Here is a 72,089-nt window from a genome sequence, read left to right as displayed (position 1 = left end):
TAAATTGCACTGGCTGCCTTTGAGGAACATAATGTATTTTTCAGCCTTTCCTTTAAAAGCTGGCAGTACAATGGTAATGGTCAGAGAAGAAGATGCCAAGCATTTATCAAGTTAAGGATAATTTTAAAAAATGTACCAGAAAATACATATACTGGAGCCAAATATGTCACATATTTTAGCAACCATTAAGCATAGTTTTGCTGAAAGAAAAAATTGAATTTATTAAATACTCCATCTTTCCATACTAAATCTTTGTAAAGACCTTGGTTTCTTTTTCGTGTTTAAACTTTTATCTTGATGCCTGATCCCTGCACATAATAGCAGAATAATGTAGATTATTAAAGGAGGTAACTCAAGGATTGGGATTTAAACATGAAAACTTTGCTTTCTCCAGGCTACTATTAGTTTTGCACCCTGCCAGTGAGCAAAGTATGGATTAGACTTGCAGAAATACCCCCACTGTGCTCATGCCTTAGGGAGGATTTAGATCAGACTGATTGTTCCAGTAAGTCCCCAGTCTGGTGAGAAGTCACACTAGTAATTTGCATCTTCATAAAAGAATTAGCAGAGCTGTTGCTTTGAAGTTCAATTATCCATGAGCATGTTTAAAGCAGAGTATTGGAAATTCATTGTGCTGTTTGCACAGCTGCAGAGAGCTGAATACACGGGATGTTTGCAGGTTTGCTACTGAACTTTCCACACACCCAGGGAAACAGGGTACTGGGAAGTCTGCAAAAGGGCTAAACCCAGGGGCAGGCACTGAAGAGAAATGAAGCTCTAAAGAAAGTTTATAACTGCATTGTGGACATTGAGGATAAACTGAACTGACTGCTTAAGCATTACAAGGTGCCAGCTGCAGCTCTATAGCTTCAGCTGAATTAAGCTTCAAATTTAAAGCAGGGGTTCATGTTCATTATTTCTCTGGATGATGTAGTTTCCTTTTTTACCCTGTCTCAAAATTTACAGTCCTTGCTCTTTGAGAACATGATGGAATTCCTATTAAATAGACAGTAAATCAAGCAGTTAAGGATGAAAACCAAACTGTAAAATAGGCCTCTTGTGAATTTATATTTTGTTCAGAATACTACGGATTTTTTCACATTGCTATCACTGTTAAAATTCACTGGCTGCCCACCTCTTGAAGCGCCATCTAACATTAAGGATTCTGCAGCCTGTGGCATTTGTTACAGGAAGGTACTTCCTTGAAAACCTAAGAGAAACAGACTGATCTGCTCACAAGAAAAAAATATTACATTTGTCATGTTATCAAAATTAAATGACTGCCTCTGAACACACTACTATTCCTATGGCAAAGAGAATTACAAAAGGAAATACAAGTGAGGAAGGTTTTTTGAAATGCAGTAAATAAGGAAGGAAATTTCATGTAAGAAAATCCAGGGTGCTCTCTACAATTTCATAGACTGATGAATCTTTGCCAAATGGAACAGAATATCTTAAGCTTACAACTGTGTATGTGATTAACCACATCCAAATGATAACCACAGGAATTCAATAGTCTGCCCCAAAACATCATCTCATATTGGGGCAAACTATATAATATACAATAAGCTTAAAATCTTACAGTCAGATCCGCGCAGTTCACAGTGTGTTCAGACAGCTGTGTCTTCTCAAACAAAAAACCCCAGTGGAAGAGATAAAAATATTTTTAATTTATTAAAATACTACTGATGTTCAGAGAGCTAAGTTTGGAGGTAATCAGATTTACTGCAGTTTATTACTTTTAATGTAGGAAATATTGGAAAAACATCAGCCTGGTACAGTCAAAACCCCTGAGTAAACTGCTAATCAATATAAAAATCAATCCAGGCTCTTTCCATAAGTGTAAATGAAGCAAATTTAAATGCTATACAACTTAAAGCAAAACACCCCAAAACTTTAATATTATACCTTATTTTTGGCTACAGCCCAACAGCTCTAGCCCTGAAACCACACTTGCAATAAGTGCGCCACAGTCTCTATATGCTGCTTTTCAATCATTCATGTTCTCGTAATCTGCACAATGATTCATTTATCTTTATTTAGCACTGCAATAAATAATGTCTTCTCTGTATTATCATGTCTTTATTATTCCATGCTGTTCACACTACTCTTGGAAAAAAAGGTTTCCCATAGCTTTTAATATTAGAAGGAATTCTGGCAGGTGAAGAAAACAACACGTAAGAAATTGCAGCACATTACATTATGCCCTACCTTGACTTATGTTATTTTCCTTAGCTGTTTATGATGCATACACTATTTTCTGTCTGCACAAATCATCTTTGCCAAACTTGCAGTATTATTGCCCCTATTGAAGTGACTTCACCTTGGATTTTATTACTGACAAAATCCACTTTAACAAAACAGTTTACACCACAGGTCTGCTTTAATAAAGGGTCTGTATATTTAGTCAGGCAGAAAGCAGAAACAATGCCACATTCCTGATTTTATCACTTCCAACCAGGACAGTTTAAACTGCAAATACTGCTAAACATCAAGGTAAGTCCCTAGTGAGAAAAGCCTCAGAGCACGAAGACTTTTGTCCCAAAATGTGGACATCAGAGATTGGCAGCCACAAAGAGCCCAGTTTCAAGTCCAGAAACCTTAACTTGTGTCGCAGACATTTTTTCACAGAAATCCTTTCTTTGGGACTTGTTCGTTTTCTGGGAAGCAAGGGCCCCCAGAAAGAGAATGTAAACAATTGTTATCAGCTGCTGTGAAATGCAATAGGATGCACCTGTGATTGGTTCATGTTCCCATGTTTATAATTAAGGGCCAATCACAGGAGCAAGCTGGGGACAGAGTCCCGGGACACAACTTTGTTATAGATTCTTTTCTATTCCTATTCTTAGCTTAGCAGCTCTGCAACTGCTCTCTTTATTCTATTTGGTATACTTATAATGTATTATATATCATATATCAATAAATCCAGCCTTCTGATCAAGAAACAAGATTCTTGTCCTTCTCTCTCTCACCTCCAGCGACCCACTCAGGATGCTGTAATAAACTTGCAATCAGAAACTTTTCTGAACCACTCTTACCCACAACAGCAGGTGATTTCTGCAATAGAGTATTTTAGATCTTCCCAATACAATGTCTAATGAACACTGTGGGGGCCAAAGGTCCTGCTGAAACAATAACTTGTCCTTGGGAAGTGCCAGGAGCGCGCCAAGCCCCGAGGAGCAGCGGGAGGGCGTCCCTTGGACGGCGGGCACTCCCTGCCCTGCTGCGGCAGGACAAGGGGACAGCGGATGGGTGACAGCTTGAGTCGTGGCTCATGTCTGCTTCCAAACCCAGCAGGAGCAGACAGGAGGTACAGCGAATCACCAGGGTAGAAAAATTAGCTCTCAGAAGCCCACAATGACATTTGTAGAATTAAAAATAAGGCTGTGGTAACACCCACACGCACAGAAGGTGTACTGTGGACAGAACTGCAAGTGATTATGAACAGTTCTTGCAAGTGTCAGCGATCACCATTAAAATAAATACTCACTAATATGTTGGAAATACCTGTAAGAATTGTGCAAGCTGCATGATTGAGTAAGGGCAATTTGCCTATATCATTGCTAGCATATAGAGCTATTTGTACTCCCACTCCCCTTAAAAAATAAATTTTTTCCAATTCCTGAAGGGGAAAAGGAAGAAAAAGGAAAAAAAATTACTCAGTTGGCAGCAATCCAGCACCAGACAGAATTTATTGACACTGAATCAACAAAAAACCTCTGCATGCTCTGTTTGGTTCCCCATCCACAAGAATATTTCAGGGAGGTGATGTGTGGAGGAAAATTATATAGTTTAATTGGATATTATTACCTATAAACTACCAGGTAGCTCCTGAGGTGTTTTGAAGTAACTGTAAAAGCATCTGCAGTAAAGTGCATGAAGAACATAATTCTTTGCTTATTTACTACTTGGAAATATTTTAAATCTTGTTTTGATTTCCAAGTGATCTCAGCCTGCAAATGTACAATACACCATTATAACAGCTGCAGATGATATTAGAAATAAATTGCAAGTACACTGTGCAGCACTTCAGTGAATCATAGATGAGTCCTGGAGAACTGTTCTTCCATTATTTTAAATGTGTACACATTACCAAATGAAATGAAAATATCATGTATTATTAACATTGTATTACAACACTGTGGGGAGGTTGCATAAAATCAAGAAAATTATAACCAGAAAAACTATATGAAGTTAAAATATTTTAATAAAGTTTATCGAGTTTAACTCATTACCTGAAAAAATTATAAAAATGAGATATAGATACAGGATCTACCCTTAATCTCAGAACAAATTCCATTATATTAATTTCATTACAGAAGAAACTCGGCTTTTGCATGATTTGGTTTTTTTATATTTTAATCATCACAGGCTTCTCTAAATTAAGTTGCATGTTCAATTGTTTGGACAAAGCAGCATAAATTATCAAAAATACATTAGAAAGTATTTTTAATAAAATCCTGCTAGGCTCTATAAATTAATGGTGGTAAGGACTGTAAAATTTCATTTTAAAATGAACTCTTGAACATCAGAGAAACATTCTCATGCTTAAATGCAAGGACACAGATTTTTCTCTAACATGGGAATATTATTATGCAATAAAATGCTGGAAATGCCATAATATGTCATAAACACAATTTAATACTTTTTTTCCATTAGAGGACTGCTTGCAGGCACCAAGATAAACTTATTACAGCAGAACCACTGGTGCTTTCAAAGTTAATACTTCATTGCATTTTCATTTCAAATTTGTTTATTCTATAGTTGGTACTTTAATTAATTTGCCCTGGACCAAAACATGGTTCTCAAGAACCACTGGTATGGACCTCATTTAACAAAATACATTTAAGTATATATTTTTTAAATAGTGGAAAAACATTTTCAGTGACTGGATCCTAATAGCTTGTGACAACCACTGAGGATGCAAAGGAAACTGATAGGGACGGTCAAGAGCCACAGAGCAGGTTAAATACTTCCTTTTCTGCAGCTTCACAAGGGTTACCAATCTGGCCCTGACAATCACCATGCCTGCCTGTAGGAGCCGTTGCTTTGTTTGACCACCAAGAGAAACAACTGACACTGGGGAAACGTGAATGAGAAAATCCATGCTGTGACATGTGAGCAATCAAAGCAGAAAGGTTTCTCTATCCCCTGATGGGTCAGCCATCCTCCAGTAGCTCCTCTTAGAGGCCTGCTCAGTAGCTGTGGAATAAGCCACAGCCTTTTGTTTCCCAGTGACTTGCCCAGAGGTTAAAAACTCCAAACCATCAACATCCAGCCTACACAACAAAAAACAACTCAGCTCCCCAAACTTTTTCTTCTCCTCTTCTCCTTCCAAAAGATATTCATCTAAACTGGAAGTTTGAAGTCAACATCAGAGATATTGAAAAATTAGGCCTTGTGTTTTCTTCATTCTGGTTTATTCAAGGCCAAGCAGGGGCAGAAATACTACTAAATTGCTTGTGCTAAGTGCAGCAGAACTAGGTTTCCCAAAAAGAACATTGCAAAGCTCTTTCCTGTAAGCATGGGAAATCTCCTAATGCACACTAGAGTCAAAACAAAGATTTCTTTCCTTTAAGCAATATTCCAATATGGAATGTAAGAGCTTTTAAAAATCCACAGACTATGATGTCAAGAAAGGGCTCTTCAGAACCCGTGAATCTGCCACTTCAAATTCTCAAATGAATAGCACAGACTGTGCTTTCAACAGGCACACAAAATCTTCCGAACTCCCAAAACTAAAGCATTTGACATTTGATTTCTACAGCCTCTTTAGCAAATCCCTCAGCTATGGTATATAAGCACCTGTTCCTGGCCTAAAGAAACATCCCCCTGCAGAGACTATTTTTTGGCCTAGCAGGAGCTGGCTGGGTAGTCTTGACACTGGCCAGGACAAACACCTCAGATGGAGAAGCAAGGCCACTCCATGCAGGAGAGCACTCCCTGTCATGTCTGTTCTTGGAGCACATGCTAGAAAGGGGCATTCAAGGCCTGCCTTCTCCACCACCCTGCTGGAAGGAGGTATAATCTCTGCTTTTATACTTTCCATTCCTGGGAATCTTTCCAGGCTAATCTGTTCTGCACGGACTGTTTGTGTCACCTCTCCCCCCTAGCTAAGTGATGAGGCACTCACTGCTTTCAGTTCCTGCTGGCTGTGGCCAATGAGCTCATCAAGAGCTTGAGAGAAATCCAAAACCTCAAACTGAGCTCCTCAGCATGTCTGGAAGCCCTTCACTGTGCCTGTCCCATAGTAATGTATTTCCACAGCTTAGCATCCTATGCAATCATACTTCACTGCATAAAGCCAAAAAAATGAAGCTTTTCAAGCTGACCCTTGTAGGCTCATTCAAGCCTCACCTCATAACTGCCAGCCCATTAAGCCCAAATCCAAGTTTTTAGCCTAATATTAGACTGCTTCAACCAGACATAAGCACATTCAAGTAGATACAGGCAGTTAATACCTTTGAAGAAAGACTAACTTTTGAAAGTTAAAATGCATTTGAAAACTTTGGTCCAAAGAAAGAAAAAATGAAAATTGTTACCAACACTCAGCTGTAACTCACCTAAGCTAGCTCTACTACCATCTGTTCAGGCCTAAATTCAAGCTTACAGTAATCAAAAAGAGATCTATCAGTATAAAAACAGCTATAGAAATAAAATAAAGCACTGTTAGAAGTAACATAACTTCTTACAAGCACTTAGAGCACCTTCTGGAGTTTACAAAATAATAAAAAACAACTCCATACAAAACACAAATCAGAACGTGATTTTTCTGTGAAGGACTTTTAAAGTATATCATTCAAAGGCATCTCATTCTTATATGCACTGTTTTCCAGACTGAATGTCCTGCTTTAAACACATTTTCTGTATTTCCAACTCTGAATTCCCCATCTATCCCCTTGTTCTTTCACACTTTATAATAGCATTTCATATATTCACCCCACTGTTCTTCAGTTCATTCTATTTTCTACAGTAAGACATATACCAAAGTGTGAGAAATCTCAGCCATGAATCTCTGCCACAGACTTCAGCCAATTCCTGAAAGGCATCACTGAATGGGCTACAGAATATGCAAACATGAAACCTAGTAGAATACTGATGCCTTTCAAAATTAGCTTTCGTATTTTCCTGCCCATAGACGGAGCTTTCCTTATAATATTTCTCTTACAGTTCTTCTTCCTGCTTTATGAAACTCTTTCCAAACAAGGTAAACATGAGGCAAATTGCATGTTCAAAAACCAGTCTGGACACATTGTATGCACCTGTCATCCTTGTGAAAGCTTGCTAGGGACCTTGGCAACACTATCCCCCCTAAGCTAGTGAGGCCAGACCACGAGGCAGCACTGTGCTGCTGGGTGCTGTGGGGCTGGCCAAGGGCCTGCCTTTCCAGCCACTACCATTCTCCCAGTGACCACCCAGAATTGGTGGGTTTAGTGGTGGACAACATCACCATACCAAACTGAAGTACAGGAAGCCAAAACTATCATTCTGTTGATGGCACTGAGTAAATAAGCCAGGCAGAATATACCTGGAGCTTAGCCAGAATACAAAATGTACTACAAATTTTCTCATCCAAATGACTAAGATCTTGGATGACAAATCAGGCTCATCTCCATTCAGCAAAGGAATAAGACAGCTACAAACATATATGCAACTAAGGTGACCTTTAAAACACAATTTTTGAAAAATAGGGGAAGAGAGAGATGGGCTCAGACCTTTTCACTGTTGTCTGCAGCATCCTGCTTCTTTGTTACTAGCTGGGGGGACATGGAGAGCAGGAGAAGAGAGAAACAGAAAAAAGAGCAGTGCTCATTTCTAACAGCTGCTTCTTTTCTGCTGAAAAGGGCAGGTTTACAGAGTATAGTCCCCAAGGCAACAAGCAGTTTTTAATGAGAGTCAGGGGAGACCAGCCAAAGGACCAGGTCCTTTGCTATCAGAACTAATGCATAAGCATCAAACTGGCTGGTTTTGCTGAGAAACAAGTCAAACTGTAATGTGTTCTGCTTACCTGGGTCCATATCTGACCAACCAAAATCCCCTGTTCATTTTAAACATCTGTTACAGCATTATAAACAAGGATATATTTCAGGTTTTTTTCAATTGTTTTAGGATTGTGTTAGGTGAAAGAAATCAGAACACAGAAAAATAAAACAACTCTTAAATGGTATTTTTGTTTTGAGGAAATACAGCTTTATGTGTTCTATGTTTAGTCTTTGTCATAAGAGTATCCAGTATATCAACAGAAAGGTGAAATGCATTATTTTAAAATTTTCAGGAAAATTCAATGTATATCCTGTAATTTTACTGTCTGCCTCCAACTCTTAATGGTTTACTTATCTGCCAACCCAAGCCAAGGTTTTCCATTGGCAGGATCTTTCATTTCCACTTCTCAGTCTTGGGTTCATTAGGCTAACTGAGGGCAGCTACTAAAAGATGCAGAAGACAACTATGGCAGAGAGAAAAAAAAATCCTCAGTTCCTTCAAACAGAACTTTCCCTTCCCTGGAGTCTCCAAAGTGCTTCAGAAATATCTGTGGGCTGGGCAGGTGTGGCAAGAAGCAGATGACTATGCTAGGATGAAAATAAAACCATGACGTTGCTTTCAGATTCCACAGCGACCAAATGCCTCAACAGATGATGAGTGTGAATCCTCCTGTGACACCTTCTCATAGCTACAGAGTCCCTTAAAGCTGAGTACCTCATCCAGTAAATGGAGCCCTATGTTATTACTCAAAATGCACCCAACATGGCTGTTGAACTTTTTCCTGATGTTCCCTCATTTTCTGCCTGACAGATCTTTCTTCTAGACCTCTCCAGAAATAAACGAGCAGCAAGAAACATCAGAACTCTGATAGCTAAAGTCAAACTGCACACAAATTGTCAGTCTGATTGTCTAGAAGCCTCCAATCACTGCTGCAATTAGAAACTCTAATGCTATTATCAGCAGTCAAAATTCCTATTAGTCAGGTCATAAACTGAGTGATTTGGTTATAACTTTTTGTAGGAGCACAGGTACAGGATAAGGGAATCAGGGAATGATGGATTCAGTAGTCATCACCCCCAGCTGCTAAGCTGTTTTTTATCTAGCTGGTATCAGGAGGTCCTGCCTGCAAAACCATATTCAGCAAAACTCCACTTGATTGCTCATAGTGATCATGATGAGCTCCATTCAGAGAACAGCGGGTCAGAAAACAAACCCTTGTTACATAACTATAATCTATAAATACAGTCAATTTATACTTTTGTGTCCTGATCATGTACTGCAATTTCCTGCATAGGATGGCACAGCAAAAAGCTCAGTCTCACAGAAAAGGCAGAAACCTATTTGCATTTTTCTGAGTTTACATTGTTTCATCAGTAAAATAGTCGGAAAACTCCCTTTTTGGCAGAGATTTTTTGGTAATTTTTCATCTGAGATGCTTATCATGGTTTAACCCAGCCATCAACTGAGTACTCCCAACCCACTCATCCACTCTGTTGTCCCCAGTGAGCTGGGGAGGGGAATCAGACAAGGGTAAAAGCTGTGGGCTGAGATAAGAACTTAATAATTAAAATTGATTTTAATTAATTAAAAGCCCAAAAACACCCCCCACCCCAAAACCCCCCAAATACATAGTAACAACAAAAAGAAGAATGGAGATGAAAAAAGAGAGGACTAAACCAAAAGAAACACAAGTGATGCACAATAGAACTGTTTACCATTGTGTGACTGATGCCCAGGCAGTGATCAGCAGCTCTTGGCAAACTCCCCCCAGTTTATTTACTGACCATGACATTCCATGGTGTGAATGTCCCTCTGGCCAGCTGGGGTCAGCTGTACCAGCTGTGCTTCTAACACAACTAACTAAACACCAGTGTGTCAGCAGCAGTATTCTCATACTAAATCTAAAACACAATTACTAGGCAGAAAATTAACATTCTCCCACCTGGAACCAGTATTCAGCAAGCAACTTTCCCCCTTCAGAATCTTAATATCTAAATATCTCCTTAAATATTTAGATAAATTTCTTGCTCCTTTTTAACTTAGTTAATTAATTTAATTTTAATGCCTTCTCCCTTCCCCAGAAGTCTCAATTTCAAGCCTCCAGCAGAATAAAAGACATGCATACATCCTGGCTGCTCCTTCAAGTTCACACACTCGCTGGAGCATCCCTGTGCTACAGCCACTGTTCCAGGTTGCACATACTGTGCTCAGCAATGAGATCCATGAGCCATGAGGACACTGCTGCCCAGGCCAGAAGGTCTCTCCCTGCAGCTGGGAAGTGTCACATTTGTCCTTGCCTGTACCTCTGCACTGAAACCAGCACTTTCAACCAACAATACAGCACCTGGCAGAACGTCAGTTCCACCACAGCTGCAGGGAGCCCAGGCATTGAAAAGCGCAAAACAAAGATATGTATTTGTGTCTGATATATTCTAAGAAATTATAAACTGCAAACCAACAACAAAAAATGACAAAGATGAAATGCTTAAACACTGGTGAAGTGTAAAGCTCAGCAGAGAGAAACGGCATTGAAAGGAAATGGAAATTTTTTATGTCAGGTTATTGTATGCTGCCATCTGGAAATAACACCAATAAAAACACAACATGGAAGAGCGAGTAAGTTCAAAAACTAATCAAGAACAAGAAAATGGCATATGAAAAACAAGATGTCATCTGTTACAGAGAATGAATAGAAATCACATCTATCTCATACTCCAGAAGTAAGGAAAATTGAAAGCCTATTCTGATAACATACTGTCCTGGAAAAGGGCTATGCCAGGACATCTGGAAGTTTCTGGGAGCCACAGCTGATAAATTCTCATCATAATTCTAGTCTCCATCTGGCAAGCGAAAGAGTCTTTCCACACTCCAGGGCTAACCCCTATGTGAGCTTGCAGCCTCTTGCAATAACCAAGCATATACAGAAGAGGAATACCAGTGTAACAATACAAATGCACACTCAGCAGCAGCTGACACCACGCCATGCCTTCCCACAGCACACCGTCCTGTTGATGCCATTTCTATCCTTTTGCCCCAGGAGGAGGAAGCAGGGCTGTGTATCTCAACTCTGGATACAGATCAGCAATGAGAGGGGAAGATGCAGCTCTCCCATGTCCTCCTCAAAGCTAATGCCAAAGCTCTGCTGATGGTCTGTAAGCACAGGCTGGAGTTGTGGCAAGAGCAGAGATGTGCAGGAGAGGTGCACAGGAGAGGAGGTACAACTGCATGTGCAGCAGAGGAGGTACAACTGGATGTGCAGCAGGTGGCCTGCACCTGAGGCCCAATTCAAACCACATCAGGGTTGGGTACGGGTTGCTTTTCAAAGCAGGACGATACAATGTGGCTGTCCAAATTGCACACAACAGAAAGATATAAAACCAGCATCCCCCCTCTCCAACTCCCACCTGGAGTTAAACAAACCAGAATCAACAAGGCCTAGACAGTGCTCTTTCTTGATCAATTTTCTTTCCTGTTATATAGCTGAAGATATGATTCACACAGTCCTGAACATCTTGGCTTTCCCATGAGTTTTTGACTAGTCACAAATTCAGGCCATATTTGCGCCTATCAACATGACTGTCAGACCACTCCTGCTGGAATATGCAGTGTCAGGAATTAATTTAGTATGATCTATTTGCTTTAACAGCTGTGTAGGGAATTCTTATTCACTGTCTATAAAGTCATTGCCAGTTGTATCCTTTGAAATCTCACTTGTATTCAGAGTTCTCTTCAGCTGAAATTATCTCACATTTATTATCAAATTTTCATCACCACCCTTCATTCTTCTTCTGAAACCATCTCATTTTCTGCTGTTGCTTTACTCTCATTAAAATAATTGGTACCACACCACGTTTTTCTATTTTTATATTCATACTTGCATCTGAAAAAGCAATTTTATGTTGGCAAAGGCCTAAGTCCAATATGCTCGCTGGTTATTACACAATGTGACACAGCAGTATGTGACATCTACTGAGAAATAAAAATGCCAGAAGCAGACTCAGGAAGTGAACAGTGGGCACAGAGCCATGTAGCAAAAGGCAGTAATGCAGGTATGTTAAAAGCTAATGAGGATGAAGAAGAAAGCCATAGTACTGTTCTCTTTTGTGTTAATGTGTATGCTTCTCAACAACCTTCCTTCCAATTGAAACCACAGCCACAGTGCAGAGAGTGGGACATCTGAAAATCAAAACACTTGTGGATCAAGAGAGCCAGAAAGAGACTCCTAGGTGAGCATATGTCTGTGATCTCTTCCACCACACTGCTTAAGATCTGTAGCTCTTCCATTGAGCCCACAGAGGTGACTCTTCCTCTCAACTATAAAAAGCCTTTACTGTCATGTCTATAGCAACATACAGGTAGAAGTGAGTTTAGAATGCCAAATTTCAAAAGAAATTGCATCCATGAGAGAGATTTTCTTAAGATCTATATACAGGTAACGAGATTCCTGAAGAAAAAGTCCATTTTATTAATTTTATTAAAATGCAGTATACAGCTTTTTACCCTCAATATGGAGGGAAGCCAGGTCACCAGGCAGAAAATAAAAGGCAGCAGCATAATATCCAATGCCACGGGAATATCAACTTCTCTTAATCTGACAAAAAACTAAGGTTCAAACATCTCACAATTATCTGTTCCTCTAAGCAAAATGTTAATTGAATGAAACATATGCACTATAAGCAGGCAGCATTCCCACAGGAGACCGAGGATGACAGAATTCTGTCACATAATCAGCTGATAGCAAGTCTCCCAATTCATTTGGTTTCTTTCCTGAAAAGACACAGCGTGGGAAACCTCTCACCCTCTAACTGACAAGAAATAGTTTGTTTAGTCTTTCTGTTCCTCCTCTACTGGGCTGGTGTTCACTGGCTTTGAGAGATTCCACAAAATACACATAAAACAAAATCAAAGGCATTCTACGTTTTGCTTTGTAAGATTATATGATTCAAGGCAACATCCTAAAAATGTTTTCTCTAAATTCTCAGAGGACAAAAAAAAAGTATTAATCAAAGAAGTCAAAGAAGATCTATCACCTTGTCTTGGTAACACTGTAAACTGTTGCCAAAAGACAAGGGTCTATCTTCTTCCCTGTGTTGTCTACTAAGATTAGCTAAAGAAGAAATGGGCATTTTATTTTGTTTTGCTAAATAAGCACTTTATTCTCATCACATCAGACTTATTTTTAGAATATTTGACTAGAATATCTTTGTCAGTTGCTACTTTATAAATAGAGGTTGCTAAGGAAGGAACAGTAGCTGCATTTCCTTAAGCAACAGTAGCAAAAGAACATGAACAGCAGATGATTTCTTAGCCGAAACAGCAGACAAAAAGTAGCATTTTTCTTCTACTGTGAAGAAAACATATTTCAAAAACATAGAAATATGATCCCTCCAGTTTTTCTTTTACAGTTGTAGACATGTTCACTCCCTTTTTTTAGGATTATTTGCCTACTTCAGAGCAATCCTAGGAATTCACAGCTTAAGGTTAGTCACAGCTTGGTAGCATTAAAGATTACCACCAAGACTACAAGTTCCCTGTACTTGCAGAACATATGTATTTAGGTTTAATTTTGGTATGTAGGAAGAAGCTTGTCAGAAAAAGGATTTGGTTTCTTATTTTTGTTTATTTATTTTGCTGTGAACATTGTCAGATGAGATCACTGCTGCCAAGAATTTGGTTTTGGGGACCCAAGCTCTTACTGGGGCTTCTACATCTCCATTTTAGAGGATGGATTCAGTAATTCTTTAGGAAGCTGACTGCTGCACACTATTCTGGCTGTACTCACTAGGGGAAGATTCTAAAACAGCAGACCTACTCTGGGGAAAAAAAGAGAAAGCTTGGGACTTGGCCACACAAGAGACAATTCAGGACAGTTTATCTCGAATTAGCTAGAGATTTGCTGTGGATTAGTTAGAATCAAATAAAACCTCAGGGTGCAAACTTTTGTTCAGAATTAAACTGTTGTACTTAAACTAGAGTAACCTTCCAAATGTTTAACACAGCCAGTGACAACAGACCAGAGTAGAAGGCCTGAAAGAGTATCTAAAACCTTTTCCTGATGAACACAGCCATGCTCCCCTTCTGCCTCATGAAAACCACATCTCACAATAGGACATCATAGCAAGAGCTGACAACTGGAACAGAAGAAACTGAGTTCAAGGACACAACAGGCAGAGAACTGGCCGTCAGTTCTCAGAAAACATGCAGCTGGAGCCCAGGCACAGGCCAGTTACAGTGCTGGCAGCTCCAGCAATCACCAACCGCCTGCAGCACAGGATGGTTATGTGCCCCAGCACACACCAGAGCCTATGTCACAGTTCAGACAGCCAAAACACAGAGTAACATCAAACAAGTTCAGAAAGCTTCACCTCATTACAGAGTAACACCTTACCTCATCAGAAGGCTTCAGGCATTTGCCCATACAGAGCAACATCAGATCACTTCAGGAGGCTGCAAATTCTGCCTTTCTTGCTCTTTGTCCCAGCCTTTTATGCCCTCCTGTTGATGCATTGCACCTGTGTGCCCTCTGTTCCCTTTGGTGGTTGCTCAGTGCCCCTGGGCACTCCCTGGCTCATTGCTGTCAGTGCTGCTCACCTGCTGCTCACAGCTGCACCCACTGGGGATGAGGCTCAGCCACAGCCCCACTCACTCCCAATTACCACAAACCGTGTACCTACAGTTACAGCCAAGTGGAAGCTAAGCCCTTGCAAGGCTTAATGATACCCCACTTACCTCCAGCTTGACTAGGAGAGCATCAGCAGACACAGGGGACAAGTTTCATGCAGAACATGCTGTATTTCCTAGGAGTCTCTACAGAGAAAGAACAAGCTCCAGATCTGACCATGGAACCAAGTACCTAATCCTGTTTTGGAAGGGAACTGAGACTTCACGATAAGGCAAACACAGGCAGCTTACTATGAGCAACAAACCTGTTAGTCATACCTTGGTCTGGCAACTTGGCAAGTGCTCAGCAAAAACCAGGCTTATCACAGTCACACCAGGGCTTCAATTCCCACCCTGGCAGGGTCTTTCTAGGTTGTTCACAGTGTCTTCTTCTCCAAACATCAGGTCAAACCTAGAAACTCTAAGAAGCTTTATGAGCCATTTTCACACAGGAGAGGATGACAAAAAGGCAACACTTACACCGGAAAGTCCCTAGTGGTCAATAGCACTACTGGTGTAAGGTGTAAAGCTTTCACAACCCTAGGCATGCAGCAGAAGTTCAAGTGGCAGACTGTAAATACTTGCTTTGCTCGAAAACCAAAAGCCCTAGAGAAAGTGGAGGAGAAGGGCAAAAGCTGAAGCCATACTAGGTTCTCCTTTAGCTTTCCACTTGTCCAAGTGAGAGCCAGGCAGCTGCTGGCTCCAGCTGCAGTCATGCTTGTAGTGCACTTCATGATCTGTCCAGTCTCTCAGAGGTGCTTGAGGGGAGAAAAAAACTGTTCATGCTGGTGTACAGCAGGGAAATCCAGTAAGCTGGGGTTGAGGCAGCTGTCAGAGGCAGAGCTGGGTAAAAATGCTCCTGATGTGCCTGGAGGGAGGTGCTGCAGGGCTCAGAGGTCTGGAGGTGTGCTCGCCCTTCCGCCTGCAAATGCTCCTGAGTGTCCCCAAAGCAGGGCTATGCAGATGGACAGGGATGTGTTTGATCAAAACAAAATCACTTTATCTGCTCCTAAAATGTAATGCACTCTCCTTTCTGATGGCAAGCCTCAGAAATACCAAAATTAGACTTCAGAAAAACATAAAAAGCTCCCTGCTAACATAATGTGCAAATGGACTGTTGCACTTACTGTGATCTTGGGCAGCAACAAAATCAGAAGGCCACAGCAAACAGCAAAGAAAATTGCAGCTAAAAAATACCAACATTATCATTTTTTAATACATATTCTTAAAATGAATGTTTTTTAAAGCTGAAGAAATGTGAGCCCGGGTGCCATCACCGTATGTCTTACGCAGTTCCTGATTATACCAACAGCAGAATCCATATAAGAGAATCTAAAATGGTATGGATAGGAGCCCAGCTGGTGTCCCTATATGCCTTAGAAATTCCATTTTTAGGAACACAGCAGCATATAACATTAGGGATGCTTCTCAAACATCTCATTTACAAATGGAGCAGAGCTGTTTCACTGAAGTACACACAGAAAAGGTCCACAAGAATAATAAAATCAGTTGCATTCAAAACCAGTGAAATGGTTCAACCACACGGTTTCCAGTAGGAACCACTCTGTATCAGAATATTCCCTGAATGAGGAATGATGCTTGCTCATCACTGGGATTTTTTTAAAAGCAATCACCAAAAAGCCATTTTAGTACAAAAGTGCCAACTTTCTTTTGTTTTGGCAAACTCTTCCTACTCAAAGCTTTTTTGAGTTCAGAATGGAAGAGCTAATGCCCAAACTTCAGGGCAGTGAAGAGCTACAGATGTGGGAGAGCAACTTCTGAAAATCAGTCAAAGCAGTGTCTGGAGCTTGGCTGGTCCACATTCTGGGGAGAATCCTTTCCCAACAGGCTGCAGACTGCAACACAGCTCTTCCTCTCATGCTTTTCAAGTTCACCAGAACTACTTCTAAGGGTAGACCCTTAACTGTGGGGATTCTTGGTTAATTGTGAGAATATGTCACCAAATGCAATTCACATAAAATCACAATTTCATTACATGCACATCATCAACCAAAACATATATAAAGCAGACACCTAAAAAAATACACTGCATATGAATGAAAAATTATTTTATTTAAAAATACATTATACAGCAGAGTGTCTCTCTTTTTGTTTTCTCACTGCTGGTTCACAGAGATAGTATGATAATTTTAACCCAAATATTTGACTGGGAAAGATCCTGAGAAAGACCAGTTACAAGCTGATGATATACAGTACACTGAAAAAGAGTCATCTCTTTTAACATAAAAGAATCTCTTGGTAATCTTATAAATCAGATATAAAAAATGCAGATTTGCTACCATGCAAAAATGAGTGAACATTTCATTTAAATCTGCACACAGAGAAATCATTAGTACCTTGGAACCTAACTAGCTAGACTAAGAGCAGGGTGAGTTTAACACGGTGATACAAACTTTGGATCTACTACAATTTTGTAAACACAGTTGATAGTCTAATAAAGGTGGATTTGCAATCACCTAAATAACCTAGCTGTAGCTAAGGACTCTATTCTAGGTCTTTTCTCCTCACATATATATTTCTTCAATCTCTTAATTCTCAGCTTAGCACAATGACTTCGTGGCATATGCTGTATTGCACTCAGAGACAACTTGGCCTTGCCCTGTTTGCCAAGCACTCTTTAGGTAGTTGTATTTTAGTGAAAGGACAGGTTAAAACATAAAGTAAAAGCAGGCAGTACCTCATGACTATGTGAGAATGTATTAAAATTCATCATAGAAAAAATAGACCTGATTCTACATCCTTGTGTTTCAAACATACTCTAACAATGATTAATGTACAGGAAATACACTGAACTCTGGAAAATTTAAGGCCTAAAATGCTCAACAGCCTGCAATGACCAATTGTATTCTCAGTATTTCCATAATGATAGCATTTTATCAGCTCTTGCCACAGGGACACTGTCTGGCACACGTTAAGAACGTCTTCAGTATTTACAATATTCAGATCCATTTGGTGCTCAATTTTTATAGGACAACTTCACTATGAATAGTCAGCAAGACTCTTCCAAAGGGGGGGACTTAATCTGAATATTCACAGCAATAACAGAGATATGGTAACATTGGCTGATGTTGAAGAAAAATCAATTTGTCAACACCATGCTGGCTGGCAGAGGATTTTTTTTTCTTTTTTTTAAAGAATATGAGCCTCAAACACAAAGATAAAAAGCTTTTTGGAGAGAAAGTCTGCCTGTCCTGGTCACTGAGGCTGAAAAAAAATTTAGTGAGTCATTTTGGTTTTTCCATGAGTCTTCCATGAAAATGGAGAGTAGAAACTCAATTGAACTTTCCTCACTAAGCTGGTGACCCTCTTCTTATCTTAGCACCCATTCTCCCAGCATAGTATCAGGGAGTATAACAATCACGAGAAGATGCAGGCTGCCTTGAGTAATTTGTTTAAATGATTTATGAATAGCACGGCTTCCCATCAGATATGCTAAGCTAAGAACAGAGCCCTTAACCTTTCATGGGATATCATTAGTAATAAAGAATATATCAAAGATCAACCTCTCTAAATTATTCTCACTTCTTTTAACCTAGATACATATATGTCATCCAAGACATTCAAGCACTACAAAACAACAATTCAACTACAATTATGTCAGGAAAATATCCAAATAAATAAACTTTTAATTATGATACAATACTTATTACAGTAAAAATTGGCATTTTTTTCTCTTCAAAAGCAGAAGCACCAGTCTTACATATAACATACTGTTTTGAATGATATCTTACATGGAATACAGCGTAATACAATGTGCAAACAGCATTTTCATACAGAACATAATATTTGTCTAGTTTTTATACACTGAAATTGCCTCAAATGGAAACAAGTTCATGCTGAATTAAAAATGTAGATTTTAAAAATCAAAGTTAAATCAAAATATAAAGTACTGTTGGAATAGGTACATGAACCATTGAAAACAATGAGAAGCCAAAATAGAGGGTAATGTCAGATAATTAGTGCTCAGTTTGTCCCATTCCATCATAAAAGTAAACAGTTAATATTTTCACTAGAAAGTAAAGTGACGTTCTAATATTTAAGAATTCTTCAAAATGTTTATCATTTTAGTGATGTAAAAATCAAGTCAGAAATAGGACTTCTAAAAATTTCTTATTTTTTGATACACTGCAAATATCATGTGTGGGTTGTGAAAAGAGATGAAGTCCAGTGGAGTGAATATACATCAGCGTCAACATCATGTGACTTCTGCAAAGGCCGTGATGTGGTTCTACAAGTTAAAGGAAAAACAAACAGATAAAAACCACAAAGTCACACAGACAGACAGCAGTCACCATTGTGAAAACTTTTGCCTCCTGTGTTTGAAGGGCAGCCTTGTACTTGGAGACTATTGTAGGATGATGTAAATAAAACTGATTTTCACCGCAGGTCTCTCACTCACTCCCATAGTAATTCTTAACTGCTGAAAGACTGGATAGGGAAGTATGCTGAACAAAGTAATTAATTATATGTGATGGTTCCATTATATTTTAATTTCAGATGGCTTTTGTTTGCTTTAATTAAGTTTAATTTTAAATTACATGTGAATAATTGAGTTAGCTGTACTTCTATTGCTATGTTATTGATAATTGAAAACAAAATTCCTAGAAATGAAAATGACAGTTTCTGACAGATTATAATACTTTATTTCAGTGTAAATAAAAAATTAATATTAAAATTGTAAAGATTATATTCTCCTCATGAGCTCAATGGCACTGAATCAAGTCGCAAAATGCTTGAAATCAAGTGGCATTTGGCAGTTAAGAACTCATATTCAATTTTTTTTTTCAGAATCACCAGCGTCCAGTTGCAATCTAAGAATATTTTCCTCTTTCCTTCAGTGGGACAATTCTTAGAAACACTGAGATGTGAATTGGAACACAAACATTCTATGTGCAGCTCTAGAACCCTGCAGCATCCCAAAGAGCTTGGCTACTTTTTCATACTCAAACCTAAGCAAGTGACTCTGCAAACACCTGAAGGGGAAAGCAACCCCAGAGTGAAGTGCAGGATCCAGAGGAAGTGTGTTTCCCTTTGGGCACACTGCACCCTTGACTGCCACCATTTTTCACAAAACATCAAATGGTGAAATTAGTAAAGGGAACCTTGATGTTAAGCCATGTGTTTGTTCCCAAGCACAAAATGCACAGAGGGTAAAACACCAAGCAAAGCACTGCAAATTTTTTTTCATCACTTTGCCTCCTGGGGCAGATTAAACTCCGAAGAGAGGAGATGCAAGCTGAAGAAGAAGGGAATGTGGATAACGTGGGGAGAGTGGGACCTCCCATTTTTTGCTTAAGGGAAGTCTTTCAGAAAATCTCTTATCACACAGCATAAAAAACGCTGGAGAGGAACAAAGTCCACCATGCAAGTTTCTATTTCTAAGTTCTTCTTTAAACTGCCTGAATATTTGTCTATCAGTCTGAGCAGGGGGAGACAGGCAGGTATCTTTGCTTTTTCATATTAAAGAGAGGAAATTAGAAATGCTTTAACTGGAGAGCTGCCCCTTATACCCCCATTTCCCAGCCAGGCTGGCAGCTTTGCTCCCTCTCTCACTGTGCCATAACTGTACTGAGTCCAGGGGGAGAAGCTCTCTTCCAACTCCCCTACAAAATGTATTTTAGCTCTAGCAATGCTCTTGCTGTATTTCATGACAGCTTTCATAAAAAAATACTACTTAACACTTAACAGCAAGCATCTTATGTATATTCTTCCCAAAACCAGAATTTATGTATTTTAAATAAACAATTATTAAAGCATGGCCAGATTTTTAAAAAAGCATTAGGAAGAAAAAAGTACAACTTTCTATGAAAACATTTTCAGTAAAAAACAGTAACAAATGTTATTGGTTGCAGATTTCTATTCTGCAGAAAAAATGCAAAATTAGGCTTCCTAAATTAGAAAAAAAAAATCAAGTCAATTTTACTTGGCTGGCCAAATTCTGTTTTAAGTATGCAATACAGTGGGCAAACTCAATGACTCTGGAGTTGCTGTGAGGCTATGATGACATTTTCTTCACAGTATTTATTTCCTTTATTTAGACCTCAGAAGTCATCCTCTCAACTTAAACTATTCTCAGTCTAAAATTATTTGCTTTTTTCGTAAGATGGTTTAAAAATGAAGAATTTGAGGGAAAAAAAGAATTTCTCTTTATTTCAATCAATTCTTTCAAGTCCTGCTATGTGCCATCCCTGTCTCTAAGTGACACACATTTGTCTGTGATGCAGAGAACCAAATGCTCTTTCATGTGGCATTAATTCAAGAGTGGATAATGATTATTTAGAGAAAGGAAAATGTGGTTCACACTCCTGCCAGCTATACTTCCAAAATGAGCAGGTCACCATCCTGGGAAGACACGCAGAGCATGGGATATAATAACACAGAAGAAAATCTTCCTTTCTCAATAAGCCCTCAAAGAGAACTGCTAAGCTGCTGATCAAGGACCTATTGATTTGGACCCTACTGAACCTGTCAGTTCATTTCCAATGGACTCAGCAGGGTGATGCATAACTAGGTCAAAACAAATCACTTGCTGAGGGCAAGAATCACTGATACAGATTCATGCAGCTGTCTGGTTACTCGTGCTTTTTCATGCTACCCTCTCAGGCAAAACTACAAATAAGCCTTTCTGACACTCTGCAGAAAAAACCCAAACAAACAGCATTCCTCTGAAATAACTACATTTCAACTCTTTTAATTCTGCTTAGATTTGCTGTGACAAGGGTCAGAGTGAGATACTAACTACTGTCAGCAAACAGATTCACACAGATGCAAGAAGACAAGCAAAAAACCATGCATAAGACCTCAGCTTCTCCAATTCCATGGGAATTTTTTCCCTCAAGTTCCCAAAAGAATCAGAAATGCTGAGGGTCTGCTCAATGGCAGCAGTCTCGCAGGCAGGCAGACCAGCATTTGTACCATCCATTCTAAGAGGACAGTACCAGGCTGATGAGAAAAGCATGCATCATAACTGCACTCTCACAACACTAACAAAAAAGGTAAATCCAAGGGCTAAGCCTTGAGTGCAGGTTTCTGGGGAAAATGATCCACTGTATAGCTTCTGTTAAGTTTTAATTAATTTCTGTTGATAAGCAATGCTATAATGTCAAAGCATTGAAAAAATACATTAAACTTTTTGTGATTTGCAGTTTTGTTTATATATATTAAATATTTTTAGTTCATTTTTTTTTTACTTTGTTCTTATCAATACAGTTAGAAACATTCAAAAATAGTCATCATCCTAAAAAGAAGAGTCTTCTCTTTGTAAAATTGTTTGTAATTTTTCCCACAGTAGAGTTCGTTAAAATAGAAAATACTACTGTAGTACCTTAGGCAAATGATAATTGATCAAGCAATAATAGTAATAACATTCTCATGCAGCTCTCTGAGTCAGCAGAGTGTATTATCTGCTTTTACTGGAGCATTGAGTTTTGGAGCAGGAGTTAGTGTCCCACACCCTGCACAGAAGGCAGGCAGGCAGGGCAGGGCAGTGCCGTGCCAGGCGCTGTGGCGCTGCGCTGCCGCGCACATATGTTATTATTGCTTTATTGCCTTAGAGCAAGGGGTGTTATTGCCTTGGAGCAAGGGGTGTTATTGCCTTATTGCCTTAGAGCAAGGGGTGTTATTGCCTTATTGCCTTAGAGCAAGGGGCTCGCCGCGCTCCGGCCCCCACAGCCACGAGAACAGCCTAAGGATGCGCGCTTTGAGGGAGGCTCCTCGCAAAGCATCTTCTTGGCTGTGGCTAATGCCTCGATCCTGTAACACCTACAACATGCACGTTGGAGGAAGTCACACTGAATATACTGTTCCACTTCCCATGTTTAAGTATTAGTTTATCTGAACATTAGATGTAGTGATCACCGTTTGCATTTAATCAGAAACAATTTTTGTATAATCCCCCAGAAGCAGATTTCAGCAGAAGAGTAGAACATGAATACAAATTCAAATCTTTTGACATTGAAACAAAACTGCTTATGATTTTTTATGAGCTGACTGTCCTGGGTATGTGTCTGTGATATGTGTGTGAAGCAATGTTGCATTGTATCTCCTTTAATAGACTGTATTATCAAGAGAGAACAATTATGCCAACAACTGCCTGTAAGCTTATGTAAACACATGGGCTCTCATCAAACCATCCTGGAGAAAAAAGTATGGACACCTATGAATGTTTTTGGACATCAAGTACAACAGTATTTGGAGACCTCTCAATTAAAATATTTTGAAGCAGCAGAAATGGACACAACCCTCTCCCACATCTGCCCACAGTATGGTGAGCTAAAGCATCTTTGTGTTTCGCTTTTAGCTGTGAACTCAGTGAGAGGTGATCTCCCTGGAGAGCTGCAGGGAGCAGGCCAGGCTCCCTAACCCATGGTGCTGTGTGCACACCAACATTTGAAGACTTGGTACCAACATGCTTAAGACCAAGAAAAAAGCAGTAACATTGAGAACTAAAATTTTCTGACATTGGGAAGAAGCTGTTTTGTGTCTCGTGAGTAATCAAGAGTAATCAAAAAAAATACTCCTTAAATTCTGAAGAGGAAATCTTTCCCAGTCTTAAAAATACTAGCAGAATTCATTGCAACATCTACACTTACTATTGCTAGAATGTTTTATCACCATCATTATCTTCAGCACATACACGACAGAACAATAATTACCGTGTCAAACTCAAGAAGATTTCTCAGACAGTTAACCCTGACAGTCACTAAAAACTGATGGGCAACAAGAATGTCACATATTGCAAGAGGAACTCCAAATCCTTAGGACCACTAAAAGCTGGAAATGGCAGAAGGGGAGAGCATGTAATCTCTCTCTTTTGAGTTCAGTCATGCTGGATAGTCAGTCCTACAGGGCAGTATAAGAAACTTCATTGAACAAAGAACAATGTTCAATCTGTTTGGGAAGGTGTGGGCACTGCTGACAGAAGTAGCAGTATGAAGGAATGCCAAGCAGAACCTTGAGGAATAAATGCAGTTTAGCTGTCAAAGACAGCATTGCCAAGAACCGACTGTGCAAATAAGTAGTACTGAATAGCTACAGAAAGCACTGATAATCACACACAGTAATTATCTCATCTCACAGGAGATGAACCATGGTGCATCTCCTAACCCAACGCTTCCTTCTGAAACCTTCTATCTCAGTATCATATCTACCGCCTCCATTAGTCCTGAAATGCTCCATGCTGTATTTGTATTTGATTTTTTCAAAGCTAGAATACTTATAAAAAATAAATAAGACTAGCAGAGTCATAAGCTACTACATGGGTAGGAGATCTCTGTAAGCCCTGGCCAATTTCAGGCGACTTTTGCATGAAAAAATGTCAGTCTCTCCTGAAACAGGAAACATAATTTGTGACTGCACTTGGATAAAGATGAAACTCCAAACTCTTCCAGGTACTATCCAGAATATCCCCATTTCTCAGTAATTCCTGAAAAAGAACAGAATCCTCCAGTCTTGACTGTGGTAGGATAAGAGCTTCCTCTCTGTAGGAGACTGCCAGCTAACTGAAACCCAACTGTCTTGTAAGAGAGAAGAAGGTCAGAGACAGAAGAGAAAACGAAGCAGATGGGTGAGTGGTGAGGTTTCTTGGCTTTCATTCTTTTCATTAATTCTGAGGATGATTATAGTTAAGGTAAAAGCCCTGTCTGCACTGCTGAGCAGGCTCTGGCAAGGATCACTCAAGGAGACACTGTAACTACAGCTTATTTGACTGCATGGGCACCTGTGCAGAACAGCTAAATCATCTGCATGCACCACAATGCAACAGAAGTGCCATGCAAACAGTGATCTAACCTTGTCACCAAGCAGCAGCAGCTCATTCAGAGTATCACAAGAACTTATGCCTATTTAAGTGCACTTCAAATGTAGCTAGACCTCCAACAGAACTCAGACAGTAGCAGCACGGTGAGCATGCCAGGAGCATTTGCTCTCCAAGGAGAAAGCACTGGAATAGCAAGTAGCAGACCTGGAAACAGCAAAGCAATGTGCTTCCAGGGCTGTATGATGCATCATGTGCTTACTCATTTACAGGTGAATTTATTACAAAATAGAAATGAATGGGGTCCTATCTGGCAGGCATTTCGAATGAAGTCACTCTTCAAGGCAGGAGTTTTTAATTGCTTGATCCCAGATACCTATATAGTTACTGATTTTTAGTACCAGTCACATAGCTGCATTGCTTCCAGCTTGCACTGCCTTAGCCTTTGATAACTTCAGACAGTTGGGATTTTTGCTACTCCCTGCAGCTAATTTCTGACAGTATCCTGTCTTTAATATTGGTACAGAAACTTGTAGAACTGAAAATAAGGAAAAAAAGTTTTAAAATAAGAAAAATGCAAGTCGATGAGCATTCAGAATATTGAACTGGAATAGTTCTCACTTAAATGTAGTGAAAAGTAACTCATGTGTCTAAAGGAGAAAGAGGCAAATAGCACCCAAATTATTTAGCATCACTTTCTCTCCTGAGGAGAACAAAGGATGTAAAATAAGAAGGGAGCTAAAAAGCAAAGACTAATTCCAGAATTCTTGTAGCAGTGGTAATTAATTGAGAATACCTAACTTAATTTAGACCTTAGTTCCCTGAAGTACTGTTCTTAATTCCTTTTATTTAACAGGGTCTGTCTTCTATCTAAAACTCTAGATTAAACAAAAAAAAAAAATTTAAAAAAAGGTAAAAATATCCATAGAAACTCAAAATATAAAGCACTCATATGTAAGTAACTTCTTCATCAATTATTTGCTAATTCAATTTTAAACTTTCTGGAAGTGGAAACGGAAGAAAGCATTTCCAAGCAATTAGCAAAGTCTTCACCTTATTGTCCTTGCATCCCATCCTCTCTGTCTGAAAAGGAGTAAGGCTTTGCAACACAGACAAAGATGGGACCTCAGCAAGTGGTATCACTTTGTGGTCAGTCCCCAGTTTAATTAAAATTAATCTCTAGAGAGAAGCTGCATGACAGCAAACAGCTACTGCCATAAGAATATGGGTTCAGAAGGAAAGAAGCTCATTCATGTAACAGAGTCCTGGGTAGCTCACAAATGGCAGTGGTTATCCTCTAGCACAGCAAACACTACTCTTGCCACCATCCTCCCACACTCTCCCATTGCTTTCCCCACAGCATCTCAAACTAGGCCAAGTCTCAGGAAAAGAACATTGTTGATCATGAGTGAGAGGTTCTCAAACCAGGCAGAAACATGAAATTACATGAAGCCTTTGTCCCCAGGAAAAAAAATTAAAATGTCAATATCCAGAGAATGTGTATGTATTACCTATGATGGCTTTTGAGTCACAGAAATTACTTCTATTGCATGAGAGCCCAGCATGTAAATAAAACATGTTCTTATTAATGTGGTATGTTCCAGGCCAGCTGACAGCTTGTTTTGTTTTGACATTTTACAGAAAGTTAACTGAATGGATTATTTTGAAGATACACATTCATCATCTAAATGCTTGTTCAAGCAAATGAGACTCTGACCTCCATACGACAAGACATCAGCAGAAGTAGCTTAGACATATTTGGTTCAAAAAAGGCATGTCAGACCATTCTGAAAAGAAATCTTCTTTCCCTTCAAGGAAAAGAATAAAAACCCAGGACTAGTAGCAATTCTTACTAAAGAACAACTTCCACCACATTCAAGTGAGTAAGACAGATTGGGAAACCTTTCTTATATTGAACATGAAAAAAAATTATCATAATTAATCTGGAATTAAAATAATACCACAGAAAAATACTTTTGGTGCCCTACCCAGTGTAGAATTGTTTTCTATTTTCAAATATGGGCATAACCCAATAGATTTTTCATCAATTACGACAGATACAGTCATTAGAAAAAGTAAACCTTCCTTTAAACTTTGCATTACTAGTTCAAAGTTTCCCCTTGATAAAAATGTCTAAAATATTTTCTGTATTTTATTATGCTATCTATTTCAGTAGCGTTTTGCTCATAAAATTAGTCAGACAATCTTACCTACCATATAGTTCAACATCATCTTCAAAAAATATAAATGGTTATCACAGTAAACTAAAATAAATTTTATTGTGATACTCAAGCAAAAAGTCTTGGCATACCCAGGAGACTCTCACTAGCATGTTCTAGTCTAAAATCCCATGTGCTCTGACAAGAGATCATGGGGTTGTGTAGTTATTGTATGGCCCACTGCTCCCCTCACTGCCAAGAGCGTGCCCTGTCCTGGGGCTAGCACACGTCTGATGACAGAAGCCCCACAGGTGACCCAGAAGGGACTGCATCCCATGCTCTACACCAGGCTCAGGACATGCCACACACAAATGGGATAAATGCCACTTGTACCTGAACTGCAAAGCCCCTTGGGCCAGGGGTTAATCGTTCTTTCTAAGAATTCTAAGAACTTTCTATGTTCTGTGGAATATCAGGCTGAGTATTAATCACATTCACTTGAGGAACACAAGGGGAGAAGGTCTCAGATCTACTCAGTCTGACTCCATGGGCTTAGCAGCAGCTATGGCCCTGAAATAACAACATGAAGAATCTCCCAAGGATTTAAGTCTTTCCTTCTGAATTTAAGTCTTTCCTTCTTTCTCCTTCACTGTTAAGAAACACTGACATCATTTTAAATCTGATTACCTTGGCACTCTTGTCAGGATAATTTATGATCATCCTTTCAGGAAAGCTATGTTTTATTTAATTGATTTTTAAAAAGTCAGACATTACCTTTTCTAAAGGGCTTTCTACTCTGGGTATGCTGATCATGGGCATCTGGGTCAGATTATCCAGATGAGAATGTTCATGGTCTGGCTGACGTCCTCTGAAGTTATTTACCACACAAACAACCTAGAAGGGATTTGAAGATAAACAGAATACCTAAGGAACAACTCATATTTTCAAGCTTTGATCCTGACAATTATCATTAGGCAGAAATGACACCAGCTTTAGTCACAGCGTTACAGTAAAAACACTGAAATGTGAAGTTCATGTTTTACAGAAAATCCTTAATTAATATTTCAAGACAAATGACTTTCAAGTGATTTACTGGTACATGCATCATTTGAGAACCAAAGAAACCTCCTATCTAAAAGAAAATCCATTACTGAAGCTGCACAATAGAGCCGCAAGTATTATCAACCTCATGAAGAGATATCTTGCAGCATCACGTGGCATTAACCTTTAACTCCTGGGAAGGCCAGTGCCATTTCAGTTTTGATCAGCAAAGGCTTTCTCAAATGAAGAGTAAGAAAGGGAATAAGAAGGCAAGGACCATGCCCAGTCTGAATGCAACTTCACAAGGACTTCGTAATGTGATGTGTAACAGTTTGTGCTTCTACTAATTACAACACTCAGCTGAGCAGTAATGTTTGCCAACTGCATTATCTTCAAAACACAACTAAATTTGATTTCATGCTACTGGACACCTTGTGTGGAAGGGAACATTTGGAAATGCAAGCAGATGTATTTTAAAGGAGACTTGCAGCTACCCTTGCATGTCTAGAGGAGTGAAAACACCCACCCCAGCCATCCCTGGGAGGGTTCTCAGCCAAGCCATGCTTTCAGATCCAAGACCTTGAGACCAAGACCCTGTGATCCAAGGGTCAAGCTCAAAAGAGTTTTCATGGGGAGAAACATCAAAGGTGTATTTAGTACTATTACAAGCTGCCAGGCAGACAAACCTACAGGCATTAAACAGCAGTGACTGTTCTATTCTATAGTCTTGCACTGCAGATATGAGTGAAGGTGATTAATAGATTAGAAATAGTTTTCTGACACAGACAGTAGTCATTGGCAACTGCAATTAAAACTATCTGGTTTTGGAACACAGCTCCAGAAAAGGAAAAGGCTGAACAAAGATTTTCTGATACAGAATAATATGAAATTTCAACATAAACCTGAATCTATGAAACACTAACACTATGAAATAAATTCATTAGAGTTATTGTAAAGCCAGAAAAACAAATGCTACCTATTGTCTGATCAGTGTCGGTACCACTATATTGAATTTAATACTTTATCCATGAAATCATAACTATGTGTTATTCTGAGGAATATATGCTTCCTGCATGTGGGCCTTGCTGCATAAATTACTGTTTGAAATACTACAATCTGGTTTATATGGAAGTCAAAACAGATAACTGAATCAGTCCTTTTTTGACTTCACATTTCTGAGTGTATGTAAATACTACTAAGGAAACTGATGACTAATTAAAAAAACTGAGGAACATGTCTTTTGTTATTTAGTTATCTGAAGGCTTTTTTAGAGATACAAACTTATACATTGATTTTTTTCAAACAGAAGCGACATAGACACACACTTACCAAAAATACTGCTATAGATATTCCAATTACAAATCCTGCTATTACATCTGACCAGTGATTTCGATACTCTGCTACTCTGTTGATTCCAGTAAGGAAGGCCAAGCACATTAAACCCAAACACAGAACAGGTTTTGCAAGCCTTGTTCCTCTGGCTTTCACTGTGTTGGTGATATACATCTGAAAATTAGAAAGGAAGAAAGTGTAAGACTGATGGATGTCTCCCACTAATTGGTGAATAAAAGCTTTATATTATATTATATTATATTATATGTATTTGGTACTTTTTTTCTGAAGTGGGGGAGGGTGTAAAGAAACTAGGAGGTAGAGTAGTAGATAAAGTCATCACAACCCTTTCCTAGGGATATACAAAAAGAATCAGACCATACAGCAAAACTGCATTTTATATGAACCTGAAATGCCTACAGAAAGTCAGACAAATTGGACAATCCTATCCGATCACTGTCAGTCTATGTATTTATTTATTAATGCATAGAAGTAAATAGACTGATTTTTCACTGGGCTGTGTTGACAGTAACAGAAAAAATATTTACCCTGAAGTACTACTAGTATTATTACAAGCTGCCAGGCAGAGTAAGAAAGGGAATACATACACACCTTATTTCTGTTAGCAAAAGCCTTTCTTCCTTATATACAACTTCTTTACATGACTAATTAATGATTTGTCAAAAAGCAGTGAAAAGGTAAAAAAGTGTTAAAGAGCAGTGAAAATTGAACTAAATGCCAGCATCTACTTTCATAAATATAGTTTCAACCAGTGACTATAATAATAGTTTCAACCAGTGCTGAACTAATACAGCCCTGTGCTTCACACAAACCAATCTAAATGCTGCGGGTTTTACGCATCAGACTGAGAAATCCATTTGTCCTGCTGCAGTCTAATTCTCCCTGTGCAATACTACTGAATTAAAAGCAGTGCCTGATAACAGAGCAGCTCTTCTGCCCTAAGAGTGCATTACTGACTATCAGGTTTAACCCAGCACTTCCCAAGCTCTGATGAGCCAATAGAAGAAATCAATACCAATATTTGACTTTCCATTCTCTTATCTCAGCACTGAGACCACTTGCAACACCCCTGCTCCCCATCCTCAAAAAAAAACTTTATACTTCAGCTAATAAGATTTTTGACCAAAAAGTTTCTACTCTGTTGAAAATGTTTCTGTAATCAAACCACTGAAACCCTAAATCTTCAAATTTTAAACAGGATTTAAGTTTTTGAACAGAAGAATGCCAGTATTTCCTATGGGGTTTCACTGGAAATACCAAATTTGTAATGCCATCACTTTGGACTGCAAAGGAAAACAGATGAGCATTGAGGAACCAATACCACTTCTCTGGCCATCAAATGGGCAGTCCTTTGGGTTTGTTTGGGGATTTTTTGTACTGTCTGGAACTTTTGTGGAATTTACCAGGGAATCAGTTTACAAAGTGCTGCAATAATCCAACCAAGAAGCAGTTTAGAAAGTGTGGTTATAGTCACAATAAATTAAGTGACGAAGTAGTGGGTCAGTGCTTGTCTAAAACAAGTAACATATAACAGTAACTTTGTTCAAAACACTAGAAAAAGTTCCACGGCTTAGAGGATGAAACAAAGCTTGATCTTAAAATAACATCAGAAAAGTGCAACACACAAACCTTCAGTGTACTTTATATCATCAACAGGAAACTAGTAGAAAGATTTCCACTAATTCAGACAAAGCAAAGGTTTGGAAAAAAGAGTTTTGGAGTTTATCTTCAAGCCATATTTCCTCTCTTTTTCCTAGACCATTTCAGAAACAGTTGATATTTTTATTTGCTGATTCTTCTTTTATCTTAGCTCCTTGTATTTTGCAGGCTGTCTTCAGGGAGCTACTCTTGCCATGCAGGAAGGTGATAATAGAACTGCAACTTTAATATTCAGCCTTTTAGCCCCACTGATTTTCTCCAAGCTATAGACAGAGTACTGCACACTGAACTAATTCAGCAACCATCTATTTTAGCGAGTCTCACTGTTCTACTAGATACTGCCACCATTATCCACATTCACACTACGTGTCAGGACAGCTGGTGCTAGAAAAAACACTGGATTATTTTTAATACACAATAAGAAAATCAAGTTTTAAATACAGCTTGGGTGAAGTTGACACAGGGGAGTTAACAGGAAGCTCACCTGCATTTAATTCTGTATTGTGTTATATTAAATTGAAATGACTACTGAGAAGGAAAAACTCGCTTAAGGTAGGTCATGGTGACATATTTCAGTTATCTATAACAACTGGTCATTGCCCAAGAAGATTATCTCCATTTTTAATAAGACAAAACACTTGATTCTGCATTACTTCAATCAAATTTCAACATTTTAATACAAAGCCGAACCCAAAAAATGTTCTGCATAAAATTCTCTGAATGTTCTCACAACCAAGCATGTCCCTCAAATCCCTACTCAAAGCACTGAGGAAAAACAACCGCAGATTCATGCTGTGCCTCACATAAACAGAGACCTCAATTTGCCAAGCCCACTCCTCCTATGAGCAGTCATGCTTGCCATGCCCAGCTCATTATTCAAAATAACCTGAGGGTCCTGCCAGCATAGGTATCAAATCTATGTTTGAACAGGTGCTACTCATGTAAGGAACAGCATTATATTACAATATAATAATCAATAAAATCAGGCCAAACTTTCCTGAAAGAATGAGACAAAAAGTCTGTATTTGCAAAACTTTATATAGCAAATATAGCCTCCTAAAGGCAGGATTCATAGATACCCATTTTTAAACTCAGCCCCTTGCAGCTCTAGTGTAATATATTAACAGTCAACTGCCTGATTTACACTAAAAATAAAGTACAATTAAGCAGCCGTTTTCTTCTTGATTCTGGTGGAAAAACTATAAACTAGCACACTCAGCAATTGACAAAGAATAAACAACCTGAAGGGATGACAGGATGTTTCACTCACTTTTAATAAATATTAAATGCAGAATAAACAAAGGAAAATATCGCAGTGATTTAAAACATTAGTAGGAAGGAATAACAGTATAACTTTTTACAGGGATAAAAATGTTTACTGAACAACTTCATCTCCATTCAAGAACAAAAATTGGGGGAGGAATTTTCTAATGAAAGAAAACTTTGACATTAGTCAACAGCAAGACCAGCAGCAGAGATTTTGTATGTAAGGTCAAGGACTGATCAGAAGTTAGAATTAATACAGCAGGCTGCACATTCTCCTGCAACATCAGAACTGTAGTGAATCTTCTCTCAAAGAACTTCTGTTACCGCTGTTCCTTTTTCCTGAAATAAGATTTTAGTATTAAAAGATACAGAGCTGTCACCACTAAGGAGACACAGGCAGAGAGTCATGTAAGGTGGATTGTTACCTGATTGCACAATATAATAATATTTACCATATTTTAAGAGAAACACAAACATTTGACCTTCAGTCTTCAAGATATTGGAAGTGAAGCTGTAAGAGAACTTCATGAATTGAAATAAAACCTTTAACTGAAGCAGGTGTGAAAATATGAATTTGAAAGAAATTATCACCATCACCACCAAAGACAAAGCAAGCTACCTGAGAAGTTTTGATGTGACTGGCTCAGGTCACAGTGTAAGGAACAATCAGTCTTGGCATTTAGCTTGTACTGGGAAAGTACTTCTAAAGTGTCAGGCTGCAAGTCTCATGTAAAGGTCGCCCTAAATCTAGCACGAATAAAATAATTCCAAAACATTAAGAAAAGAACAGGAGCTGTATGTAAAGTGCAGGACAAAGTGGATTCCTGGGCTATGCTGCAAGCTCTTTCTAGGCATCTTTCAGCTATCTTTAGGCCCACCCACACCAACACCTATGCACACAAACACAGGTGCAACAGGTCTCACAATCCCATTTTAGTTACATTGGAGCTACACATCAGGCTGGGTGCTCCAGCTAGGAGGGAAGATAATTTTCCTTGCTGATCTCATCAGCCTGGGGCCAGGGGATGCAGGGAAGAAGATCCCTTCTGTGTCTGCTATTTGTTTCTCCCTGATTTAGATGGCCTGGGAGACTGACAAAGACCAGTCCATCAGTGGGCAGTGAATAATGACGAAAGGCAGTGAGAAGAATGAGGAAGAAACTATTGCACAGGCATCCATCCCAGGCAGCACTTCAAACATAAATTATCTCATGTTTTTGTTTGCTTTTACAATGGGCTAGAATTAAAGAAATTCTCTTGAACTATTTAAGTAATATAAGTAATGTTATAAATGTTCCATCCAAGGAATTTTCAATATTCATCAGACCTACAAGAAAAGAGACACTCTCATCTAAAAGCTGAAGAAATAATAGGCTGTTGTAGTCTATAAACAGGTTCAGTGTTTAGTTAGAATTCAGTTTGAAAATCTAAAGCGTTTTAATCTTCCTTTGGTAATAATTAACGGGTCAAACTGTTTCTAGAGCAAACCAAAGTCATATTCTCAAATCATCTGGGTCCTGCAACTGTCCACTGAAGCTTTCTAGTAGTGTTTCTGAAGCCTCCTCCAGCTTTCTCTATATGTTTTGATCTAATTATTTATGATGTTAGACCAAAATCAGCTTTCAAAGTCAGGGGCTGGCTTGGCAAAAGGAAAAGAAAGCTCCAGAATTCTGGACCTTACTATTAATTTTCCCACTATAAGCTCCCCACAGCTGTAACTGTAAAACAACTGGAGAAGGTAAGAAGCATCTTTCTCTGTACCAAGACCATAAGACATCTATTACAAACGCTTTTTTCTTGAGGATATGAATTGCAATGAAGAGCTGACTGACATGAAATTTATACAGGTCTTTAGACAAATTCCTGCATCAGATGGTAACATTATTTTATTATTGGTCTGAAAGAAACCAATGCACTCAATTTGTGAAGCTCATGACATATGTTTTATTATCAGTATTAAGGGATACTTGCTGCACCAGATACTGAAAAGAAATTCCACATTCCTAGCACTGTTCCTGAATGGCAGCCAGAAGAATCCTTTAATTTTCTAACAAAAAAAGGAGAACAAAGTCAATTCAGTGAGGTGGCTCTGCTCGTCCTCTTCTTCCTGAACACTCCCTTAAGGCTGAGAAGTCTATCATGCCTTCACCAGCTGCCCATTTAGCTGGAATCTAACAGGCACTTTAAGACAGAGGACAGGTGAGACTACACCTTCAACTGGATCAAGGAGTGACACTGAAGAGAATGTCACCATGCTGCCAGCACTGTTACCCAGACTGTCTTGTTGTCTTTTCCCAGTGACTTATAAATACACTGAATAGCAAAATCAATGCAGTAAAATGCCAGAAGCAAGAGTCTTGCAGAAAACATGATCATGGGCCAACTAAAAGCTCTGAAGAGAAGAAAAAATTATTGGTAGGCTTTACAATCTGCTAGTCCTGTCTGAAGTCAAAGTTAAGGCCAAAGGGTCAGAGTACAAAGCAACAAAAGCTGCCTACAGACTTCAGGGCTGTGTCAACTCTCAAGACATGAAGCCTGTTCCTCTATCATTACAAACCCAAAGCAAGCCTGAAATTTGTGCAGTAACACAAAGTTCAAACACTATCTTACCCAGCTGCTTCTGTGCAATGCATTAAGAACAACACAAAAAGGGCAAAACTTCATAGAATTAAACTTTCCCTTAAACTACAGCTAGCCATGACCAATCCCCTAGGTCTGCAGTACCAAGGGATAACTGTTAGTCACAAATCTTAAATTTAAATCTATGGGATTATGCTGACTAAATCTTCATATATCACTTTGAAATCCTAACAAAAAAAGACTCATGACTTCCACTTCCTGTGTCTCAACTGCAGAAAACACCCCAACTATGTGCATACTTGGCTGCTTCAAACCTCTAATTGTCCAGGCTATGTCAGTTTATGTATATCAAAATGTGTCTTATACAATTACATACTGTTTAATAAAGCTGCAGTGCTTGCCTATGTAGCAAATATTGTTTCATCTGAGAAAGGGTGAATTGCAAGGCTGGTAAGAAATGAAAGTAGATACAGCCAACTTTTTAACCCAACTCAACCAAAACCAAACAAAATATCTCCAATGAGATCAGCGTAGACATCTAAGGAAAAAAAACAGGCACCAGCCTGATTAATTAGAGTTTCAGAACAGGTTTACAGTAGTTCATTTTGAAAACACTGGTACACTGGAAAGAATAAACCTCAAAGTCTGAAGAAGAAAGGCAATGCATCTGTGTTTGGAGCAGGGTAGAGAAAACACCTAACCACAGCACTACCATTCAACACTTCCATTGCAAAATCTCTCTTGATAGACACTGGAAGTAATGGAGGCAAACATTACAAAGCTCTAAATACTAGCTCAACAACTGTTTGAAAACGACTGTACTTTCAAGGGAATTCTGAGTTACCATAGCAGCCACCTACTCTCAAAAGGGGGAAAATGGAAGACTCAGAACTTAGAAAAAAGAAGCTTTTGTTAACAAGACAATATGCACAGATGCTAGGTGATAACAATGTGGCTGCACTTCAATGGAATGAGATAGGGGAATTATTAGATAAAGCATTTAGAAACCACGTTTCTAAATTGGTTGATGGTGAAATCACACAAGTCTAAAAGTATTTACTTCACCATCTTTGAGAGCAAGGACCCTTGGGCCAGCTCTTGGGTGTTTTTTTTTCCTTTAGGCTGGTTTTGTTTGGTGCCCAGCTGGCTGAAATAACCAGGGACGATTCCGTAACAGTCTCTCCCTCACTCCAAAATTTCTGTTAACCAAAAAGAAAGCACATATTGTACTAAAGATTATACGCTAATGAAAAAGTGAGTAATATATGGAGGTCTTTATGTCCATGCTCTCAATAACTGTTGTGGCATGGCTCATAGAAAGACTAGGCTACTGTTATAAATCTTCTACTCCAGTGAACAGTGATGAGAAAATTGTCATTTAGGGCCAACCATCCTGATAAACATCATGGCAGTGTAAGGACATGACCCCAAATATTGGAACATTGAATTTTTTTTCCTTTGGAGTTATGTAATAAACAGTATTTTTCGCTTCAGTCATGCTTAGGACTGAAGGGAAAAAAAAAAAACCACCAAAATAAAGAACCTGACAATATTGTAACAAGGAGCTACTACAGCAAGTCCTGAGAGTAGTTAATAGTGCTTTAGTTAAATGATAGCAGTGTCAAGCACCATGCAGGAGTAGAATAATGACACAGGATATATTCATTTCTATAGTTACTGAAAGAGCAAATATTAATGAAACGGATCTCAGCAGCTTTAATTTTTTATATTGCTAACTGTATATTGACCACAGACAAGCTCTGCATAAAGTATTCTTGCTCATGTCAAAAGCCACTTATATTAGGTATTAAACCTTACTGATGTCTGCTCTTTGTTTTAAAAATGTAATAATACTATTTTACTTTCTGCTTTGCAGTAGCTGAATAGTTGGTTTGCTAGTTACTCTGACTCTTGGTAACAGTAGAAATCCAACTTTACAGATGGATGAGAAATATAGGAGCAATTAGAATGAAAAATTCTGAGTGTTTTCTAAAATAGCTTGCATCAAATTTAGAGTGTTTCATCCTTAGATATCTCCCCAAATAAAGACATTACTAGTAGAAGACTTACACTTGCCTCAAGTCAGAATAAAATGTTATTGTGCATGTCTTATTTGCAAACACTTGCCTGTGCTAACTGATGATCAACATCTCTTAAACAGACATTGCTCACAAGGACCTGGTAAATGTTACCATCAGTGCTGCAGATTTTAGGCAGCTGGTTCTAAAACCCTGTGTAGAAGCACTGGGTTGACACACTGAGACTGAGATCTTTGCTATGTTGTCAAGGATCAGCTTCCAGATCAGTCAGGAATTAAAAGTTGGCTCAACTGGTATGTGCTCAAGAGCAATACACACTCACACGCAGGTATATCTGTGCATACATACACACACACACACCCATGGGCAGGCCACTGCTCAAATACTGAGGGAACACAAGGGCTGACTCCTGCAATGACCACAAAGCTCCACACACCTGCCTAGTTTCCCACTGGCCCTGTGAAGGCAGCCCTGGGCTCATCCAAAGGGCTGCAGAGGGCTGTGATACCAGCACAGGTCAGCTAAGACACTCCCATAGGCATGTGCTGGGGGGAACTTGTCCCCAGCAAAGGAACAAGATGCTCTTGCTCCTGCTTAAGACTAGAATGATACGAACTCCAAACTAAGCCAGAGTTACTTGAGTGAGACTAAACAGTGACTCTTCCTCTCCCCAGCCTATACAACGGCTCTGATCCAGGCAGCCAACATCAGGTTTCACCCCAGTGCTGCTCATCACTCCCTGTACAAGAGAGTAAAGAGGGGAAAAAGGGTGGACTGTCTTGTAGCCCACTTCACTGCATAATAAGAGCCAAACTGACTTTGCATGAGGTACCTATAAATACCAATAATGGTACCAAAAGAGAGTCAGGGATATTGAGAAACATGCAGAGATCAGACATACATATAGCTCACCCTTCTGTTTCACCTCACCAAAGAACATGGCCGTGCATGACTCTACTGATCTGCACTGGGTTCAAGCACAGAGGGGTACCACTACCAGTCAGAGGAAACCCCTTCCCTTACTCCTTAGCACCCAGCAAATGATTGTCCCACATACCTTGGAAATGGGGGAAAAGTAAACCAAGGAACTGGGTATCCTAAATCCATAGATTATAACCTTTATGGACAACAAGTCCTCTCTTAGCATTGTCTTGATTTTCAAGGCTCAGAAACCACTACACCTTGTCAGAATTAATCCTAATGAATCTTTCTCACAGTAACTCACAGAAGGTTTGCATGCAGAAAATCAACCAATTTTGGGCCTTATCTTCTGCCCATCCCTCCCTCCTCCCCCTCACAGTGCCAGCCATTTGCTCTCAAAAATATAGCGATATTAAAGAATATAATATACTTACAGCCAGATACATAGCTGCATATATGCTTAGTGCTGCTTCTTTGGATGGGAAAGTCTTTCTAGCTTTCATGATAAGGTCTGGATTTCCAGTACAGGCATGTACACTACTGATGAATTGGGTGTACTGTTTACATCCAAGTGCTGTATAGTTGGGTTTACAAAGTGCAAGAAAATGGGGGGCAAGATTCCCTGTTACTACTTGTCCAGCATTTACAAAGATGTCCGTAGCAAACAGTCCAAATGCATAAATTCCTAAAGAGGGAAACAAAGAGTTAAATCTCCTGAAAATTCATAGTATTCATCACAGCAATAGAGCAGCTTCTTCCATTCAAGAACATGAAAAATCCTCCCACGTACTGCACCCTAAAGACCATGGAGATGGTATTTTCCTACAAAACTGCAGCAGCAACACTGCAATGTACCCACACACCTGATGGCTCTCCCATCTTTCACAGGAACACTCACCCCTTGTGCAAGCAGCATGCTTTCCTACGCCCCATAGCCATGCATATCCCCTGTTTGGGGTAGCTGGCTTTACTGGTACCTAATTTTTGCCCATGTTCACTAAACAGAAGTGACAGAGGGAAATTCTCCACCCAATAAATTTGCTTGAAAACCAAGGCCAGATCCTGGTGGAGAAGTAACTTGTGAAGCCATAACACACACTGGAAAAACTTTTTTTTCCCTTGCAGCTGTAAAGAATCTAAGGTACTGAATAATTCAATATTGCCATGCACCAGTTGTCTTCATTGGCCTGCTACTGGGTAAATCTCTATGCATGGCATATTAATCACAGTATCAACACAGTGAGCTAAAGATTTATATATTTGAGGAACTACTTATGCTAAAGAGTTTTTTTAATCAGACATATCAGCAAAGCATTAAGTACATGTACTCATTCATTAGAATGTAAATGCATGTATCTGATTACTTAAAGGAAAACAGATTTCTGCTATTCTGAGGTCCCTCTCTATCCTTTTGTAAATAGAAAATGAGCTCTGGAAGAACATGCAAACACAGCAGCCTGACCAGCAGGCAAAGCCATGCTTGTTCCAATTCCACCTGAGCTATAGATTCCCCCCTGTATTTCTGTGGGCAAATCACCTTTCCTTCCCATACTCCAATTCACTGGGAATATAGGGTGAGCTCTGGAAAATCCCAGTTTCATGGGGCACTATGAGAACTTTAAAGGATCAACATCCCAGCAGACATAATTCCACAGAAACATACAGTTATAAAGGTCAGGATTTTTCTTAGCAAAGCTAGAGGACCAAGGGTGATTTCTGGGATCCTGGCTGGTCAGCAATGTCACATTAATGCTATTTCCTCCCAAGATGCTAGACTCTGGTGAGCAGCACATTGTGCCTGGCCATGTCCCTTCACAGAAGGACCTTTCAGCCAGTCCTGAGGGTGTGAGCACAACACAGCTGGACACATCGCTCTGGAGGAGCATAATGGGCAGTAATGCTTCATCTGCTGCAACAGCAGAGCTGCTGTCCACTCTTGCCACCCCTACCAATTTTTTTTTGGCTTCTATGAGGAAAGAAGGGACCACTTAGTGGGAAGAAAACTCAGGCACTGATTACACAGAGAGGAAGTGGAGTGGGAGGAGCTCCTCATCATCAGTCTGCACCTCCTCCAGACCTATACAAGAAAGTCTCCTTACAGGAAGCAATCGCACTCTGGGAAGGCAGGCACAGTTGTTACACAAACACTGCAAATACAGACACAGCTGCACATGCCCTCCCTCCCCCTGAGACTGGGGCACACAGCAGGATTAGCTGCCCCAGGGCTTCATCCCTCCAGCTGTTTCCTTCAGATGCAGTCATGAGAGAGAAGCCAACAGCAGAACTGAGCCCTGCTATGGCATCCCTACATGTATTAAAGAGCAGCACCTGAAAATGTCCAATATAAATTTTGAATGGTGGGACTTCTCCCTCCAAACATATTTAGAATGAACTAAATAGAAAAGATGACATCTCATAGCTACTAAATGGGGGAGTTTCAGCTAAAACCAACGTAGCATGGATTTTGCACAGTTTGCTGCTAGAGACTGAGATATAATACAATATCCAGGCTAAGAAAGCAGCTAAATTGGCTTGGCTTCAAACACACATTTATATCCCAATGCCCTCAACTTTGGGGGGTGTGTGTGTTTGCTATCAGCTATAGATACGGCACAAGGATATCACCTTTCTCTACTTCACCCCACTTCAGGCCTGCTGCTTGTTTTTCCCCCCTAGTGGTCCCAGTTCTTTCTACTTTTACTGCTGTTTTTGCAACTGTTTTTTAATCCAAACTTCCAAAAATCTTCATTTGCTACTAAAAGGAAAACTGCACCTGAGTCAAGACTGCACATGAAATCTTATATGGTTATCTGAATATTCTCCCCAGGTCAAAATTAAGACATAACTGATCACTCTCACCATTCAGAAAATGAAAGCAGTAATTTTGCTCATACCAAGGAATCGGATGGTCCTGCGCACCAGTGGATTTATGTAACAACAGTCTCCAGTTAATATTGTTTTTTCTTGGTTTTCAAAATCCTTTGTAGCTAACTGTAGACAAAAGACTGCAGTTTCTCCAACGATAATCTTAGGGGAGGAGAAAAAAGGGGAGAGAAATGGTGCATCAGATTACAGCAAGTAAAATACACTAATATTACAGAGACAGACATCTCATCTGAAAGAAACAAGACACCAAACCAGTACAAAAGACAGCACAAGTGAATCAAGTTCTGTACATTAATCTACTTATGAGGGAAATATGCCTTATGGCTTGCTTCACTTTATTTGCCTTAAAAGAGAATAAATTATTACAACCAGGATTTGTAGTCAACATAACATAACCTAGTTTTCAGGATGAGGGGAAAGATAAAGATCTATTAGTTCAAGAACAAGAGATCACATAATGCACAAGATCTGGACCACAGTAAAGGCCTAATCCTGCAAGATGCTGAACCTTTCATTCCCCACATGCATTCACTGACACCCAGCACTTCACAAGGTTGAGCTTTAAATTTTGGACTATGATAGAGAGAAAGGGGAAAAAAAAATCATAACAGAACTCCTGTTCACATCAGAGGTTTGGTTTGCCAGGAAGTACTTAACAAGGTTCAAATTCACATTTTACTAGCTAAATTTATCAAGTCTGGCTTTAGCTCTGTTCCTCATGCTTGAACAGAGCATCACCACTGATATTTTAACATTAAGAATGGCCTGTTTCATATACATTCCACCAAAATAAATTTCTCACGTCTATATATCATTCACATTCTAGTTGGCAAAAAAAAAAAATCACCAAATGAGAAAAAAATGTATTTTGAATGTAAAATATCATCTCTAGGTTATGTATTTACCTGTACAAAAAAGCATGACCTTTGATTTATTCACTTTAATTATGGATTGAGACTTGACAGCCGAAGCCAAGACTTTAAGCAGATATACGATATGAAGCTTTATGGCAGGGATAATTTAAAAGCAGAGCAGAAGGGTCAAATAATGACCACTGGATTCTAACCCTGATTCACTGTGGGACTCACAGGCAAGGCCCTTCCACTCCTCTACATGAAAAACTTAAAGCTTACTGGCAGGTACCTCACACTTTGATCAACTACAATGAAGACTACCAAAGTGAAAATTTTAATACTTCACAAATACAAGCAATAATGCCATCAGTCTGATTAACTGCTGACATTTTTCTAAACCTTTGCCTTAACAGGAAAATATAAATATTTTCATATATCACAATAGGTCTGAACACGTCTACAAAATAAATAAAATAATCTGAGGGCACTGGCTGACGTGCCATTTTGTTGTCAACAGGAAGGATGCAATTAATGACATTACTTAGCTGTTTGTAGATTATGCAGAAACCCTTGGGCCAAACTGTGGAGGAAAGTGCTACTTATAAATAATGTGGAACAAGTAACAAAAGTAAGTCTGAAGGCAGGTATGTAAAAAGCAATATTTAATTTGTCACCAAAACAGTCATTATCCATTACTTTAGACTGGCTTCAGATCCTAGTGTAATTTTAGATAAAACAGAAATTTCAATACCTGAACTAACAAATATCCTCTCTCTGTTGTGATGCAAGCAAATTTCCAGCCCAGTGAAGTAGAATTTCTTCAACTATAATTAGTAAATGACCAGTATGCATAAAAAATAATTCAACCTTGAATTCAAGATCATCCAAATTATGAGGAGAACTCAAGCCAGTGATCCCTAAAGCTCTCATGAAAAAAACATACCAAAAATATCAGTTTTAATGTGATTCATAAAGGTGAGAACAGAAACACTAATACTTTTACTGTGAGTCACAGTATGCTTTTCTTTCCTCTCAAGGACTAGGCAACCTGAATAGAGCCAGATTCTGCCTTTAATGCTTTCTGCAAACTCAATAGATTGCAGTAAAATTTTCGCAGATTTTGAAACTCCAGGAAAGAGCAGAATTCAGCACAAAGTAAGCATCTGTGAGATACAGTGCTCAACCTTTTGCAAGAGCACTCCAAGGGCCAGCAAGCTCAACTCTGCAGCTCTGAGCAGAGACTAAATCTGCTGATCTAAGAATAAAGGTTGTCTTCTTGCCTGGGAGGGAAGCTGGCGTTTACTAAAGAGAGAACTGCCTGTTCAGTTATAGGAAAGGAGATTCTCACTTCCAGCAATGTCTTCATTGGCTGCATCTAGATCTTTGCTGCTGCCAAGAGATTTTCCCTGTTACATTTCCTGTCTTTGATGGTGACCTGTATGAAGAAACCCCTCTGTTCCAAGAACAGCAGCATTCAAGTTCTTAGCTGAACAAGAATACTCCAAAGGTGGGCACATAGGTGCAAGGGTCAGAAGGATGTGGAGTTTGGCTGAAGACAAAACTCCTGCTACAGAAGGCCCAGTGCTCTGCTGTCAGTAGCACTAAGAGTCATTGAGCACACAAGGCATTCATCTCTATGCTTCCGTGGATTCTGTCTATGCTTCGAGAGAACCCTTCTAGAATTTGGCAATAAATACAGCTTCTTTATTTTTCTGTACTGGCAGCTCAGCTAAAGCTGTTCTCTTTCCTCCATCCTTCAGCACAAGCACTGCTCATCTCAATAATCAGCCTATTGATGTTTCAGAAATGGAAGAAAAATCCTTTTCAATCTCAATAAATCCCAGGAGAAATTCTTCCCAGTGCAATTCCTTCCTCTTCTTCTCTCAAGCATCACTGGCAATAATCAGCTCTACAGGGCAGAGGAAAAGGAGAGCAATATCCCCCCTGCACTTTACAGCAATTTGCATGCCTGGTATATTCCTGGAAAGAGCAATTTTTGTATTCCTGCTGGCACAGGAACCACCATTACCCCTTCTACTGCATATGCCAGTTGTAACCAGCCAACAAGTGACATTTTATTCAACAGAATTATTTGTGTACTTCTTCTCTAAGTCGTAGGGCAAAAAGTTTTTGGAATATTCCAAAGCTGGCAGTGAAAGATTGCAATGGAGAATCTGAATGTTCTGACAACATAAACATCTGGACAAAATTACACAAGTTCAGCTACAGAAATATGATTGAAATGAAAAAGAGAGGACATTAGAAGCATATTTTACCTTGTTCTACCAGGGTCATACTACTTCAGTTCACTGTACAAATTTCCCAAAGGTATGTATTTAAATTCTTAGCTCACAGATATTTTAACAGATTTTAAAAGCAGGGGAGGCCATCCTTCCCTAAGGCTATCCTTCCATTTTGATATACAGCTACAGTCCATAAATTATAAGGAAAAGAACAATTTTCATCTGAAGTCTAACAGTACCAAGTGCAGGCTCTCCAGTATTCTCAAGGACATATGCATAAACATCTTGCAGAGTCCTTAGATAAAAACAGTGTACATAATGTTGCAACACGGAGCGATAAGGATGATCATTTACTCTTATGGAAGCATTTAATAATATTAACCCAGCAAAAATTAAATTACAGAAATTCTTGAAACTATCTCCATGGCAATCATATCCTATCTGTGATGTGACAATCCATTTGACAGCCAGGAACAGAATCTGAGAGGGATGTGATCTAAAATTAATATTTCTTCCTGTTTCACCTCTTTAACTCCATATTAATATATTAGCTGATTGATTTTCATGGCATGTCTATACTACTAATACATTTTTTGCATTTATTGCCAACCATCTAATACCTGTCCCTTTCCTTGTCTTCTTCTCAGCATTCTTACAGCATTTTGCACATATTCCTTACACTGATTCCCTCCACCCAAGTCCAGGTTTTCTCTGTATTAGTCATTTTTCTGAATCCAGGCAAGCTGTGCCTAGTTTTAGCACCGCATGTCAATTTAAAAATCTAATTTGTCCTTCCATCCAGTATATTCTTAACTTGGTTCTAAATTCTGCGTTCTTTTCAACTCAAAATGTCAAGCCTGACTCATTCCAAATATTAGAGCTAGAGCAGCTCTGACATTGTTGATTTTCCAGTAAACTGACTCCATAAACAAACCTCCCCTAGTGTCTCCTATGCTTTACAACAGCTAGCACCTGTATTAATAAATGACCATAAATCTGTACTTCTTAAAATAATAATGAGGTTTACTTTGTGACCTACATTTTCATATATTTCACATAACTCCCTATAAAGTCCCAGGACTTAAGTGACACTTAAATATTCACTTGCATTACAAGATATCTGAAGGTACATGAATATGTTTAAATGAGATAAATCTTGAAATGTAAGGTTGATAATCTCTAGTTGGGATTAAATTTCTGTATATACAGTCACAGACCTTTCCAGCACCTACTTTAGGCTGCACAAATCTTCAAGAAATATTTCACACAAGCTAGGGAATGTCACAGAATATATGATTCCCTCTCTGCCAATTCTCAGGGTTATGCTGTAACTACAGCAACCACTTAGATAGATGAGTAACACTGAAAAGTGGTTACTGCATTAAAAAGACCACTAAATATTCATCCATGTGCTCAACTCATCAAGTTAAGAACATTTTACAATACTGTGCATTGTAGTTTCTCTTCTGACTTTGTTTCATTCATTGTGTTTCTCTCATTTAGACGTGACTTGAACAGTAACCAAGGCTTCTGTGAGACCATCTTCAAGAAACAACCCTGGTGGAATGAGCATCTCAGGCAGTCCATAGCTCTGCTTTTCTCTCTAGAATCAATTTCCTTATTCTTCCTTACCAGGCAAGATAGAAATGGAGCTAAAATTCTTGGGAATGATTTACATACCTCTAGGAAAATTGTTATCAATTAAATTGCATGGCCTCCCTATTCATTTAATGTATGAGTTCCCACTTAGTGTGGTGCAGACCTCTTCTAAAAATATGGCTTCTATATGCTTTATTATTCCTGCTCTTTGCCTTGTCTTTTTAACTTTTGAGACCATGGGCTATTCCTGGCCTATTTTCTCTTTAAAAATGCCATCCATGTACCAATGAGCACAGTGGCCTCAGTTTGGGAAATCCAGCAGCAGAAACCTTGGCCTTTAGTGATGTTCAAAGTAAAGCTCTGCCCTCTGCTTGAAGCTAAAATTGTTGAGTGAGGTGACAGCCCTGGCAGGAAAAGCAGCAACAGTATTTCCAGCAGTAGCAATTTCAAGCTCATTATGCAGAGCTTCCCCTTGAGGCCATTTTCTTTGTGTTTTTCTTGTTCTCATTGCTTCTTGCTTGCTTAAACTGACAGCAAATGCCCTGGTCAATTTTCAGAGAAGTACATTTTCTACAGTAACAAATGACCAGTAGTTCTGCAGAAAATGAAAAAATAAATCCTAGATAAATCTGTGTGGTATTGATTAAATAGAAAATATCCTCTCTTGCATTTAACATGAGGATATAGGACCCTACTGCATAGCAGCTTCTGAAGCTCAACAGAAAAGATGTAAAAAAGAAAGCTACTTTTCTAAAAAAAGATTTTGAAAAAACTCAGCCTTTTTGAACCTGTAAATTTTGTTTTAAATATGTACTCCCTATATTTTTTTGAGAAAAATACTAAAATTCAATATATTTGGTCATGTCCACTTACAAAAGAAAAAAATAACAGTAAAAGATTACATATCTAATAGTGCACTATTATCTGCATTACTTAGTTCTCCATAGTGTGGAGTAAGGCTATATGGTACTAAACAGTAATGTTACTTTTGATAGGAACAAATACTTTTTATTTCCCTTTTTAATACATTGTAGACATACTCAGCATGTAACAATGGTAAAGGCTGCTCTCTACACAAAGACTTTACTCATATTTGAAAGCAAGAGGCACATGGTAGCCAAGCATTTATAAGCAGGAAGCCAGAAATGAACCACATGAGAACATAATCACAGAGACATGGACAACTTCACCATTCACTGAATTATCTTCATTCATTACCACACGAGAGGGAAAAAAAGAAATATTTTGAAGTACAGAGTCTCTTAAGAGCTTCCTTTTCTCCTTAACTGAGCAACTGATCATGTGTGCCAATGGCATCTCCTCTGGAGCCCATCTGTGGTGTCTGATGGGCAAAGCCCCTGCAGAGCAGCACCAGGGCTGAAATCACACAATGCCACAGCCAAGGCTGGTCGCATAAAAGGTCATTTAGAGAAAGAGTTACCAGGCCCTGTTGTTCCCAGAGTAACTAAGAGAAAGCCATGTGCCATCACCACAGGGCAACTGGTGGCACATGAGAGCAGGGCCTTGCATGGCACTCGATGCTCCGGGATTGAGCACTGAGCACACAGCCCGGGCAGTGTGCCCGCCCTGCCGGGCTGCCCTGCACACCGAGCTCTGCATCCAGCCCTCTCCACCTGCTGTGTTTGCCATTGCAGCTCCTGCCCGCCCTGCCGGGCTGCCCTGCACACCGAGCTCTGCATCCAGCCCTCTCCACCTGCTGTGTTTGCCATTGCAGCTCCTGCCCGCCCTGCCGGGCTGCCCTGCACACCGAGCTCTGCATCCAGCCCTCTCCACCTGCTGTGTTTGCCATTGCAGCTCCTGCCCGCCCTGCCGGGCTGCCCTGCACACCGAGCTCTGCATCCAGCCCTCTCCACCTGCTGTGTTTGCCATTGCAGCTCCTGCCCGCCCTGCCGGGCTGCCCTGCACACCGAGCTCTGCATCCAGCCCTCTCCACCTGCTGTGTTTGCCATTGCAGCTCCTGCCCGCCCTGCCAGGCTGCCCTGCACACCGAGCTCTGTGTTCAGCCCTCTCCACCTGCTGTGTTTGCCATTGCAGCTCCTGCTCATGGCTGCTGAATCTTCCGTACCACTGTGAGATGAAGAACATGCAGCTGCTCCACGCTGCAGCTCTCCAGGCGATTAGAAATGGCCAGGATGTGAGGAACACGCCCAGGAATGCCAATGTGGCATCTGGGGGCCAAGTAAGCGTCTGGCACCTGGCTCTAAAACTATCCAAATGCTGGCAGCTTTACAATACTGACATGAGTATTCTTGCTGAACACATTGCAATAGGTAGTAGACAAGAGACATTCATGAGAACTCTTACCCATGCATCAAGCTTTTCTAATTTTAAAAAGTAACATCAAAAAACCAGAGAAAAAATGTTAATCTAGAGAAAATCTCTACATCTATAAAAACCCCTAGTAAATGGTGAGGGGAAGAGAGAAAAATTAATTCAAAACTGCCTTCTAAAGGCATAAATTCACATCTTAAACTGTGAAGTTACTTTAGGCTCTAATACTCCAGATATGGTTACCATAGGAAATTCTTAGAGTTGTTAAATTTTTCTCATTTTCTTTTTACAAAAACCAAGGATGCCATTACGTAAGTTTCTGAACGCCACACTTCACAAACACACCTCCTTAGGAAAATGAGTTGTAATATGACCAGGTATCATTCAGATTTCAACTGATTTTAGTCTCCTGATTGCTGATGGATACATGAAAAAGGTTGTTGTTAAATATAATTGTTTCATTAAGTAGCTTGAAAAATAACTCTACAAAAAAAAATTTCATTTTTCTCAAGGACTTAACTTCAACATTTAAAATACTGTGGCATCTGTGAAGGAAAAATGAAATGTTCAAAGCTCTATAATTTATCTTCTCTATTAGAAGATGAACTTTATATATGCTCATCTTCGCACTCAGCTGTATCAAGGAAGTCTTCCACTGGACTCTGAGTGACACATGTGGAGAACACTGTAGCTCTTTACGATCTGACCTTGGTAAACCCCTTTGTTTCTTCACTGGCCAAGAAAACTGTACATTGTTCTGTCTGCTGAGGCACACTGGTTTTCTAGCCCTTCTGTGCATATTGAAAACGTGATTCCTTGATAAACACAATACCAATGCATCTGACACCCATACCAGTGATCATTTCCAACAGCAATGTTACTCTGAATTTTAAGCCTTAGGTGATCTATGCAACTGCGCTTTTCTACCCAGGATGAACATTCAATTGCAAAATTCAGCATAAACGGCCTTTCATCCCTGTTTGAATAAAATCTGATTACATAAAAGGCATCTCTTAAAGATTCCAGTCACAAAGTAGTGGTTTTACACTCAGTATATGACTGTAGCCAACTGTTCTCAGAGGTTCAGAAGAAAGAGAATATTGGTATTTCTTGTTTTTCCCACTGTCTTACTTCTAGCTCACTTCTACTCAAGGCCAGCGATGTTTTGCAGATATATTATGCCAGAGATCAGTTCAAGGAAAGCCACTTTCACTGAATTGCCATTGCCATCAAACAATGGAAAATGGAGGACCAAACACTGGAACATTCTAAGTACCCTGTGTTTCAATAGAGCTATGAGAAAAACATACTGTACATAAGATTAATACCCATAAGATTCCACAAAAATTGTTTTCTGGATTTTTGCGGCAAAATATGTATGTCTATAAAACATACACACAACTAGTTTATTACTTATCTTTATAATTATAAACTAATATTTGATTCATAATGATAAATTTAAGTAGACATCTCAATAAAATAATTCTAAGCTTTTTATTAAAAATTACCTTCAAAATAAAATAGCTCTCTTTGTAATCACATAAGTAGCTCCACTCCTATTAATAATGGCCTCTATATAAGCACCTCTTCCTTTACAATTACCTTAGGCTACAGTATAATTGCCAACAAATGAAATACATTAAGGTGGGGAACCCTTTTTTAGTTGAAATCTAAGGTAGTAAGCACAATAACTTCAACAGGAGCTGGATTAGCTATGGAAACCATGGCACTCTAGGTTAAGAGCAACACCTCATCCAAAGTCTGGAAATAGATCTTAGATATGAATACTGTCCCAAGAGAATAATAAAACTAAGAAGACAATCCAATTTTACAGAGAAGCAGTACCAAATATTTGAGGAAGAGGTTTAACAGGTCAGATAAATCAGAAAGATAAGTCAAAAAATACAATGCCCACTCCTGAACACATTAACTTATAAGTCATTCTTCTAATATACTTTATGTCTTTACATTGTAAGCATTACTGCAAAGAATCCAGGTGTCATTAAAAAAAAATTTTAAATACTTTAAAAGCCCATGCATAGAAGTACTTGGTCTAAAACTAAAACTTATTCTGAGCTGTCTCACATTAGGGTTACTTGTGCATAATATGTGCATTCAGCATAAAACCAGCAGTAAAATAGCAGTAACAAACCTTGACAATATTAATCCACATTTCTAGTGCCCCTGAGAGCCAGGAAACAAGTGACCAAATAGAAGCTTTCAAGTAGAGAAAAGTAGAGACAGCACCTTGCACTGAACCTTGAGTAACACAGTCAAAGAGAATACAGAAGTTAACTTTTCAAGCTTCACTGACCAGGCAAACTCATGATGTTATTCCCAGAACAGTCACTAGAGATGCTGATCAGGGAGAAAGGACCCAAAAGAGGTCACAAGTGCCTCTTCTAGCCTCACCTCAACCAACTAGCAAGCCCATACACAAAACAATTGGTGACCATTCCCCCTGCATCTCCTCCCTCAGAATTGAAAGCTGCAATTTCACAGTGTGCAATTATTTCTCCTTAAGAATGCCATTATAATAAATTAAGATACTGAAGTGATGTTTATAAGAAACAGAATCTTAATGATGTCATACAAGTGGGGGTAGAGGCCTGTTTATAAGCACCAGAAGCCTTAATAATTACTTACCCCTGCTCAACAATGCAATGGGAATGAATTAGCCAGCAAGCTTTTTCACAAAACATTGCACAGCAACAATATATCCAAGTTTTCTTTATCTGATAAAAACACAAGTAGAAGGACCTTTTCAATAGTGATTCTGTAAATTCTGTAGATCAAATATGGTGGATTTTCTTTATGGTGGGTTTCTCTGTGGTGGGTTTTCTGCAAATATGATTTGCACCAATTTTGTCACTCTTTCAACTCTGCTGCACAATGTCTATTTTACTGCTCCTGCCACAAATCCAGATGGCTGCAGATGTGCAGCTGGCAACACTATGTTGCCTGACCCTGTTTAGAAGTTTACACAATGCAGTGCTTGAATTAAGAGGAAGTCCCAAGTGCCCTCATTGGCACAGCAGCCAATGAGCTGAAACAGGAGTAGCAAGAGTGGGAAATTTCAGCAAAAATTTCCTAGTACAGGAAATGCCTACAAGACAGAGGGGAGATTGTATACTTTGCTGTGAAGACAGCAGAGCATAAAAACAGCTCTTTAAGGCATGCAATGCTATTCTCAAAACTAATTGCAAAGTCTATTGCCTGAAGTAAACCCAGCTACTCCTCTTCAATATGTGACTGTATCTCTTTCCTCTCATGAAATAGTGCATAATGGTTTACCCTAACAAGGATCATCTCCTTTGCACAGATCTGTAAAATAATACTAAATATGCTGCTGGCTTTATCAAGTATCTTGAAAAAAGCTCAAGTGGTGAGAGAAGTGTTTTAAGGATGAATGAGTCTATTTTAAATTTTTAGATCTTGTGAAGCTCTGATACTGACAGTCTTCAAGGCTGACTTTATAATAGCTGGTTTTTGGTCTTTTCTGTGAAGAGAATAAAGGACATTATATAAAATACATACTGTTATGTAAATGTACAAACACATGCTTTTTTAGCCAGTCTTGGATGCAATCATTATTGGAGCAATTTAAATTACTACAAAGAGAAGTTCAAAGTATGCTGAAAGGCGTTTGCACACGTTCAGTGATAACAATTTAAGTATTCTGGTGTAAACTAATAAATTCTTTGAGGCATTATATTTTTGCCATTGGTATTCAAGGTTAAAAGTACCTGTGAACTAAACTATGGATAGAAGTCAACCATGTAAACATGACATTTTCTGGCAACATATTGTGCATACACACTTGCATAGGTAAACATACTTAGTTTTTTAAAGAAATAGTCTCTGCTCTATGATTTCCATCTACTCCTAATCACACAATAATCACAATTCAGAAACAAAAGAAATACTGAGTAAAGCTGCAGTACTGACTACTAAAATGAATGTGGTTCCAGAAAAAGATTCTATCAGCACCAAACTCATTCACACACAGCGCTCCACCTCAGGAAAGCCTTGTGATTTCAAATAGCACTGAAGCATGTGAATAAACTCCATCAATACCAAGATAATTCATTAACAATACCAAGATAACAAATTAACAATCTAACTCTGGTCTAACTGTTCATGCAAAATCTCCTAGTGCTTTACAGAGAAGCCTAATTTCACAACTACCATTTGACAGAGAGGCATTAACGGCTACGTGTCCATCCTGCTTGAGTGCTCAGATCCCTTTACCAAGGCAAAGCCTGACAGAGCTCACAGCCCAGCTCTGTACATTCACTCTGCCAGCTGCAGATGTCCTCAAACCACTCACATGGCCCAAGGTCAATCTGCCTACAAATCTCATCTGCCTTTGCTAAGTGCTCTGGAAAGAGTCCCCGTGACCGACTGAAGCGCTGACTTCAGTCAAGCGTGAGCACTTGGCAAAGGGGCCCATCCCAACAGCTGGAATGTCCCCACACCATTGACATGGAACATGCTTATGGCCTACAGCCTAATGCAAGCTCCCCAGTGCTCCCCTGAGCCCACAGATGCTCAGAGTCATGTCTGTGCACTCCTAATGCATGATGGCAGCAGCCTCAGGCCTGGCCTCATGACAGAGCCTTGATACACCCAACAGGGCCAAGGACACTCCTGACAGGAACAGGAAAAGCAGAACCTGAGCAGTGGAGAGGCTCTGGACACCCAGCTCACTCTATGGAAGTATGACCAAAGTACTATTAGTATGTGCCAAAGCTTGGGCATGTCCACACATCGTTCTGCATGGAGCTGAATTCCCGCACAGACCTCCCCTTGTGGTCAGGCTCAGCCACAAGCCATCACACCTGTGAGGCTCCCCCTGCTCAGCACAGCCCTGTCATGGACAGCCGGTGCACACACTCTGTAAAACCCAAAAAATGAACACATCCTGGGCTAAGTCTTGATTAAAGCAGGTCAAGCTCAAATACTTCACCTCATGCTCCCCACAGGCTGCAAGTTCATGTCATTGGTTACTGCTCAGCTGGCCCGTGATTAAGAACTCTTTAAGCAGAATTAATTCAGTCATGTCTGAGCCCTAAATTGCTACAGACAGGTCACAGAAATACCTATTACTACCCAAAATAACTACACAGGGAAGCTGAGTTCCTCTTACTGATTCTAATATTCAATACTTGATTTATAAAGAGCCAATATGCACTCATTTATAAAGAGCCTTCACTATACACTGATTGAAGAAATCCCCAAAATATTACCCAAAATTTGAACAATAAAAAATAAAATGTATGTCAAATCCTTTTTAGAGACAGCATGGAACCTACCAACCTAAAACAGCAGGTGTTTCCATATGCTGTATAGAGAAAGAACAAAAATCTGGATAGCAGAATACTGTTAGGCTGATTTCTGTTCTTGGTAGCTGCTTTTTTCTTAATTATTATTTAGAAAACTAAAAACTCTGAATGCCTTCATACATACTCTTTAACCTGACATGGATGAGAGGCAAGAAGTAACAGCAGTGAAAGAAAAATAATATTTTTAAAACATAGCTATACTACGTTTATAATTGGCTGTACATTAGCAAGTGCATATAGTTAATGAAATTGCCATATAAATATACAATATATAGTAATCAGGCAATGGATATTTATGATACATTTACACAATTCACACAGAACTACAGACAACAAGTTGTCCAGACTGGCAAGCAGAAGTGGAATCCACAACCCAAGTTTTCATCTTGTATAACCAGGAAGGTTTTTTATGGTGCCTCATACCCCAGGAAGTGGAATCCAAAATTAAGAGTCAGTTTTGAATCAGTACTGAGAATTTTTTTACACTAATAGATTTTAAAAAGCCTTAATACATACAGTCATTTTTCTACTGCAGGTTTGTTGGCATTTTACATAGAAAATATATTCTGATCCACAGGTAAATAGAAGCACTCTTAGTAAAGGCAGTTTGCCCACTAGAGATAGCAAGTGCTAGAACTGCTTTCCTAGTCACTGTCCAACACCATGGTCACTGCACTATGTGCAAATACAAAGGACTTTTTTTTAATAGATACTCCTCCTTAGAGCAGTACGTCTCATGTACAACTTTTTGAGTGCCAGAGATATGGTATATCCACTTCAGCTAGACTTTTTACTTGCAATCTGTGAGGTTACCACATCTCTGCTAAATAAAAAACCATGCATGATGAAAGCTGGGCCATCATGCACTTCAGTGTATCTGAGAGATGCTACAAGAGCATATAAAGCTTTTTAAACATCACTCTGCTTTTAAGGCTGAAAAACACAGCTAAAGCTACTTACAATTCCACTTTGGCTGTCATTTATTATGTATCATATGGACACCCATCTCCTCAATCCTGCATGATGTACAGTGAGCAAGAATTGTTTAGCTGAAAAACTGATTATTACTTCAAGCCTCCTATTTTAGATTATAAACAATGATACAAACTCCTTAATCGCTCAGGATTAGTTGGATTAACAACTTCTCACTTAAACATAAGTGCATCGTTTGTAGGACAAGCAGGCATTCAGCTGCTGCAAACAGAAGCCTGCCTGCCTTGTTCACATCTGCTTGCCACTTTACTTCCAGAGAACCCATCAAAGGATGAAGCATATGGCCTCGATATTGTTAGTGTTTGTAAATCACATGCATACTAAGCACAGCAGAAATACATTCCACTGCAAGTACAAACATAACTTCTGCAGGCACCACTCATATAAGCCATCACAGCACAACAGGAAGACAGGCAGATAAAGAAGAATTCCCAAGAAAACACACAGTGGTTCTGAATTTTTAATTGTTTCTCCAGGTTATAGCTCTGTTGGATTAGTGGTCTAATGCTGAGATAAAACCAGCATCAGACCATCAAATCATGTATTTGTCTTGCTATGTGCCCCAACAGGCCAATACTGACATCTGGTACACAAAGTTACTGCATACCTAACAGCGTGATTTATTTTTTTATTCTTAAGTAGAGTTGCAAAGCAATTATCCATTCACAAAGGAAGAGCATGACATAAACTGTCCCTTAGCTTTAAACTTCTCCTGCATTGCAGACAAGGGCATTCCTCCTCCCAAAAAAGTGGCTTCCTGAAGTCCCTAGCACTTGCATATTTCAAAAACCAAAACAAAACAAAAGGCAGCAGGTTTTATATCTTTCCTACAAACACGTGGGAAGGGAAGAAGAAACCTATCATGGAAAGAAGTTGCAGCAGTGCACACAGGTTAAAACAGGACTATGATGACAGGGACCAAATGAGCCCTGCAAGAACAATGTGATCACAGAGCAAACAAAGTTTACTGGCAATTCCTTATTCATGTAACATTTTAACAGCTGAAAAATGTGCCAGCAAGAGAAAGGCACATAAGACTAAAAAGCTTTAGCTTTTTAATATATAACCTATTTCAATAATCTTGGAATTATTTTCTTTGATTAGCTGATTAGTTTCTCAAAACCATTTCCATTTGATTTCAGAGGCTGCTTAGTCTACTCAATTCATATGAGTCAGGACGTAAAACTTTAATCTGCTGTTGCTCTATCACTGTCTTATCAAAAACAGCACCATGAGATGTTCAAATATCATAATAAAAGTTCACTGTTCCCAGAAAAAGAGCAGTAGGATAGACTGCATACCTTGCTGGGCAATTCCTTAACTTTTTCAGTAAGTTGTACATAAAACTGAAAACTTGAATACCTTCCTAATACCCTTGGGATTTTTTTGCCCTGTAACACAGCTGCTGGCAACTGTTCATCCTTGCATTATTTATCAAGCTTCCTTGATTCTTTCCTGGAAGAAATTACATAACACTTTATTGTCCTTCAAGATGCACAGAGGTCACTACTTCTTCAAGTAGCAGACCAGGAGAAAAGTCTGTTCAATTCTGAGCATCATAGGATGGCCTCAGTGGGAAGGAACCCTTAAAGATCATCTGGCTCCCAATCCTTCAATCAGGTTGCTCTAAGTCCCATCCAACCTGGCCTTGAACAATTTTAGGGATGGAGAATCCACAGTTTTCCTGGGCAACCTGTTCCAGTGTCAAACCACCCTCAAAGTGAAGAATTTCTTCCTAACATCTATTCTAAATCCACACCCCTTCACTTTAAACCCTTGTCCTACAACTATAAGCCCTCGTAAAAAGTCCCTCCGTAGCTTTTCTGTAGACCCCCTTTGTGCAGTGGAAGGTGTTCTAAGGTCCTTCCAAAGCCTCCTCTTCTCCAAGCGGAACAACCTCAGCTCTCTCACCCTGTGTTCACAGGAAATATGCTCCAGCACCTTGATCTCCTCTGTGATCCTTCCCTGGACTCCCTCCAGCAGGTCCACATTATTCTTATGCTGGGGACCCCAGAGCTGGATGCAGTGCTGCAGTGGGGTCTCACAAAAGTGAAATGGCCCTGTGCCTTAGTTTTTTTCCAATACTATCAAGGTGCCCATAGAAGCCAAAGTGACTTGGTACCAACCATGAAGTAGAAAAATAATCAGCCTAAAGTAGATTGAAAGAACATTTGTGAAGGTAGTGGCTTTTTCTAACTAAGATGAGGAATGAAGAAACAGCTCAGGCATGAGGCACAGCAAATTCACAGAAAATACTTTCAGGACTTTAATTCTAGATTTTGCTTTTCCTGATATTATAACAGACAGCTTTTCCTGATATTATAACAGACAACTGAGTATTTTGATGTCCCAGCCATCACAATCTAGAACCCTTTTTCATGTATGGCACTAAGTAACACACTAGTAGAATAGTTTCAGTGAACTATGGGTTAACTAAAAGCTTCTCTGCCAGGAGCACTTTGAGAACTCAGCCTGATAAAATTTGATCAGTCCCTGATGCCACAGCACATAGAATCACAGATGTCAGAAGGAAAATAGGTCCAAGCAGGTTCAGAAAGGAAGACTGAGATGGGAAGTGTCCAATCACATCACCTAGATCTATGTGCTGGAATCAAGTGGTACATCTCCTTCAGGTCTCTGCATATTCTTCAACTGCTCTTCAGATACTCAGACCTGGAGCTATTAAGATAGCAAAGACAGTGAAGAAGAAAGCAGACTTAGGAAAACTATGCAAATACTTTAAAAGGTAGCTTCTCTTTTTCAATTTTCACAGACTGATCTTGTTTTTTCTGAAGTACTGGGGTACAGTAAATTTGATACAAGAACAATTATATTGCATCTTTCACTTTACAATCTCTCCTTTGCAAGGATTCAAAATTTCCTCCTCAAAGGAAGAAGTTACTGACTAAAGCTAAGCTCAAGGCAGAATGTCTCATTTTTGACATCCGTTCCTTGTTTGGTATGTGCCAAATCTAGAGATTCCACCAGTCCACTTAAAAAAAAAAAAGAGACAATGCAATACTTCATGTCTAAATGGCAAATATTTTTTTCAGTGATGACATGAGAAGTATTATCCTAAAACAAATTACTCTTTAATTGGTTTGCAGAGAAACAAATATGCTAGGAACTCACCTAAGCAAATAGAAGTGTATATTTTATGGATACGTACTGTAATCATACATTTGTTACTTGGAAATAAAAACAAACACCATTTGCATAATTGAACTGTTTATATATGTTAATAAAAATATGTCAGTATCTCCTCCTGGCTTTTATATGGCAGTCAGCATACATCTCAGGTCTAATACATCACATTTTATACCATTTATTGTTTAAACAGTTTTGACATTTTAAATAATCCATATTAGCACGTGGAATAAAAGAATTCTTGAGTACACTTCACAGTATTTTAAAGAGGTCAAAATTATTAACATCTACCAGAAAGAAACAATGCAGAACTGATCACTCTATAGATTCTGAAAACATGAGACACTAGCCTCACCGTTCTAGAAAACATCTCTACTGGAAGCTAAAGGATTAGACTGACGTGGATTTCCCAAGCTACATCTGTCATAACAAGTTTAAAAAAGCAACCAGCCCACTGAGCAAGAAATGGCACATTGGGAAATGGCTTAAATAGCACTGAGCCCTCAACTAGCAGTTCTATGCTTATTACATATTTGAATAGACTCAAATCAAGAACCTATTTCCTGTCACCTTCACATTTGACTTTAAGATTAAAAAAAGAAGAAAAAAAAATAAACCATGTATTGATAATTCCTCAGTATACCAGAGATTTCAGGGTATTAGTGCCATGGACAGTAAAAAAGATAGGAGCACAGAGCCTGCAGTACTCTTCCAAATCTGATTCACAAAGGGGAAAAAGAGAGCCCACAGGGGCACTGCTTCTGCCCAAGTCTCAGAGTCTTTCCTCATAGAATATCATACTTAGGGCTTTTCCACTCTTCTGATTGCAATTTCCACCATTTTTAAAAGATTTTACTGCTTGTGTGCCTAATGCTCCTTACGCAAACACATCTGCTCATTCAAGTCACTACCGGTGCTGAAAGGTATGACCTAGGACATCCACAACTAAAACTTTAACACTTGAAGGGACCATATATTTTATTACATGCTAAGCTGCAGTTGTAAAAGAGCAGCTCTTCTCATCCTACAGCAAGGTTTCTGGACTCCTCTACATGTTTCCTACAGTTGCTGCAATACCTGTGAATCCCATGTATGGTTTGGGTCAGAGGAGATCTTAAAGCTCATCTAGTTCCAGCCCACCCACCACAGGCAGGGACACCTTCCACAGGCCAGGCTGCTCAAAGCCCACCCAGCCTGGCCTTGACCCTGCCAGCTGCCACAGCTTCTCCAGGCAACTCTGAAGCTGCAGGGGCTTTAAACAGAGACATCTTAGCAGACAATTTGTTACAGCCAAAGTGACTCCTTTGACTCCTTACTAGATCCCACACAACCTATGACATATTTAGACTAGAATAGTTCAGCTGGGAGAGACCTACAATAATCATCTAGTCCAGCTGCCCACCAAGTTACAGTTGACTAAATATTTGGTAAATACATGGTAATTACTTGACCAAAGACTGTAGATACACAAACCCAGTAAGTCTCAAGTACAGAGTACAAAACTTCTCTCCTTCAGTTAGTTTCCCTTTCCCAAGAGCACTTGAATCAAAGAGATTTTTTTTTAAAAAGCCATCACAAAAACAAACAAAAAAACCAAAGAAAATCCTCAACAACAACAAACAACTAAAAATCAAAACAAAGAAACAAAACCCAACAAAACAAGGAAACAAAAAAAACCCCAACACACAAAAAAGCGAAAACCCCATCAAAAAGTCAAGCATTCCAGTAAAGCAAGTAGCCTCTGCTTCAGCCGCGGGACTGCAGTTCTCAGATCACACTTCGAGCACCTGTGCCTTGCCAGCCAGCTGCATGTGTCCCTGGAAGCCACGGGGGCAGATGGGCTGAGGAGGCAGACTGACTCAGGAATGAAAGCCTGGCAGCAATGCTGCACCAGGGCTGTAGGAACATACGAGCAGGAAGCAGCATTTTAAAGACTAACCAGAAAACTTCCAGGATGAACACAGCTCTCCCAGAACATCCCTGACAGATGACACAGGTTGTTATTTGCACATGGCTGTGGCTGCCCTGTGAGCAGACACTCAGCTCAACCCCATGGCCTGACACTCTGATGTGGCACAGGGGTTTTGGATGAGCAGCCACATGACAGCCTCACAGCAGCCAGAGACCCACTGCTGATCCTGCTACCGGTACTTTTACTTTTTTAGTTTTCTACTAGCAGGCATAGAGAAAGGAAAATCATTATAAAACCTCTTTTTTTACGATTTTTGAGCAACTTCATTCAAGCTCAGTGCAATGGAGCTTGAGTCACATTAAGATAACTTGAAGCAAGCACTCTATGGCTCCAATGAAACAAGTCCAATCACTTAAGAAAACCTCAGTTGCTATGAGCACCAAGGTAAAGGTTCTGTTGCTCTACCTCAAAACTCCAGAAAGAGCATTAACCCCATACAAAAAACAAGCAGGAAAGAAAAGGATTTTTTAAAAATCATAAATTGTATTACTTAATATCCTATGTTCAAGGACAATACTCATTGTGGGGAAAAAACTGTGAAATTGCATTCACAGAAATCTATTTCCTTTACTAGCCTACATTTGCATGTAGACTTTACAGACCAAAATACAGGGCTATGTTACATGATTCATTTTTATATTTCATCTACAGAAACAACATTACACAGAACCTGCACGTCCAAAATGCCATAGCAAGAAACAAATGAAATAGAAGAGAATCTGATCTCTGAAACCTACGACAACTGAAAACATACAAGTTGTTTTGGTGAAGAAATCTTACTTTCACCACTCCTTTCAATGAAAGGAACAAGCAAAGGCAATGTCCATGCTCTGCACAACTAAGTGCCATCCTGGGAAAACACTAAGTCCACGAGGATTGCTCAAGGCAAATCAGAAAAAAACTTTATGCAAAAAGTGAAAAATCCATCTATTTAATGAAGTTAATGATTAGACTTAATGCTGTTGAATTCATGAGACTCCCAGGAGCTGAATTTTTTGTTTAATAAAATGAAATGAAAATACTTTTTTAAAACTGAAACACAGGCATCTACAATGTGGTTTTCCATGTCCTGACATCCCAAAGCATGTCATCTGCCTAAAAGACTGGTGATTGGAAGGTGAACCACAGTTAAGTATCATTAAATTCTATTATTAGCTTTTTAGCAAGGCTAATTACAAGACTGCCAACCCAAAATGTCATGGAGATTGCTCTGACGTAATCTAGCACCCAGGAAATGAATGGAAACTACCAATCCATCTTGCTGACACATAACAGGAAAAAGAGATGCTCAACATAAATATCTGACATAATCTTTATAACTTCCTGAGGCAAACAAAAGAAATAGAATTAAAAGCAAAACAAACATCACACACCGACATCAGAGAAACATCACCAGAAAAAAAACAGCAAAACTCCCTTTTTGAATCTCAACAGTATTTATGGGTTTAAAAGAACAAACATGTAAAAGTAGTCAAATAACTGATGCACAAATCAAAAGAACTCAACAAAGCCAAAATGCTACATAACATGTTTTGCCAAATGAAGAAATTTAATCCCTTGGGAGAAAAAAAAAACAATTAAAAAGAGAACCAAGTCTCAATACTAAGGCTGATACTGACCATAAGGTTTTATATTTGATACCATCTGAGATTTCATGATGCTACAAAAGCAGAAATTGTGCCTGGGATTACCATAGCCTTACCCTGATGAGGCTTTTTCTACTCCTAATTTGTTACATTTTCCTGAAAAAGAATTACTGCGATAAAAAAATAATTGCTATCTCAAAAGGCCTCTTCTTAATGCATTCTTTTATTATTCTAATGCTTACAGTTGATTAAAATCAACTCTTTACAAGGGCTTTCTGTATGTGAAACTGTGCATGCACCTGGTAAGTCTATATATAATCCATCCCCAATAGTCAAATGTTCCCCTACAGGTCTTTCCTCCTCAGTATGGTGAGGGATCACTGAATGATGTTAAAGCCCTCGTTATCTGAAACACAGAGTACCTTCAACAGCTTGAAAGGAATCTCACTGCTTTTCCAAAAAGCTTTCTCTGAGCTGTTTCCCGAAAAAAGATCCCCACAGAAAATCGATTAAATAAATCACTTTTTAGCCACACCTGTTTAAAACTGATTGACGGCAGATCATGTTCAATTAGAGACACAGGTTTCATTTGCACACACATCAGTAACTGTGACATATGGAGACAACTAAATCAAGTAGAACTGCTCCCTGCTCCTTGCACATACCAGTCGACTTTTAGAAAACAAAACTGACAGAGGGATTTTCTAATTAGTACCAGATGACACACCAGTAAGTGGTAGCTGTAAACCGGGTTTTCCTCAGGTTGCCCATCTATCTGCAAGCGACGCTCGTTTCGAAAAAGATAATTTTTTACCAAAAGGAGTCGCACGGGGCTGGAAATACAGGCACTGGCAGTTACATAAACCGGTGCTAAAAATAAACTTGAGAGGCGCGGTGGGCACGGTGGGGCAGGGGCTGGGGAGGCAGCGCTGCCCGCCGGGGCCCGGGGCCGGGCCGCAGTCCCGGCAGCGCGGAGGGTCCCTGCCCGCCGGGCCCGGCCCGCAGCCGCCCGCCGGCGGCACCGCTCCGGCCGGGACCCGCGGCCCGCCCGGCCCGGTCCGGTCCAGCCCAACAAGTCACCGGAGTGCGGCACGGGCGGCCCCTGCTTACCACCAGCACGGGCACGCCTGCGGTCAGCGAGTAGAGGAGCACCGGCGGCACGGCGCTGCGGTCCTCCGGGCCCGGGTAGGGCTTGCGGTACGCGCCCTCGTAGCAGAAGAAGCCTTGCACGTTGACGGTGAAGGTGTCCGTGTACTCGAAGTAATAAGCCAGCATCACGGTCCCTGCCATGATCACCATCTGGAAGTAAAGCATGCTGGTGAGCGGAGAGGGCACTCGCATGTACGTGGGCTCCGGCGGCCGCGGCAGCCCCTCTCCCCGGCGGCGCGCTCCGCCCGCTCCCCGGCGGCATTCACCGCGGGCGGCGGCGGCTCAGCGGCGCCCGGGAGCGCGGTCAGCCCGGCGGGGAGCGCGGCCCGGGCACAGGAGGGCAGCGGGGGCCCGGCCCGCCGCTCCGGCAGCGGCTCCAGCGCGGGCACCGGCTCGTGCGGCGGGCGGGCGGAGCGTGGCGGCGGCAGGGGCGGCCCCGCCCCGCCCCGCCCCGCCCCTGGAGCAGCGGCCGCGCCGGACCGGGCGGTGAAGGGAATTGCTCGACCCCCGTACGGCTCCCATGGTACAGCCGGGATTAGTAAGGGAACCCTCCGCTCTTTCTCCTCCGCCTCCTGCGGGACGGGGACCACCGCGGGTCCCTCTCTGCGACGACACGCACACCTGTAGGACGGGCGGGCACAGGGACCGGCAGCTCCCGCAGGTGCGCGCACTCCCGGCCCGGCCCGGCCCGGCCCCTCACGGAGCCGGCGGGAAGCGGCCCCGGCACTGCCAAGAGCCACAGCTCGGACGGGCCCGGGCAGGCACACCGATCGCCACTATTGGCCGGGGTGGGAAAGATCTCAACGTGGAATCACAGAAGCACAGCCTCAGTTAGGTTAGGAAGGACCTCTGAGATCATTGAATCCAACTAACACCACCACGTCAACTAAACCATGGCACTAACTCCCACATCCAGTCTTTCCTTAAACACCTCCATGTATTCTTGTGTGATTCTGTGATTTTACAAGAAAATCATTCTTCATTTTTGCTCTATGGCTTGCCAGGCAGTTTCATGGCAGCAGTTTTGGAGATACATTGTAGTTACATGTTAACAAAAGACTCCATAATAAAGTTTAAAATTAGATTCCTTAACGTACACCCAACATAATAAGTTTAGTGTATTTATTTGTATTAAAAAACTTGTCAACATATAGCATTTATCCTGAGCATATCTACTTGTTTGGGGGATTAGATATGTGAAATACATTTGACTTACACAATCAACTTGTGCTCTGCCTCATTTCTGGCCCCAGTAGAAGTTCCCTAGAGTTCCCTACAGCCCCACAACTACCCACCCTGACCCCCCAGTCCTTCCAAAACTGGTAATTGAAGTAGTCTTTTGTATATGGATAGCTATGAAAACAATTAACACTTAAAGCTTTTCTTTAACAGCTATAGAGAAAATTGGTAGCTGGCCTTGAATCTATCCTCACTCAAGTAACATCCTAAAGTAAGAGGAGAGTCTGCACCAGTGCTGCACCAGTCTGCACCAGAGAGAAGTCATACATAGGAACACAAAAGAGTTCTATTTAAAAATATATATACAGCAATACACACAAGAATAGACAGCTGTGCCCAAGGCTTGTACAGAATCACGCATGTGTGGGCTCTAGTCTGGATCCCCAGAGCCAGCAGATAAAACAGTTCCTTAAAGGTACACACTCCACCCCAAATGTTACAGGGGTGAAAAACACTCTTAATGGACACTTCAGCCACAGAGTCCACTTATCTTACTTAGTAAAGGTGGTAAAAATTAACAAATAAGATGAGATCACCCTGTTTTATAATGACTAATCATCCTTCTAGTGCTGTACTTTGGCTTTAACTGTTCATTTTCCTCCCTTTCTTGAGAATTGTTTCAATATTCAGTGATGTTAGTCTCCATGCATTTATTTTTAATCAGCCCTTGAAGAACACACTCGTCACGTCTGGATTCCACATCCAGTCTATTTTTATGTGCTTTTAACACACTCTCCAGAAGAATCTAAATCATGTAATACGCACTGCACTCACCAGACTTAGCTGGATAGCTTCCTACCTTTGTGAAAAATCTGTAGTGAGACATGAGACATCTTGTGGTGAATTCAGCCTAGCACAAATTCTATTTTCCCCATTTCTTTAGCACTGTCTAATACACATCACCATACACATAAAAATTGTAATCCCAGAAATTGCACCCTCATTGTTAGGATGTATGGTCTGATCCAAAGACAAAAGTCAACAGTTGGACTGCAGTGAGAACAAGACTCAGCTCTTCAGTTCTGTTTGAGTGCATGTCCCATAGAAATGCTGGTGGCATATATCTTTCAAATTTTTGCATGGAGGAAAATCAATCTTTCTCCAGAAAGCAGCTGATAAAATAGTCCTGCATTTTGCTATCACAAACCATTTATACACTTCTGTTTATAAATGTACCAATGTACCACAGTTAGCTGATCCAGCATAAGCAGAGATAGCTTTTTATTATAATGAACACGATGTTTATTGCCTGCAGAGTTGAATAGGCAAACATATATTAAATCAAACATATAGAAGCATAAGAACACAATCCCCAGTGACTAATGCAACCACCTAAATATATTCTGCAACCACAGTGATATGCATGACAGAAGAATGGCAGAGAAAAGCCCAGAACCCACAATTTTTCAGAAGGCTATTCATACATTAAATTGTCAGCTGAAACTCAGGTAACTGACAGACTTGTTTGGAAATTAACTTCCTTGGGAATAGTTGATTGATTTCAGAGCAAGAGTTCCCCTGATGTTCCTCATGGGTTTATCTTGTTCTTTTCATTTGCTATTTAATTTTAAGTGAATTTTTAGGTCAGGAGACACAATGTAGAGCTGAGCAGACCAACAGAAACCTTAGACACACTAGTTTGCAATATTTTGAAATCATGACCTTTATTACAAAGAGGTGTTTCCAATTCCAAAACAAATTCACTAACCTTTCATGTGCTTACATCACCACTGCTTATTGTATTTTCTAGCTATAAAACATTGCTCTGGCAAATGGCAGTAAAGAAACAGAGCCAACCCAACAAAGCCTTCTCAATAGGAAGGAAAATAAGAATTGATATCAAATCATCCCACTATTTTTATCTTATCTTTCTTGTTTACCTCTTTCATGCTTTATCAGAGTGTCAGACGCTTGAAGCCCTATGACTTTCACTGTTAGATCTCCACACTGCTACACTGAAACACTAACCCAGCCCTTTCTGAGAGGAATATTGCATCTGTGTTGATGGCACAGCAGTAGGGAAAAGACAGAATGAACAAAAAAAATCTCTACAGATATTTTTAAGAGACAACTAAAAAAGGACATTTTAATTGATACAGTAAATTTTTTAATGATATGCTGTGATCTAAGTCCTAAAACCCAGGACATTTACTGCTGAAATTTATGCTTGTAGGACCATGATAATGCAAGATAAAAAAATTTCCTAGCAGCTGGAGCAGCATCATCCCAGAATCAGAAATGGGGGCTCGCCCAGAACACTTCCAGTATGACTCAAATAAGTTAGGCACAAAATTTAAGTTTTTCCTATGGTCTTAGCATACAGTTTACAGAGATAACTCCATTAGGTGACTAAGCTCTACTACATTAGGGCAATATGAATCATCTTCTGAAAATGTCATTCATTGCATCCTAAGAAATACCAGCCTCTTATGATATCACTTGTAAGAGTAATGACACCAGCTTTGATGACTAGCTTAGACTAGCACCCTTCTTTTAAAGAGCTGTAGTGAGATGTCATCAATTCTACTCTTAACTTTCACTGACACATAGATAAACTAGCTCCAAAATAGGAATTGTACTTTCCAAGACTCAAACAGGGAGAAAAATCGTCAAATTAGTAGCAGCATAAGCATTGTATTTACATAATACTATTGTATTTATAGTGCAGTATTTTGTAGAATTGGACCATATTTTTCATAGAAGACAACATTTTGCCCAGTAAGCTTGGGTACCTCATTTGATGCAGTGCAAGTAATATGAGAGAGTGAGCAGATGGAGATGAAACAAATGAGGAGGAGGACAAGGCAGCAATGAAATGATTGAGTTTGATCTAATGAGCAGCAGTCACGGCGCATTAGTTGCCTAGTCAGTATTTACATCAGTAATATAATTAATCTTTTTTAAACTGTTTTCTGTATTCAAATTGAGAAGTATAGTTCTTCGTAGGTTATAACAGAGTCTTGGGATACGAGTGGGACACCATGTACCTAAGGCCTGTACATTCTCAGAATTAAAGCCTGCGTTAGCATATCTATCACTATTTATAATAAAAAACCACAGACACAATTCTGTCAGTGTGAAATGAAATAAATCAGTGGTACTTGAAAGCTCAAATAATAATTGTTTAATCTTTCCTAAGATAAATTTAGGAAAAAGCCTACCACTCAGAAAATTACAACCACAGCTACAAATTTATTTTCATTGATAGACACATTTTTGGTAACTGCAATGCTATACAAACTGACTGTAAACTTGGCAATCTTTGGCATAATTGGCTCAATAAAAATCATATGACTAGCCTCAGAATATGTAAATAAGCTACCTCATCTCTTTCACCCAGAATTCTTGTAATTTCTTATAATGAAAAAAGCCACCTCCGAAGGTAATCAATGATCCCTTGAAAGATTGACATAGCAGATTACTGCACAGTATTTGACATAGCACTAGCCTATTCATGGTGCAGTATTCAAGTGGGGAAAAAGAAAAATCACACAGACCTACCCTGTGCAGGACACTGTATGTATTAGTACAGCTGGTTTTGTATATAAACTAAAATTAGTTCAGACATTTGAACAATGCCTGAAGGTTCTACAGACCAGTTCAAAAACTCTCTTTACATATTACTGAATTAATTTCACTCATTTGAATATGACAGTTTTCTGCACTGTAGTTTGCCTTCTCCTTTGTACATTTTTATTATAAATAGTCAGACTAATTAAGATAATTTATTGACTAAGAATCTGTACTGCCATTAAGGGGATACACTGAAAGTAAATGTTTGCCCACTCCTCAAGGTTCTATGTTGTCAGTATAAAGCTCTCATCAAGCTGAAAATTTGAACTGTGAAGGAAGGAAATGGTGAGCTCATCAAGACCTTTTTGGAGTACCTTATGCTCTCATCCCCAGTTTAACTGCCTATAGAAAATGGACCCTAGAAGTCCCCAGTGTTTTTATAGATACTATAGAGACATTGCTCAAGGATCTATGAACAACAGCTGAAGTTAGCAGGGAGATGGAGGTGAGCTTCTGTTTTAACTGAAGGAGAGATTGTTCATTTGCAGGAAAACTTGTACGATGAATCAGTGCTTATCTACTCACAGGCTGTTTTAGTGGTCAGCATTGCTGGTCTATACCTGGATGAACACACCCTCTCATGCTTAAGTTCCACACTTTAACAAAATTATGACTAATTTTTAGCTTTGCATTCTTGCTATCACTATCTTTTCCTAATTCTAGGACTGGAGAATAAAATATTTTGCGATACTAAGGAGGGGAGCCGTAAAACCATCCGAAAGTATGTACAGAAATTAGACTGTCACTTTGGCACGGGACTCTGCATGGAACTGTGAGGTCTTCCTTTCATGTCTGGTGATTCCCCAGTGGCAGTTACAGAGTAAAACTTGCAGAGTTCCCTCTTTTCTTACCCCAGCTTGGCCCCTAGCAGTTGTGTCCTGGACAGGGAAGGTATACAAGACTTCACTTTCAAGCACAAGGCTGGACATAAGAATAAATTAACCCACATATTGGCTTTCTTTCAGAAGGGAAGGACAAATGGACTAATATAATAAATTATGCACCAAAGTCACAGAATGCTTCCAGCTCTGGTTGTAGTTTAATGTATGCAGCTCATGCTGGCAGGAGTCCCACACTTCCTCTGTTTCTGCCTGGTAAGCTCACACACAGTTGTGCCATAGAAGGATTTATGTTCTTACAAATTATACCAGACATTTCTCATTAGCATTACACCTGAAATCCCATTCCTGAGCTGGACATTACCCATTACTTCATAAAATTACAATCAAAAGCATAAAAAGAGCAAGTTCAGGATATATAGGCAGTGGTTAAATGGAAAATAGGGAAAAAAAAACCCCAAGCCCACAGAATTTACCAAACAGAATTACAAACAGTATCCAGGTAATTGTTGAAGAAAACTAGATATAGTGCTAATCATTTTCTTAGATTACTTTTAAAAATTTAAATATTAAAAATACTTAAGTCCAGTTCATCATACTCATCAGACCTGCTCTTTGGTACCCTCCTGTATCCCCCCTCCACATTCATGATCCATGGAGATCCAAGAAATGTGTGTCTTACATTTCATTTGACACCAAGCTACTCATAAGACATTCATGTTACATTCATGTTTTCACACATTTGCCTCTGAAAAATGCCCTTTCTTTTGTAGCTTGTTCATGAGGATGCAGCAAAGCCAGAAAACTCAAGTGACAAAAGTCAGCTACAAAGACACAAAGCATTTGTAAGCCCTGGGATTCTGCCATGAATGACACAATCACCAGGCCACTGAGGATACATGTCACAGGAATTTCCTGCACTGGTTCGTTTCCTAAAGCCAGACTTTTCATACTCCCTGCAGGACAGACACCTCTGCACTTTAAGAAACCTTCTGCAGATATCCCCTCTACACTGTCCTTTTGGCTACAAGGCTAAGCTCAGAGCAAGACTAAAAAGACAAACATTTTTAAGGCATAGGCATGCTCACACTGAAAGCTGTGTGTTTCTCCAAATGACTGGATTCCTACAAAACAATTTCTGCAGGAAGCATTTGTTTCCATCAATCATTATTCAAATACTTTCCTCCTATCAAGGTGTTTCTGTCTTTGCAGATATATTCAAAACTTCATTTACAAGGCTCTGAGGAACCTTACCAAAAAGTGAGGTCAGCCCTGCTTTGAACCTAAAATTTTCTGTGGTTCTGGGAATTACATTTGATTTACTCCAACCAAGCGATTTGCTGTCTTTAATCTTAATTGTTATAATCTGTTCTAATGGTGGTTCACAGAAATTATTGCAATTCACTTGATTATTGTAATTCATATCTAAGAATAAAATAATATTTCCTGTAAATTGCTTAATTGATACGAATTGAAGCTGCCCATCCACTTACCTAAAGTGGTAGCAAGAAAGATATCTCTTAATTTTGCACTTTATAAAGAGACAGTACTCTGTGTGTCTATATCTATATATTTGTGTGTATGTATGTGCTCCAGTAAGGTGCTACATAATACCTGTTACAGAATTCGTTTTTAAAAACATAATCTAAGAGATTATGCCTTTGACCTAATTATAATTTCTCATCATAATTACCTTCCAGGCAAAAACTGTATTGTCAAGCTGTCAAGCATTAGCAAAAGACTAATGAAGGCAGCAAGGAAGTAACTAAAACATCAAGAAGTTACTTCTGAGAGAAGGCAGCAGCCTTTGCAGCTTTCAGAAGTGAAACCTGAACTGAAAGTAACAGCTGGAAAACTAAAGAGACATAATAACAATAATAAAATAATAAGTTAAACCAGCTTTTGAAGATTCTTTGTGGTAACTTGGCACTGTGAATTATTAATAGCCAAAGCTTTCAAGCCCTGTTAAATTAACTCACATAAGATTGCTCTCCTCATTTAAAAATATTCTGTTTAACAAATTGTTAGGATAAAGGATAAGAAAATTATTAGATTAGAATATGTCTACCACTGATATAACAGGGAACACTGTCAAATTATTATGTAACAAAATACATGCTTGCTTGGTTAATACACAACTCTTTACTTTATTCACTGCTGCTGAAAATCCTTCCTCATTCAGTGCCTTATTCATCCAGCTGGCCAGCTTAACTACAGACAACTGACTGGACTAAAAGAAAGAAATGGCAAGCGATCATGTGGGAAAAATTATTAGAAAAAGAAAGGTGGAGAGCAAGGGATTTGTGCAAGGGTACATTTGCAAAGTTGGCAAGAACATCAGAAGCTGAAATTACAGGTTTCTTGTGAGAAAATGCAATAAGTGGGGGATTCTGGAGGCTCCTGCCAGAGCAAAAGGATTAGAAGGTAGCAGCTCAACAGCTCATGCAAGCAGCTGATGACCAATGTGGCAGCAGGACAGCGTGAGGAGAGTTTGAGTCTGCACAGGCTGCCTGGCTCTGCACAGGCCTGGCAGGTGATAGTGGGAGAAGAAGCTGAATCACTAGGACAGAACCAAGGAACATGAAATGTCTTCAGGATTTATTTTGGACAAAGATTAAACAATATCTACCAGAACTAAAATTCATATATCATTTTTGTTATGACTGCCTAATGACTACTTTTATGCCCTTAAAGCATCATGCAGTTTTTACACTCTTCATATTGCCAGAAACTATCATTTTTAGAGGCAAATAAGGCTCATTTCCTTTGAAGTGACTGCTATGTGGTAAAACTGTAAATGTGGTACACAACTAGCTCTGAAATAGAAAGGCATTAAAATATTATTAGTGTTTGGTCTTTCTCCCCCCTCCTATAGGAATTCTGCTGATTTAGAGAAATTAAAATCACTAGGAGACCTCAGAACAGAACATAAGGACTGCAGAATCCTATTTTCCCTAAGCTGGCACAAAAATTGACTTCGGGAAATTGAGTGGACAGTTGCTAAAAAGATACAACTACCTTAGGTCACATAATTTTTATGGCTTTAAAATTTTCTTCATATAGCAATGCCAATACCGAACGTGGTGAATGCTGCTTCTACGGTGACTAGATAGCATCCAAATTAGATTTAAGTAAATTATTTAGCTTATTAGGCATCCTAATATCCAGTATTTAATTCCATTAGAGCAATTAAACTTTCAGCTAGCAAACACAAAAAAAGGAAAATTTAACCCTTAGAAATGAGAAAAATATCAGCTTTTTCCTAGCTCACCTTGACATTTATTACTCAGCCCAAGTCAATACTAAGCTTAGGGAAAGCCAGGAATGTTGTATTATATACAACTTTAAACAATGCATATCATCCAGACAGGTTTTAATCGTGCACTCTCCAGTTTATATCTCAATTTACAATAACATTACAACTAGCAGCTCCAGAAATAAGGATAATGTAAATAGGGATGTAGAGCAGATTTTATGATATAATCTACCCCAAAGATAGAAAAAATCTTGGATGGAGATCTTTTCATTGCTGTTGAGACACAGCAATTTAATTCTGCACCAGTAACTGAATCTCACTACTTTTATGCAATGAATAGATACTTCTACACAATCTTTTCATTTCATTTTCCAAGAAAAATACCAGCAGTGTGGATGTTTTAAAGAACTATAAAGTAATAAAGATTTTAAACTAATTGGGGTAGTTATGCTATGCGAGTTCTTAGAAAAGACTTCCACTGTCTAAAAATATTCCTTAAGCACACTAAAAATAACCCCCCAAAAAAGGAAAGTTCAACTACATGTTCATGTCCTACAGGTACACAAATCACTGTGCCCTCCCTTCTAGGAGAGCAGGAAAGGTGAACCACAGTGCATCCACTGGGTCCCAGGGATTTTCTTCTCCCTGCATTTCTGAGGGCTGAAAAAGTCATTACATTACAGAGAACAGCAAAAAGCTTGCTCAGGCTTCAAGACAATTCCAGTAAAAAACCATTTATGAATTAGTTTCCATCAGAGCATAGCTGACTTGGATCCTACTGTCCTGGACACTTTATCTTCTCGCCTTTTGCACTTTGATCTATTTCTTATAAATAAAAGAGGCGCTGTGAAAAGCAGGGGAGATGGTACCTGCTTCTTGTATAGGTTACCCCAATCAGTCAGTGCCAGCAGGGGAGGATGAGCAGAGAGGGGGATGTGGCCCTTCCTGCACTGCCTGGGGTGACCAACACAGCCCTTGCACACAGAACAGTTCAGACTTCTGGGTCTCTGTTATACAAGTCTTAAACAGCCTGCTAAGGTGCAAATGCTTACTAAGGTGTTAGCTAAGCTCAGAAATTGATTGGGAAGACCACAAATAAAGAACATTTATTGAATTACTATGCTTTATCCATTTCAAAGCAGCAGAAGCTTTCCAATGCCTGCCTTGTCAGTAGAAGACATTGAAAACTTTCATTAGCACTGTTAGTGCTTTTCATTAGCATCAGCTTGGTCTCTCTCAGTTGCCTTGCTCTCAGTGAATGATTAATGTTGAAATGCTCTTCTCTTTGAATGTTTATCATCCTGTTAGATATGGCTGGAAGTTTAATTTCTCAGGGCATTGTCAAATAAAATGTGTTGCTGTTCTTGAAAGTTAAATACTACACAGATAACCAGAGCCTCTCCTGTTTCTAGCAGCAGGCTATTCCTGTCTAGCAGTGACAGGACAGATCTGTATTATAGCACATATATTTTTCATTGTAAAGCATTTCTAAAATGAATAATAGAAATTAGCAACTGAAAAGAATTGTGAAGGAATTGCTTCCATGAAAGGTAATTTCAAACTAAAAGTCCCTTAGAGGACCAACATGGTAAATGTAGGCTTATCAATATATGGCAATAAGTTTCACAAAGATCAGAATCTGGGTTGGTAAACTTGGCTATGTTCACAAAAGAAAAGAAGA

The 72,089-nt window shown here is 39.5% G+C and overlaps 1 protein-coding gene across 2 annotated transcripts; it reads right to left on the bottom strand.

Moving 5' to 3' along the window:
* Positions 1 to 16,695: 16,695 nt before the first annotated feature.
* Positions 16,696 to 61,762, bottom strand: PLPPR5 (phospholipid phosphatase related 5). Of its 2 annotated transcripts, none has more exons than XM_054285951.1 (6): positions 61,463 to 61,762; positions 40,330 to 40,462; positions 37,870 to 38,120; positions 28,948 to 29,124; positions 27,352 to 27,471; positions 16,696 to 18,892 (listed from the first exon to the last, which is right to left on the bottom strand). In XM_054285951.1, the coding sequence occupies exons 1-6, from the start codon at positions 61,691 to 61,693 to the stop codon at positions 18,860 to 18,862; spliced, it is 945 nt and encodes a 314-aa protein (XP_054141926.1). In that variant the 5' UTR covers positions 61,694 to 61,762; the 3' UTR covers positions 16,696 to 18,859. The 2 variants fall into 2 exon arrangements, with proteins under 2 accessions (XP_054141926.1, XP_054141927.1); XM_054285952.1 differs by lacking the exon at positions 16,696 to 18,892 and adding an exon at positions 22,291 to 22,425.
* Between the last annotated feature and the right edge of the window lie 10,327 nt (positions 61,763 to 72,089).

The sequence above is a fragment of the Melozone crissalis genome, unplaced genomic scaffold (genome assembly GCF_028551555.1).
Source record: "Melozone crissalis strain CALT ecotype California unplaced genomic scaffold, PUWL_Pcris_2 ptg000045l_1, whole genome shotgun sequence".
Lineage (NCBI taxonomy): Eukaryota > Metazoa > Chordata > Aves > Passeriformes > Passerellidae > Melozone > Melozone crissalis.
The sequence above is the reverse complement of the archived record's forward strand: the minus strand, read 5'-3'. Positions and strand labels throughout refer to the sequence as shown.

What these genes read in the sequence shown, in the direction of transcription:
- PLPPR5 (XM_054285952.1), bottom strand. Translation starts at nt 61,693, where the DNA reads ATGCGAGTGCCCTCTCCGCTCACCAGCATGCTTTACTTCCAGATGGTG. An exon ending in CAGGCGTGCCCGTGCTGGTG is followed by an intron (nt 40,463 to 61,462) that starts GTAAGCAGGGGC and finishes TCCTCCCCTAAG; the next exon opens with ATTATCGTTGGAGAAACTGC. An exon ending in TATCTATAGCAGTATTTTTG is followed by an intron (nt 27,472 to 28,947) that starts GTAAGTGTGTGT and finishes AATCCCTTCTAG; the next exon opens with GTTGTTTGTGTGGTAAATAA.